Source organism: Arvicanthis niloticus, chromosome 18 (assembly GCF_011762505.2).
Source record: "Arvicanthis niloticus isolate mArvNil1 chromosome 18, mArvNil1.pat.X, whole genome shotgun sequence".
Classification (NCBI taxonomy): Eukaryota; Metazoa; Chordata; class Mammalia; order Rodentia; family Muridae; genus Arvicanthis; species Arvicanthis niloticus.
The window spans coordinates 50,342,433-50,412,022 of record NC_047675.1 but is presented as its reverse complement, the minus strand read 5'-3'; the positions used below and the strand labels follow the sequence as shown (position 1 = coordinate 50,412,022).

General features: G+C 49.8%; 2 protein-coding genes across 7 annotated transcripts in view; both read left to right on the top strand.

Moving 5' to 3' along the window:
- Ttc13 (tetratricopeptide repeat domain 13) overlaps positions 1-35,778 on the top strand; it is a 55,984-nt gene extending 20,206 nt beyond the window's left edge. Inside the window, exons 5-23 of one of the 6 annotated variants that reach the window (XM_034522460.2) lie at positions 4,058-4,123; positions 5,849-5,941; positions 8,165-8,281; positions 9,065-9,175; positions 13,643-13,725; positions 15,040-15,181; positions 15,351-15,525; positions 18,123-18,279; positions 20,093-20,223; positions 20,657-20,789; positions 21,872-21,964; positions 23,924-24,007; positions 24,899-24,983; positions 27,597-27,706; positions 28,693-28,828; positions 29,995-30,074; positions 30,717-30,795; positions 30,913-30,992; positions 34,914-35,778. In XM_034522460.2, coding sequence (XP_034378351.1) covers positions 4,058-4,123; positions 5,849-5,941; positions 8,165-8,281; positions 9,065-9,175; positions 13,643-13,725; positions 15,040-15,181; positions 15,351-15,525; positions 18,123-18,279; positions 20,093-20,223; positions 20,657-20,789; positions 21,872-21,964; positions 23,924-24,007; positions 24,899-24,983; positions 27,597-27,706; positions 28,693-28,828; positions 29,995-30,074; positions 30,717-30,795; positions 30,913-30,992; positions 34,914-35,028 — 2,070 coding nt within the window. In that variant the 3' untranslated portion in view covers positions 35,029-35,778. The remainder of the gene's footprint in view (positions 1-4,057; positions 4,124-5,848; positions 5,942-8,164; positions 8,282-9,064; positions 9,176-13,642; positions 13,726-15,039; positions 15,182-15,350; positions 15,526-18,122; positions 18,280-20,092; positions 20,224-20,656; positions 20,790-21,871; positions 21,965-23,923; positions 24,008-24,898; positions 24,984-27,596; positions 27,707-28,692; positions 28,829-29,994; positions 30,075-30,716; positions 30,796-30,912; positions 30,993-34,913) is intronic. The other 5 variants (XM_034522461.2, XM_034522464.2, XM_034522465.2 and 2 more) reach the window with 5 other exon arrangements.
- A 7,829-nt stretch (positions 35,779-43,607) lies between these two features.
- On the top strand, positions 43,608-69,370 carry C18H1orf198 (chromosome 18 C1orf198 homolog). The gene is made up of 4 exons (XM_034522732.2): positions 43,608-44,044; positions 55,983-56,033; positions 65,563-66,090; positions 67,236-69,370. The coding sequence occupies exons 1-4, from the start codon at positions 43,712-43,714 to the stop codon at positions 67,290-67,292; spliced, it is 969 nt and encodes a 322-aa protein (XP_034378623.1). The 5' UTR covers positions 43,608-43,711; the 3' UTR covers positions 67,293-69,370.
- The last annotated feature ends 220 nt before the right edge of the window (positions 69,371-69,590 follow it).

Here is a 69,590-nt window from a genome sequence, read left to right as displayed (position 1 = left end):
TGCTTACTGCTAAATAAATCTGACCTGTAGTAAGACTCGCTATGCACTAGGTTCTATGCATGTGTGAGAGAGAAGACATGCTTTGAAGATACTGGGTTCTCCTAGGTGGCAGGTTTCCAATTACAAAGTATGATGGGATATGAAAGCCGGATCCCCTTGACCCCTGTCTGTTTGCATGCTTGGTTTTTGAGGCAGATTCTCACTGTGTAGTCCAGGTTGGCCATGGAAGCCTCTTGCCTCAGCAGCCTCAGTGCCAGGATTACAGGCTGGAGCGCCATGCCCAGCTAAAATATGTTAGACTTACAATTTAATATTTATAGGTTATGTGACACTATCACTAGGCGAACACTTTAAAGTGTTACCTTCCTTGTGACTTCAGGCTGTCTAGTGTTCTGATGTGGAGGAAAGCGCCAGGGACGCCCAGAGCTGTTCCTGGCTACACTCTCAGACCCGCCAAACTTGTCTTTCCATTTTCTTCCCCTTTCTCTTTTATTCGTTTTCTTCAGTTTTTTTCTATTCACCCTCCCAGCCCCCCATAAGCAAGTCTCCAACTTGGAGAAATCCTCCTGCCTCAGCCTCCCACATGCTGGGGATACAGATAGAAACCATCACGCTAGGTTCCGCTTCTACTTAGCTTTACTTATTTGTTTCCTTTTCTAGGTGTTTAGTTAGTCTGGGGCTTTGCAGCAGGGTCTCGGGTATTCTAGGCTGTCCTTGAATTTGCTTCATCGATGAGATTGGCCTTCAACCCCGATCCATCTCCCTCTACCTCCGAGTGCCCCACCATGCCTGACTTCCATTTGAACTTCCAAAAGGCTGTCTTACTCAGAATCTTACACCTTTCTTCTGGACCCCATCTTTGTCACGTGGACCCCATCCAGTCACCCAGCTTTGCACGCCCTTCCGTTTAGTTCATGAGTTCACACTCATCACACTGGCTCCCTGCTCACACTGTCACCAGCTCTGCTGCCGCCAAGGTCTGGATCCCGTGTGCTCTGTTCTAGCCACATGCAAGGATTCTCCTTTGCCAGGGACGTGTGCACAGGGATGTTTTCTGGCTTATTTTGCTACTAATTCCAGTTGCACCCTGGACCAGTTCCTTACCTGTTTCTCCCTACCTCCACAGCCAAGCCCTGAACTGAAGCTTCTGTTCTGCCTCTCTGTCTGGGTGGCGGTCTGGGCTCTCCCCTTACTCCACCTCCTCCACTGACTCAGCTGGACAGGCAGCTCTCTCCTCCACAGGGGATCCGTCTCTGCTTCTGTCTGCTCACTCACCTTGCTCCTATTGTGTGATCCATTGGCTGTGTTCCAGGAAGGCAAGAATCCTTCTCCCTCTGTGTTGGCTTTGCTTGCCCTTCCTAACACAGCAGAGATGCTGTGTCTACACACAGTCTCCCGGCATGGAACCTGACTCACCAACAACAGGCTCCAAGTTAACTAACTGAGTGGCTGATGCCCACACAGCACACTGCACTGGTGGAAGAGAAATCATGCTTCATTACAAGGTTCTGGAGAGAGTGAGAGAGTCGAGAAAGGTCTTTGGGATGAAAGACCTCCTTGGGGACAGGGCTGAGGTGTGTCCCAGAGGGGCTGGGATCATACACTGTCACTCTCTGCCAGGCTAGTTTCTGGGAAATGACTAGGAAGTAGTTGTGGTTTTCTGAGCATGGAGTGGGAGTGTGGAAGGGAGAAGGGACAGGATGAACAATGAGGTCAGAGACCAGCACAGTTTCTGTGGGGTTCCACAGTGTAACATTGCTGTTGCAGCTCTCAGTGACTGAGCACGTGCAGACAGCAAGAATGTCTGACGCACTGATTCTTCCCTGGTCCCCACATGTGATGTGCACCTGTATGTCTGCGTGTGCATACATGTGTTACATACTATGCTGGGCCCTCGTGCATTCTGGATAGCAGTATGAAATACAGTATTGCTGGGGTTGTATGACAGCACAGGTGGATGGGACACCCAGACATCTGGGCACAGAGAAGAATGCAGAAGACAGGGAGGCAGCTGTAGAAACCTGGTGAACCAAACTTAAAGAAAAGCCAGACAGACTAGGTTTCTTCAGGAGGAGGCATGGTGATCATTGTGGTGCGAGTGTGTGTGTGTGTGTGTGTGTGTGTGTGTGTGTGTGTGTCACTGAGAGCCAGCTTCAGGTGAAGCCAGGCACATCCATAGGGTAACTGTTTTGCACCTGTCTCTGATTCAGTTTGTGGTCACCTACAGTGAACTATTCATTGCAGAAGACCTGGGTGTTTGGTACATTTGAGCCACACTGAGTCTGAACCTCAGCCTGTCGTCTACTGAGATGTTGTCTTAGGTTTGAGTTCAAGTGCAAGGAGCCAGGGCTCCTGTGAGCCGGAGGTGAACAGTGTCCAGACCCTATCCAGGCCAAACTTTTGTTCTGTTCTCAGTGTCGCCTCTGGATGGAAATTTCTGTCGAAGCAGGCAGGCAGTTTTCCTTCTGGTCCTCTGGCCTTTCTCCTATGCCTGCACACGGCAGTTCCCTTCCATACCTGTGTGCGCTCAGCAGCACCTGCTCTGCCTTCCTGTGTGAGCGTGGGGTTCATTTTTCACAGGAAAGGCGTGGTTCTTCTTGGTTTCCTGTATTATGTCTTACAATGTGTTTTCTGTTTGTGGATGACTACGCAGATGTTTGTTTTAAATAACCAAAAGGAACACATGCTCTCGGGAACATGGGGTCATGTGTGGCTTACACCTCTGTCAGAAGTGTCTCTGCTATTCTGGAGTTTCTCCTCAACACACAATGCCTGTAGTCACCTGCTAGGGACATCGATTGCTCTAAGATGTCATTACAACCTGCACTCCCCTGTGATCCTGTCACTTGGCCTTCTTCCTCCTTAGCAGACACACAGACAACCTTCATGCAGGTACACAGTGATTACAGACAACAGGATAAGAATCTCGTGAGAGCCAGGAGGGACCCAAGCAGGTCTCTGCCACAGGAGAGCACCAGAGTCTGGCCTGTTCCTGTTGCCTCTCTCTGCAGATATTTTGGGTAGCCATTGTTCTGGGTTAGGACCTCAGATTAGCCTCAGACTCACTGTTCTCCTGCCTGTCCTCCCCACTGCTCAGATCACAGGCCTGACGTTGTCTCTCTGGCGGTCTCTGGAGAAACCAGCAGGACAGTTATTGGGGCTGAGTTTCTGTGACTTTTTGCGTAGTGTGCCAGACTGCTTTCTGGGCCCCTGGACCACAGGTCCTCATCCTGTGTAAGCAGCTCTAAGAATTGAGTGCATGGTGTCTTCCCTTTTATCTTTCTGCATTCACCAGCATGGGTGTGGACGTGCTTTTTGTCAGTAGCGTGGACAGACATAGGCCTCAGTTCGGAAGCTGAGCAGCCCAGCCCAGGGTGGTTCTGTGCAGCTCTTTAAGTTGGATCAAGGCCTCATAGCAAAGCATCCAGAAAGGAGGTGACTGAGGCAGAGGCTCAGCTTGAGCAGGTGTTCCTTCCACCTGCCCAGAGGAGAGGTCACACCTCTAGTGTGACGACAGGGCCTCTGTGGAGGGACAGCAGGCAGTCGTGGATGAATGAGAAAGCGGGCGACTGAATCAGATATCTTATTCCCATGGCTCTTCAGCACATTCTGGAGTACATTGCTGCCCTCCCTGTGGCTGGGGGCTCTGCCTTATCAGGTTAAGTCATGGGTTTATACAAGACAACATGGATGGGCATGAGGATATCACCTGCTCACACCTCCCTGATTCCTGAGCTCCCAGGTCCTCTGTGAGATGTGGTTGCTTCTGTGCCAGTCACATTGAGGCTGAGGAGGCCATGTATGCAATGAGATAGCTTGGCTGTGCTAGGTCCCTCCCCTCTTCCCTCCAGTGCAGTTAAGTCCTCCTCAGCATGTCTCCTCAGTGAGCTGTTGTGGTGACAGGTTTCAGATCTGGGACTGCAGTGCCACCTAGGGTCACAGTAGTGTAAGATACAGAGCTGTCTCTTGAAGTATTAATAGGTTTAAGCAGAAACTGACTCTTGTTTTGTTTTGTTTGTTTCTAGTTTTTGACGTGTTTCTGTTTTGGTCTGACTAGGAGGAGCCTGATCTGGTTAGTGCAATTTATGGCCGAGGGATAGCCTATGGAAAGAAGGGACTACATGTGAGTATGTACTAGACACGCTTGCCACTGCGCCCACATGGCTTGCCGCACCCAAGCCTTTGTCTGAACTGCTTCTCACTCAGTCAGCTCTGCCAGGATACAGAGGAGAAAGAAGGGTGGTTGATCACCCCAGGTGCCATGGCTAGAAGGTGGGGGACCAGGCTCCCCTGTGTCTTCCAAGTCAGTGATGAGCTGGCCACAGGAAAAGCCAGAGATCTGTGGTAGGACATCCCTCAGCCCTGCTGAGACAAGGATATGTTGTTACAGTGGGTCCTTTTACAGCACGGCAGGCAGGATGAAAGGACTTTCTTTTTAACCATGTGACACTTATTATTATTTGTTTATTTTGTTTTTTTTTCCCCCAAGACAGGGGTTTCCCTGAATCCCTGGCTGTCCTGGAACTCACTCTGTAGACCAGGCTGGCCTCAAAATCACAGGGATCTGCTTGCCTCTGCCTCCCAGCGCTGGGATCAAAGGCATGAGCCACCATGCCTAGCTGTGACATACATTTATTTATTTATTTATTTATTAACAGAAATCTGGGTCTTTTTTTTTTCTTTTCTTTTTTTTCTTTCTTTATTTTTTTCGAGACAGGGTTTCTCTGTGTAGCCCTGGCTGTCCTAGAACTCACTCTGTAGACCAGGCTGGCCTTGAACTCAGAAATCCACCTGCCTCTGCCTCCCAAGTGCTGGGACTAAAGGCGTGCGCCACCACTGCCCGGCGACATTTATTTTTATTTGCTACATTTTAGGCGTTTTGCAGCTAGGGAAACGTCTTCGTAGCCACAGTTAAGTCGTTCCCTTTATTCCCCTGAGAAAGGTGGTGGAGACGGCAGTGAGCCCTGTCGTTAGAATGCTGTAAGAGCGCTTGCCCCAGAGTGTCCAGTGGGCCGGGGGTGCCCTTAGGATCAGCACAAGCCCTTCTGTGATTCTCACCTAAAGACAGTCATATGAGATAGTACTTAGCAGAGGGAGAACTATCATTTTTTGTAACATTTACATTGAAAACATCAAGTCTTTTAACATTTTATTAAATATTTTAATTAAAATGTATGAAAGTATAAAAATTGTACTAAGTTGATACTGGCTTGGAGAAAATGGATATGACAGTTATTATGATATCCTTCTGAGACACAGGGGACCCAGATGAACTCAGCCTTGGTAACCATGGTGTTGAGGGTACAAGACCATTTTGGTCATAGGTTGCCTCAGATGACTGGTGCTTACTGTCCCCATCTGTCTAAATTTTGCAGCTCAACCTGTAACTTGTTTTTGTCTTTAGTGGAGACTTAAATGTGCATTTTAAAGCATAAGATTAGCTTATGCATGCTGAAGAGAACTTAGCGAGACTGGTCAGATAGGTTCTGGGTTCATGGTTTTGATCGACACTTGGCATTTTTCTGTCCCTCTCTGACAGAAAACTGGTGGGTGCAATTTCCCAGGTTGGCATCCATGTGCTCACCCTGTAGATGATCTGGGTTATGTTTAGATACTATCTGCCCTCTGTGAGCTCGTGGTAAGCATCCAGGTTCAACTTGCCACCCTGTGGGGTGGGGAGACTTGGGTGTAATCCCTGAGCAGACCTGGCAGACCATTGGAACAGACCCCAAGTTCGTGTTCGTCTCCAAGCAGCGGCTTCTCTGGCGACTGCACCGCCAGTGTCTCAGAAGATCTTGCCACTGTCTGATCAGCAGTGTGTCTCATACTAAGCTAATACCTTTTCAAGGACATTAAGAACGCTGAGCTTGCTTTGTTTGAACTGAGCCGAGTAATTGCCTTGGAACCTGACCGTCCAGAGGTATTTGAGCAGCGAGCTGAAGTGAGTGTGGTTTTCTTTTTCCTTCTCTTATTGAATTAGCTGAAATCCAGAAGCTGATATTATATTATTTCCGTTATAACTTTTAATGCTCCTTTATGTTGAGTTATGTTCCCGAGGCCTGTGACATGGTGGCAGTTACCAAACAGTGGTGGGGTGACTGATGCTTGTTGAAGTAACAAAAGAGAACAGTGCTCAGTGTGGAAGTGTGCCCACATTGTCTGCTTCTTCCGTGCATACTCATTAAAGAGATGCCCTACACTGTAGTGCAGACATAAGTGACACAGTTTAACCAGAGTGGCTGGTGGGTTGGAGACCCTGAAATATGTAGCTCTTAGAAGCAGTGGTCCCACTGGTCTGGAGGGGAGGAGAGAAATGAGCAAGTGGACAGAGTGTGCTCATGTGAAGTTCCTGGGCGGTGGACCTGCCTCCGTAGACACCTAGAACAGGTAGGTTTGCTGCAGATCTCAAGGTGGAGACAGGCCTGGGGGAGTGCCTGCAGCATCTGCTGAGTGGACACCGGTAGGTGTCCTGCACAGAAGCTGGGCGAGTGTGCCAGGCCCGTGGGGTGAGGCTTGCAAACAGCGGGAGCAGGAGAGAGCCAGGACTCCCTTTGTGGTTTTAAATCCGTGTTCTTACAGTGGTGCTGAGCTGTCAGGTCACATGTGCTCTTCGGTGTGAATGCAGTCGGTTGTTTGATACAGGTTGATGTCTTCTTGCCTCTGCCCCCAGGAAATATAGCAAGTACAGGAACACAGTGCTCAGTCGACCTGAGGCTCCATCTAGAGGTCTTGTCCTTAGGTTGTAGCATTTGAGATCTTGGTCCCTAAGAATTTTATGTCGTGTTGGGGACTTGGTTTTAATCTAATCTTTCTCAGTGATTTAGTTCCTCGCCTGTCCATCTTGGGTCTTGCCCTTGGGCTAGGTGTCTGTAGTACTGTCCCCACAGCAAGAGGCTCTTGAACAGTGGTTGGGCTGGCCACTATGTCCCACCAGCTCTGAATGGGCTTGCTGGTGTTTCTCTCAGGACTCTGGGGATGCCTGAAATGATTCTGATAAACTAGGGATTCAGCTAAGACTTGCGGGTTTAAAATATTTGCACATCTAAGAGGAAGCTAATTGCTTATCTAAAATGATATTGGTGATTAGGACAGCAGTTTTCTATTATCTAAATGATACATAGCAGTATTTATGACAGTTACAGCAATCACTGCAACGTGTTCTTCACAGCTAATTTTCAGCCTGCCTTTGTCTGCCTTAGAGTTAATTCAAAGGACACTTTGCCCTTGCAAAAACAAATAATACAAATAATCTGCATTTTTATGAAACTATATTAACCCATGACTGCGGACATTGGCAGTTGTGCCAAGATGTGATAGTTTTCTACCTAGGGGTCGATAGGCAGAGAAGGGCACTCTTCATTCCAAGGGGTAACCCCACCCCTTCCTGGGATAACCATGTGTCCTCTTTCTGCTTTGGAAGCCACTGCCAATGTTTGGGGTGGGCCCACCTGAGGTTGTGCTAAGCTCTTGCAGAACAGGTGACCAGCTAGTGATGCAGGGGAAACATGCCCTTCCCTAGAACGTGCTGAACAGAGTGGGGTCAGGTGCATGGACACAGGAGCCCACTGGGGTTTTCTTCTCTCTCAGTGGCTTCCTTCTGGGTGCTTGACTCCCATCGGTGTTGTCATGCTGCCTGAACCACAGTGACTCTGTGAGGGCTCTAGGGGGCTTCTCAAACAGGCAGTTTCCCTGTGATGCTGCTGCGTGTGGTTGATGAGCTTGGGGCTGACAAGGCACTTGGGGTTCTAGCACATATTCTTCAGCTCTTGCTCTCACAGGGAGAAGAGCTAGAGACCATGGAGGACCGTAACTGCCAGGGACTAGTCTGTCTGTCTGTCCCAGCGGTTGAATGTGCACGTGCCAGGGTTTTACTTAAGAAGTGAACGTAGCATAAGCAAAGGTTTCGTATGTCAAGACTCTGGTGTTTCCGGGGATGGAGTCAGTAGCAAGGCGGCTGCTAGAGCCACATCCCTGTCTCCCCTTGCTAAACAGAGATAGTGGCCCCTCTGAGCATCCACCTGTGCATGCATGAGGCCGTGGCTCGAAGCCTGCTACAGGGAGCTTTGTGAGTGGCATGTGGCTCAGTGGAATGGGAAAATTAAAACACTGAAAGTGTAGGGCTGGTCCTGGGAATTTTTCCTGATTGCATGTTTTGGATTTCTAGATTCTGTCCCCTCTGGGACGAATTAATGAAGCTGTAAACGATCTCACTAAAGCTATTCAGCTTCAGCCGTCGGCACGGCTGTACCGGCACCGGGGGACCTTGTACTTCATATCTGAGGTGATTGCCCCATAAAGATTGGTCCACACCTCACTTCTCTCGTCATCTCAGCAGCCCCTCCCTGCTAGATCGAGTTTAGTTAAATGTCAATGCTGAAAGGCAGCTGAGAGATTGCTGTCTTTGGCAGAAATTAAACGCAACAGAGACTAGTAAGAGCCAGTGTGGGTCCACGTTTGGGCCGTCAGCAGCATCAGATTCTAGACTGGCATGAAAAGGCTGCAGTTTGGTTTGTCGCCTTTGCTTGGAGGTACAACTTGAATTCATCTGGTTCTCAGTCTGATAGCTGCAGTCTGAACCTGTCAGGGCCTCCAGACCCTTCTTTTTAGGTGGCCTGAATCCAGCAGTAGTCTGTTTCTATGACAGTGGCTCCGTGGCCACCCGTGTCTGTGAGCTCGCAGTACTTTAACCATGCACATGTAGACCAGAGCTTCAGCTTAACACACAGTGAGGCCGCACCACACACAGTGAGGCTGCACCACAGCCTCTTCATTTCAGAGGTGTCCAGTGTGAAAAAGGTGGTCTGGTTGGTCCTGGAAAGGCTGAGATGAGGGCCTAACATTAAGCCTCTGTGAACACCAGTTAGCGGTTAATAGGGCGAGAAGTACTAGTTAGCGGTTAGCAGGGCGAGAAGTACTAGTTTGGCTGGACCCCTTCACCACTGGCATTTCCTTCAAGGCCAAGAAGGGCACAGGACCCACTGAGGCCTTCCCTCTGTCCGCCCACAGCAGAGAACATTTCAGATTCTAACAAACACAATCTTATCTCTCCTCCTCCTTTCCATAGGACTACGCGACAGCCCACGAGGACTTTCAGCAGTCCTTGGAGCTGAACAGAAACCAGCCCACAGCCATGCTGTACAAAGGCCTAACTTTCTTTCACAGAGGACTTCTGAAGGTGAAGCTGCGCTGCCCGCGCCTGCGCTGCTGTGCCCGCTTCGCTTGTGGGGTGGGGGACTTAGAGGAACTGATCCGATGATCTCAGAATGATGTCGCTGGTTTCTTAGCAGTGTGTGTGTGTGTGTGTGTGTGTGTGTGTGTGTGTGTGTGTGTTGCTTCCTCCTGGGTACTCCATCTACATCCTTGTGTCTCTGTGCTGCAGGCTGTGCCAGTAGCCAGGGATTACAGAGTTGCTACCTCCCCTGCCTGAGCCACAGTGCCAGCAAGGCCACAGGTACTCCTGTGCCCTAGTACAGGGTAATCCAAGACACAAGACGGGAAGGTGGGCTGGCCTGAGAGTTCTGCATAGTCAGTTCCTTATTGGAGACAACATTGTATGGTAAAGCCGTCCTGTGCAGCGATGATGGCCTTGAGTGTTGGAGACTGACTAATGTTAGCAGGACAGGAAGTGTCTCAAGCAAGAACGAGCATCTCATTACACAAATAGTTCTGCCGTGCACACGGTCCTGTGCACACATGCTCTGTCTGCTAGCTGTTCATCTATGCATCTGGCCATGCACAGCTCTGAAACTGGTTTGTGACCAGTTCCTACACAGTGTGATGTAATGACAGCACCTGTAACAGCCACCTGTGTTAGCCATCACAGGCCATCCAGAGAAGCCTGAGAGAGCCTGTGCCCTGACCACCTGCTAGACACGCAGCTGAGCTTCTTGCACGTCCATAAAGTAGGCACAACCTTCTGTCTCCTCCCAAAGTGCCCCCAGAGTCTGGTAGCATCTCATGAGATAAAGTATTACAATGATTTTATTAGGAACAATTTAATTGATGTTTTATAGATGCTTTTTAAGAACCCCTGTCAAAGTGAAAATCAAAAGACAAAGAATTTGCCAGTTCTCTATGTATTCTTGACATCCTATGTGCAAGTGCCCGGGATGACCCTGAGAAAGACTTCCTCGTAGGCACGGGGCTGCCCGTGAGGGTACAGGACTCACACTGGGCTGTGCCCACCCACTCGGCAGCTCCCTTCCATTCTGTATCTTTTCTCACAGCCTCTGGAAGTGAAAAGGTTCGGGCCACCATGCTGCACAGAGGCAGCCTCGGGGCCCATGGAAAAGACCATCCAGTCTATAGTATGAGTACTTCTTAAAGGAAAGCACATGCCAGCAGATGTGTGTGTGAGGTGGAGCTGGGCATAGGCACAGGGGCAGTCTTCTGAAACAGGCTCAGAGGGAGACTTGGTTCGCTTTATCCAGATCTCCACAACAAGAGCCTGGGCACTGCTTTGACTGCATTCGAAGTCCCTCAGTAAGTGGGTCTTCCCAGGTCACTGGGTCCCTCCTGCCGCTCTGAGTCAGCACACATGGGACAGTGGGCCAAGTGGAGGCAGCTCTCGATGGTGTTTTATCTGTCCAAGCAGGTCACAGGGTTGCACCTGATCCCTCTTGTCCCACCCATGTCCTCGTGAGGTGTAGACGCAGGTTATGTGAATTATGTACCGAAAGAGCGGCCCCCTGGTATTTGCAGACACACAGCATCAGACTCCGCAATGGGCTGGAGCTCACATTACACCATAAAGTGGATCTGTTCAGGCCTGTGACAGGCCAGAAATTAACTAAGTAGGTGACTTTTTATTTTACAAGAGCCTTTCATGGAAAGATATCAAACATCTTATAACCTTTTATGTGTATAATTTGTCAAAGAAAGGGTTTGACTGCAGCTTGAGCCAATCTTCAGTTTGTTACTGCTGCCTCAGCTTTCTTATGTGCTGACGTCTCATGAGCACCACCGTATCTGGCCAGGCACGCCACACTCGTACAGTGTGGTGGGTCCAGCCCTTGGCGTACGACAGCAAGAACTTTCCATTCGTTTAGTCCAAGTCTTAAGTACATTTTAAGCTCTTTGCCTTGAGCTGTTGGGAGCAGCCAGAATGATGGCCGCCCGGTGACCGTGAGGACAGTGATGGTGGAGTGGGAACGGTGGCATTGATCAAGCCAGTGGTTCCGAAGCAGTTTCCGTACTTAGAGGTTGCCTCGCGTGAGCTGCTCTCTTGTTCCCAGCGGCTCAAAATCTTGATTCTGCTGTGTCCCTCTTTGGCAGAGTGAGGTAGAGAGCTGAGCAGAGCTTAGGCAGGAACCTGAGACCAAAGACTCTTAAAAGCTGAAGAGAATCAGACCCTGAAGAACTGTGGCGTCCACGCATGCTGTAAGTGGAGTGGGCAGCAGATGCCTGTTGGGCATCGCCCCCGGATGTCCACAGACACTGCAGGCTTAACATGCCCCAGCCCCCCTCCCTGCTGCCCTCCTCTCCTTCCTGTGGTGGCCACTACACTTGCCTCTCCCAGACTCCAGCCCAGAAGCGCCCTGTCTGCCTCCCTCACCCACTGCCACCAGATCCTGTCTCTGAATCTGACCCGCCTTTCTCTCCTCAGGGACACTCACCTTTACCTTTCATTGTCTCTTGCCCAGATGCCCATTGGCCCAGCCTAACTTCACCTCCCTGTCCAGGCTCCCACTGCTGCGCTGCCATAGTTACCGCCTTTTCCCCACAGCCCTGGGGTGCCTGGGCAGGCAGCAGCTAGGTTCTGTGTTTCTCACCACTCACACCCTTGTGCACCGTTCTGATTTCCCAGCATTCCTGGCTCTGAGCTGTGTGCAGTACAGCACTGTGCTGTCTTCCTACACTGCTGCTCAGTCCCTAGAGCACGTAGTTCTCCCTTCTTATTCCCAGAGCCTCATTCCTATCTCTACTTTAGCTTATAACGTTTATGCTAATAACCCATTACATAATCAGCTTCCTGTTCTAACTAGACTGAGGATTCTCAGAGAACAGAGATAATGATCTTCTCATCTTGTACCTACCCCTCAATACCTCACACTGGGTCTGGTACACAGTAGGCACTCAATATGTGTTTGTTGACTTGAAGTATTATAAAAGCTCTAAAGATCCCGACTAGGCCGTTTGAGTAGCCGCATTCAATGTTGTAAGAGCCCTTCAGCTCTTCTTCCCCACCATTGCCTCAGCAGAGTCTGAAACCAGCCCCTCTGGCCATGCTGCCCCTCCATCTACATGGAGCCTGGATGCAGAGGCAGGTGGCTTTCTTGCAAGTCATCAAACATTTATTGAGTGCCTATCATGTGCAAGGCATGTGGCGGCGGCAGCTCTCTCCCACGGACACCTAGTTGGACAGACGTGGTGTTGTCTTCAGATTGCAGTGGCTGCTTAGTGTCATTTGTCCTGCGCTTGGGGAAGTGTGATGTGTTTATACTTTTTATTACAGTAACAGTGATGTCATGCAAAAGTCCAGATGCAGTGTCTCCACGTGTACAACTGCAGTCAGGTGCAGTGGGTCCATGTGTGTGCAGGTACAGTCAGGTGCAGTGGGTCCACATGTGCAGGTGCAGTGGCTCCACGTGTGCAGGTGTGGTCAGGTGCAGTGGGTCCATGTGTGTGCAGGTGCAGTCAGGTATAGTGGGTCCACTTGTGCAGGTACAGTGGGCCCATGTGTGCAGATGCAGTCAGATACAGTGAGTCCACCTGTACAGATATAGTGGGTCCACGTGTGCAGGTACAGTGGGTCCACGTGTGCAGGTACAGTGGGTCCACGTGTGCAGGTACAGTGGGTCCACGTGTGCAGGTACAGTGGGTCCACGTGTGCAGGTACAGTGGGTCCACGTGTGCAGGTACAGTGGGTCCACGTGTGCAGGTACAGTGGGTCCACGTGTGCAGGTACAGTGGGTCCACGTGTGCAGGTACAGTGGGTCCACGTGTGCAGCTACAGTCAAGTGTAGTGGGCCCACGTGTGTAGGTGCAGTGGGTCCATGTGTGCAGTGGGTCCACCTGTGTAGGTGCAGTTTCTAGCCGTGAACAGAGTGGTACTCTCTAGAGGTTCTTCTCACGTGAGGATTTGGGTGGGCACATTGTGCCCTAGATTCCTTTCAGTATCCACGGCACAGGGCCTCAGCCACGTCTTACTGCTGTGCTGAGCCAGCTGTGTCTGGTGCTCCTGTGGGCTGTTTTCTTGCACTGTTAGATCCAAGGAGTCCCCACCAACTCAGGAGACTTTTTTGCTTTTTCTATGTCCGATTTATATCAGTCTGTCTTGTTGACTCATTTTAGTGCAGTGAGCTATCATTTTGAATAATCTCACAGAGCTGTTGAGTTTCCTTGGTTCATTAGACTGTTATGGATTGCAGAAGTGGTGTTCTTATGAAGGTGAAATCATTAGCCCTCCAGGTTCTCCTGAATTAGGCAAGACAACAGCTCTGTCACATTCGAAAGGGGAAGCAGAGCTGTCCCACAGACACATTTGTTTACTGTTAGGGTCAGAGCCTCCCCACGGTTCACTGCCTGCCTCCTCCTCCGTCTTACCTAAGATAATTCTTGCAGCCAGGCGTAGCATGTGTAACCCATTAGTAATGCAAGTGGAGTGGTGTGAAGGGGCTCATTTTCTGCATACTTTCCACAGGAAGCCATCGAGGCCTTCAAAGAAGCTCTGAAGCAGAAAGTTGACTTTATCGATGCATATAAAAGTCTGGGACAGGCCTACAGGTGAGTGACAGTGGCCTGGGACAGGGGGTTGTCTCCCAGAAAAGATGTCCACTTTAGGTTTTGAAGGCATTGCCACACCTGCCAGCATTTGCTTTGGGATGTGAGGGCCCCGTGTCAGGACCTCGGTCTGTGTCACCATATAGGAGTCCTGTTGGTGTACACAGTTCTCAGAGGGTGTCAGTCCCTATAGATTGGTATTGTGCCTGGCCCTTGGAGGGGGAGGGGGGTTGCTGGGTGATTGACACCCTCACCACTTGCCAGGCTGTGTGGTGTTGAGTTCCCATCGTGGGAAAGTCAGCCCAGTTCCAGAAGCTCTGGCTAGACCCTCACCTCCTGGTTCTGAGCCTTGCCCCACCATTAGAGCATTTAACTCTAAAAAGCAGCCTCACTCTGACCAGAAAGGCAGGTGACATGGTTATCAGTAGGAACACATGAGCTAGGAGCCCCTGGGACCTGAACTCTGCAGGGTGCCAGGGTAGGCTCTCCGGGCTTCTGGCCTGTGAAGGAGACATTGTGGCTACAGGGGAGAGGCTGTGAGAGAACTAGTGGGTTCCACCCTCCTGTGGCTAGCTTGCTCGTGTGATGGGACGGTTTGCGAAGGCTCCTTGCACTAGCTGAGAGTGGATCTGCCGGGCTTGTCCGGGATTTAAGGGATGGTATTGATTTATCCTCCCACTCTACAGAATTGTTAGGAAAATATATTTAAAGTAGGTTGGAAGCAACCATATATGACTGTGTCGATGGAAGTAAGCATTGTGTTTTTAAAAAATATTTCTCATTTATAGTAAGTTGGTATATGGGCTCTTTCCATCCTTTGGAAAAAGCTTAATATTTAAAAAAGAAATCGGTAGCAATTATTTCCATTCTGGAAGAATTTAATGTCTGAAGTATACTCATTTTCTTTTTCCTTCAAAATTTCAAATTACATGATGTCTTACTAGATGTTCACTGAAGTGACTTCAGAGACCAAAGGGATACAGTTTTAATCCTGTGGGCTTCACATTTTCTGTGACTATGATCCACGTACTTTTCCCTAGAATGGGAAGAGTGTGTTCACCCAAAGCCATTCTTGAGGTTGGTGCTTGTTATGAACTAGGGGAGGAGTTTGACAGTCAGTAATCCTAGAGAAATCAAAGCATGTGGGCACGCGCTAGTGTGTTAGATTACTGAGTGCTGTGAAGACTGGCTGTGTGAGGTGTTCAGGTAGTAAGAGCCATGGCCTCCCTCACGCCTCACGAGCTCCCAGCCCTGCGCTCCAGTGCTGCTGTTGCTGACCGGCTTGCGCAGTGCTCACCACGGTTGTTCAATCCTTAGAGAACTGGGCAACTTTGAAGCAGCCACGGAGAGCTTCCAGAAGGCCCTGCTGCTCAACCAGAACCATGTGCAGACCCTGCAGCTCCGGGGCATGATGTTGTACCACCATGGCAGCCTGCAGGAGGCCCTGAAGAACTTCAAGGTGAGCCTCAGCATCAGGCAGAGCCGTCGCTGGACCCTTGCTTGTTCCTCAGAGAGTTCAGTGGAACTAAAGACCTAACAAACCTGGAAGGAAGGCTTCTGGGTAGAAGGAACAGAGTAGCAGTCCTGACCCATGTGACACTAACTCAGCCTTTTGTCCTAAACCATAGCGCTGCCTGCAGCTGGAACCATACAACGAAGTGTGCCAGTACATGAAGGGGCTCAGCCATGTGGCGATGGGGCAGTTTTACGAGGGAATTAAAGCACAAACGAAAGTTATGCTGAACGACCCTCTTCCCGGCCAGAAGGCCAGCCCAGAGTACCTGAGGGTGAAGTACCTCCGAGGTAAGCAGAGAATGGGGGGAGTGTCCCACTTCGTGCTCAGAGCTGTGGGTGTCCTGCTGCTTCTGGGAGATGGTGGAGTGGAGGTGGGCATCCTGTCCCTAGTGACTCTTGCTACTGGAGGTTTCAGGACCAGGGCCTCAGTGTCGTCCAAGACAGGCCTGATGTTCCTTCTGCCTTATCTACGAGTCTTGTAAAACTCAGAAGCTTGGCCTGAGTTTGAATTTCAGGTTGGATGTGCGATTCATTGTGGAAAGCATGTCTTAAGCCATCTCGGTTCACTGGAGGACAGGAAAGGACCTTGCGTGGAGGTTTCACTGTTTAGAGTTAGTGGCCTTGCATCTCTGGCCCCTCATTCCAGTATGTCACGTCCTCCTGTGTCAGAAGACCCACTCTGGTAAGAAAGGAAGCAAGTCACAGACTTGCAGGGCAGAAGCTCTGGAGAGTGATGCTTCTGGCTTGTTCCTCATGGCTTGTGCAGCCTGCTTTCTGACACACCTCAAGACCGCCGTCCCAGGAGTGGTACCACACGTAGTGGGTGGGGCTCATCCACATCAGTCATTAATCAAGACAGTGCTGTACAGACTTGCCTAAAGCTGATGTTATTGAGACATTTTCTCAGTTAAGAGTCCCTCTTCCAGAAGGAGTAAGGAGAAGAGGAGAACAAGGAGAGGAGAAACTAGGTGATGAGAGAGAGAAGGGAGGGGACGGGGGACATGGAGGCAGATGTTCACGTGTCTCCACCAGTCAAAGATAGTTGATATATCTAGGTTGGGTATTGGGTTACACTTCTGATCGAGCATTACCAAACCTATAAAGCCTTCGGTTAACATTTTAAAAAAATTGTATAAAAGCAAAAAGGAAGCATGGGATAGGAGGGGAAATGGGGATAGGGGATGGCATCTGAAACATAAATAAAATATCCAATAAAAAAAAAAAAGAGTCCCTCTTCCAAGACATATGTAGGCTTGTGTCATGTAGACAAAGACCAGCCAGTGCACACATGTATTTTCCAGCATACACACACGTGTCCTCCAGCATACACACATCTCCCACTGATTTGGGAAGGTGTTTATTGTCTGCATACCCACATATTTTGCCTTTGTTCTCATAGCCCTTGAGAGTATTATTGTAAAACAGAAAAAATAAAGCAAGCCATGCATACGATTTTAAGTTAGGAATAGCCATACTAAGAGATAAAAGCATGTGACATGCAGGATGGTTGAGTGAGTAAAGACACTTGCCACCAAGTCTGTCCAGCCAAGTTCCATCCCCAGGACCCACATGGTGGAAATAAAGAACTATGCCCTACAGTCTATCCTCAGACTTGCCCGCGCGCGCGCGCACACACACAAACACACACACACACACACACACACACACACACGATGACACAGGTGCAGTTTCCCAAATAAGAACAATGAAGAAAACATTTAAGAGAAATGTAAAAACAAGCGGGGGGGGGGGGGGGTAATTCTAATGGTACATTTTATGTAATTTGATAAGAATAATTATTTTTTTACTTAATAACAATTTAAAATTTTAATCCAGCATATAATTGATAGAAAACTGTTCATTAGGGTTTTTGTTTGTTTTGTCTTCTTGTCTTTCTGGATAGCATCACATTTTATAGCCCCTGATAGCCTAGAACTCACTCTGTGGAGGATCCTGTCTCAGCCTCCTGAGTGCTGGGATTGCATGCACAAGCCACCATGACTGTTCTGAGAAATGTTATGGTTTAGGTCTAGGGAAAACCTGCTCTTCCAGAGAACCTAAGTGTGGTTCCCAGCAACCACATGTGACAGTTCAGAGCCACCTGTAACCAGCTTCAGGAGGATTCAAGATCTTTGTTTTCCAAAGACACCTACACTCTTATGCATATATCCACACTCACACACACACACACACACACACACACACACACACATACACATTTACAGACACACACTTTAAAGTAGTGAAAACCTTTTTAAAAGTGTTTGACTCCATGATGTTTTGCTCCAGGTCAAACCCCTGGGGTATATTTTGCAGTCACAGGACGTCTCAGGTCGAGTGCTCCTCTTTTCTTATCCAGTCTTGATCAGAGCCTGGACTTCATCGACTTTATAGTTGGAAATAGACTGATATGCACGTGTTATTCCAAACATCCTGAAGTTCCTAATAACTGAATCAAGTATCAGCAGCCCAGAGGGCCATCTTCCAGACACCTTGTCCCTTACTCCACTCTGGCTCAGCAGAGCTGACACTGGGTATGACACCCTGAGGGGGCAAGCACACCTGTTAGTCAGGCTGTAGTGAGCTTGCACACTTGTTTGCTCTGTCAGAGCTGACCGATCCCAGGCTCTCTCTGACGCCTCCCTTGGGTTTCAGGCTCTGAAACAGAAAAACAAGCTCTTTGGCTTTATTCATGGAAAGGTTAGCATGTAATCAGAGCAGACACAAGCTGGCTGCTGTACGTGATTCTTGTCACTAGCAGGCTTCTGTAGTCCTGGAGCTGTCTGAGAATTCTTAAAGGTAAGGACAGTGTGGTTCAAAGCGTCCCCATGGTGACCCACTCCAGCAAGGGCTTCTTTGGCAGTGTCTGGGTTTCCTGTCTACAGAGTATTCTCGGTATCTGCATGCGCACCTCGACACCCCTCTGACGGAATATAACATTGACTCGGATCTACCGGGCAGCTTCAAGGACCACTGGGCCAAGAACCTGCCTTTTCTCATAGACGGCTATGAAGAGCAGCCTGGCCTGCAGCCTCACATCAGGTAAATGCTGTGCTATGTGTGTGGTGTGGCCATCCACAACCCAGCTAGAGGCTCTATTTGTTTTTCCGTGTGTGTGTGGGGGGGGGGGGGGGGATTGGGCCTCAGTATGCATTTATTCCAAGGTGACTTAATCTCATAATCCTACTGCCTCAGCCTCCTGAATGCTTATATTTCTTGATCAGTAAGTGACTTCTTCCCCATGTTCCTACTACAGTTTGTAAGTCACCAGCTATTTCTCATAAGTTATACGTCACCTGGAGACGTTCTTACTGGTGTCACTGCTGCTAGCCCAACCTTCTGTGCGCATGTTGGGCAGCCTTTATGCTTCAGATACATGGAAGCTAATGGGCAACCGGTCGTTAGCACTGTGTTTGTTTGCTGCTTGTAAAACACGTTGTTTATGGTAGTACACAATTAGAGGCCAGCACTAGGGAGCTGGAGGCAGGATGATCAGGAGTTCAGAGCCAGCCAAGGAACATAGGTTAAAATCACACCATTAGGCAGCTATTGCTGTGATGGGCAAAAGCATCTGTGCTTAAAGGCAGTCAGGCCACAAAACAGATCCAGGGCAGAGATTAACTCCCAGAAGCCCAGCAGCTCCTTTAAACTGAGAAATCAACATAGCTTCGCATTTCTGTTCTGCTGAAGTGAAAAAGAAGATGAACTCTCATGGGAGAGAAGTACCCAGAGAGTGTGCCCGCCAGCCCCTGCAGTGGAAGGAAGGAGACCTTGTAGGGGGGTACGTCTTAGTTTGGTTTAGTATTGCTGTAATGAAACACCATGACCAGAAACAACTTCTGGAGGAAAGGTTTATCTGGCTTACACTTTCACATCCCTGTTTATCTCTGAAAGAAGTCAGGGCAGGACCCTGGAGGCAGGAGCTGATGCAGAGGCCATGGAGGGTGCTGCTTACTGGCTTGCTTCCTATGGCTTGCTCAGCCTGCTTTCTTATAGAACCCCGGACCGGACCACCAGCCCAGGGATGGAATCACCCACAGTGAGTGGGACCCTCTTCCTTCCATCAGTCACCAAATAAGAAAATATCCTCTAGGCTTGCTTACTGTGTGAGCTTATGGAGATTTCCTCCATAATTGAAGTTTTCTTCTCTCAGATGACTTTAGCTTGTGTCAGCACAAGAGGGGGAAAAAAGGGAAGAAAAAAAAAAAAAAAGCAGGCTGAAGTCAATTCAGATCTCTGATAACTGCAATAAATGTCAGCAGACTGAGTATCACTTAAGAGACATAGTCAGGCCCTGCACACTGTGTGTCTGGAGAAATTTACAGAACAAATGCTAATGAGGACCTTAGCCCCCTAAATATGCTATGTAATGTGTGCTGGCTTGCATGTGGTAGTAGATGGTACACTTGACTCACAAAGACAGATTGCTTCTTGTAATTGTGTGGTGGGATTTGAAGCTGACTGTGCCTAGTCCTGTGTGTGTCTTGGTTGGGCTGCAGTGGGGCAGGTGTGCTGCCCTGCAGGTGTGCTGCCCTGCAGGTGTGCTGCTCTGCAGGTGTGCTGCTCTGCAGGTGTGCTGCTCTGCAGGTGTGCTGCCCTGCAGGTGTGCTGCCCTGCAGGTGTGCTGCCCTGCAGGTGTGCTGCTCTGCAGGTGTGCTGCTCTGCAGGTGTGCTGCCCTGCAGGTGTGCTGCCCTGCAGGTGTGTTGCCCTGCAGGTGTGCTGCCCTGCAGGTGTGTTGCTCTGCAGGTGTGTTGCCCTGCAGGTGTGTTGCCCTGCAGGTGTGTTGCTCTACAGGTGTGCTGCCCTGCAGGTGTGCTGCACACATCCTTATCTTGGTCCTGGTGCTTCCTGCAGGGATGTGCTACATCAGAATTTTGAGGGCTACAAGCCTGAAGTCCAGGAGCTGATCTGTGTAGCTGACCGCCTGGGCTCGCTGATGCAGTATGAAACACCTGGGTTCCTGCCCAACAAGAGGATACACAGAGGTATTCTAGAAACTCTAAATGGACTCACTATAACCCTCGAACAAGGTCTCTTTAGAAATTGTCCTCTCCTGTACTCTGCTTCCCCCAGGACCAGAACAGGGATGTTAGTTCAGGACAGTTAGTTCAGAGTTCTTCCAGCTGGGTTCCTGCCGTCCTGCAGGTATGGAGTGTGGCTCTCAATCCCTTACTGCCAGTCGGGCCAGGGCAGCTTTCCTTCTTACAGGAGGGAGGCAGGGCTCAAGGCTCTGCCTGCTTCAGCAGGAGGCACTGTTGGGTGACAGTGGCTTGCCTTACTGTGAGTCGTGTCCTCTGAAGCGCAGTCTCATCAGCTGCTTCCTGCCCTTTATGTGGTCACCCAGGCTTGAGAGGAAAGATGAGAACCGGCCCCTTGGTAAGGGTTCTGACGAGCTCTGTCTTGGTATGTCCCCCTCAGCCATGGGCCTGGCAGCACTGGAAGTCATGCAGGCTGTACATCGTACCTGGACCAACTCAAAAGTTCGCATGAATGGAAAGACCAGGCTGCTGCAGTGGAGGGACATGTTCGACATTGCTGTGAAGTGGAGAAGGTAACCCGTGGGCACACGCAACAGTGGGCAAGATCTCCTCTCAGACCACGTCTCTCTCAGCGAGAGGTTTCCGTCCTGCTTTGCTTACAAAATTAAGTTAATATAAAATAGTTATTTCCCCCTAAAGCTTGCCATAAATCACGGTTGCTTTTAACTCTTCAGAACACACTCAACTCCTCAGGAAGTAGGAGCAAGGGTTGCCAGGTTTCTAAGGCCCTGTGTGAGCATGGCGCCTTAGATGAGGCCCTGTGTGAGTGTGGCGCTTTAGATGAGGCCCTGTGTGAGCGTGGTGCCTTAGATGAGGCCCTGTGTGAGCGTGGTGCTTTAGATGGGGTTTTTCATGTTTCCTTTCTTTTGTTTTTTCTTGGTGGGTTTTTTTGTTTGTTTTGTTTTGTTTTTCAAGACAGGGGCTGTGTAGCCCTGCCTGTCCTGGAACTCACTATGTAGACCAGGCTGGCCTCAGACTCAGAGACCTGCCTCTGCCTCCCAAGTGCTGGGATTAAAAGTGTGCACCACCACCACCTGGCTCGAAGTGTCCTTCCGTACTTGTGGCCTGTCTCCTAAGGTACAGACCACCTCTGGATTTCTCTGTTGCACATGTGCCTGCCCAGTGTATCCATTCCGATTCCCATTGCTGTGACAACAAGCAGTTTCAGAGAGGAAGGGTTTGCTCCCTGGAGTCAGTCAGGATGCAGAGATGAATGCGAGCACTCAGCTTGTTCCTCATTACTGAGTGTGGGCCCCTAGCCCACGGTGACCCCAGAGTGTGGAATGGTGCCAAGTACGTGTAGGGTGGGACTTCCCCCACCAGCTAGCCCTCTCTGGAATCACCATTATGGGTGTGTTTCCTCCGTTGATTCTAACTCCCACCAAGTTGACAGTTTAGCCAAACCATTACAGCTCACCAACCTTCGCTGGCCTCTCACCTGGTGTGGCCAGACTGCACTGGGACCAGATGGCCCATGTGCTCTTTTCAGAAGTCGGAGCCAGTCGGGCTCCTCTCTCCCTTTCGCAGAGCCCCATCCTTGGTTTGTCCTGCAGGCTGTGGTAAAGCCATACTCCTCATGAGCTCTGCTTCACAGGATCGCTGATCCGGACCAGCCTGTGCTGTGGCTGGATCAGATGCCAGCTCCAAGTCTCAGCAGAGGTTTCAACAACCACATCAACTTAATCAGGTGGGAGCCTTTGTGCTTTGTTCCTGTTTGCATAGGAGTGGAATCATATGAGGGGCCCTGGTGGCCTTGGTGGGGACACCCCCAGGGGAGCTCTGCACCCACAGGCGTCTTTCTTGCTGGTCCACCTGCACACAAGCACTGCGTGCTGTGCACCTGCACAGGGAGAGCCCCGCCCACTGAAGGGTGGACTGACGAATGCTGTACTAGGGTGTCAGTTTTCAAGAAGTCATCAACCAGCAGAGGAGGGATCAGATGGAGAATTCCGCAGTCACCATAGTTTGCTCGTGGACCTGCTGTGGCCGTGACCCCCAGCTCCACTAGGCCGGGTCAGTGAGGCTGCTCCCTGGTAGGAGTTAGGCAGTGTGGCAGCATCTGTGTCATCCTGAGCCTTGCAGTCAGCCGCTGGGCAACTGCTCCTCTTTCCTTTCTTTATGGGCTCAGCCACCCTGAGAACAGCATAAACACACACAGAAGAGCCCACTTCAGGGATGCTCCAAGTGTTTGCCTGCCATTTAGTGAACATGACTTGAGATCATTTTGGCAGATGTGGTACTGTGTCATGTCTAAAATATTTCTAGCTTCAGAAACCTAGATCAAGAAAATGTTACTCCGTCTAACATGTGACATTTAAATTTAGGTTTTAGTATAAAAGTATTCTCTAGACTTACCTTTTTAATTTCTAGAAATCATGTTTATTTTCCCTTTGTAACTGCTTGCTTTCAATTCCTCACGGAATGATTTCTGACACTTTTACCTAGATTTGGTCAGGTGATGTAACTAAGGCCACTGTGTCCCAGCTTATGTTCTTGCTGAATGGTACTTGAGTCATGGGCCCATGTCAGGATTTGATGGAGTGCAGAGAAGGAAGGGACACCTGGTGAATCCAGAGGCCAAACCTGAACTGTCTCAGAGAGACAGTGGGGCTGTGCCTCCACCCACTGATACATTCATTCTGACTAGAAAGCTGTGACTCGTGCATTGTAGCTGCCAACCACTGCATTCCAGGAAGTCTTGTGAACTGAGGCCAGAAAGATGGGTAGAAGCCAGAATGGTGAGCCATGCATGGATGGTGAGCAGAGGAGCAGCAAGGACAGATGTGGACAAGTGGAGGGTCGTGGTGGCAACAGGTGAATGACCAGATTTGAGAGGGAGAGCAGGCTGGGACAAGTGGAGAGATGCGACCCCTGCAGGGCTTGGATACTCTGAGGTGACTGACAGAAAAGCAGCAGACGTACCCATTCTGCTTCTAGCTGAGGCCACAATTGTCCCCTGTCAGCCTAGGAGAAAAAGTGTGGAGCTGGAAACGGAAATGCCCTATCAGGGAGGGAAGGCCTCCTTACATCATGACCTTGATGTGAGGGAGCTGTCGGAACCAGGGGGTTTCCTAGGGCAGATGGACTTACACATAGCTGTGGCTACATGTGAGTTGCCTTTGAGAGGTTAAAGGGGAAGGAAAAAAACCCAAAAAAACAGGGAGTTGGAATGTGAGGGTATAGTGTCTTCAGAGTGTGGAGGGAAGGAAGACTGCAGAAGAGAGGGAGAGGCAGCCTCAGACAGGCAGGCGCACACACACAGAAAGCCTAGCATGCACAGATAGCTAGGTGGACCCATTACACAGGCACACATACAGAGAGAGCCAGGCATGTCCAGTACGCAGGTACACACAACCAGGCACGTCGGCACGTGGTAATTGCCATCAGGTCTGAATTCCACTGAAGCTGAGGGTTTTCCTTCCTCTGTGGCCTGCCAGGAGCTACATATTTTCTGGACACTTTCTGCCAGGACAGACTCCAAGAGCCCAAGCTTTCTGCTGAGATGGGGCTTGCTTCTTCCACAGTGACAGAGCAGGCAGCTCTCTTACACTTTACAGTATTTGTCTCAGCTCTTTGTTTTTGGAATTAACTGGTGTTTACACTTCTCTGTAAAATGATGGTTAATTTTATCACTTTTACCTTGCAGGGGTCAGGTGATCAATATGAGATATCTGGAATATTTTGAAAAAATACTTCATTTTATTAAAGATAGAATTCTCGTTTATCATGGGTAAGCCTTCGGTCCTCCCCTTTGCTGTGAAGCATTGATTCCAGGCATTTTGCGTGTGGTGTGTCTGTGAAATTTAAAACTTGAACCACTGGCAGACCAAGCGAATTAGATCAGAAGTTTAATTAAAGCCTGCTTCCATGTAATGGCTTCCCAGAGTCTTGGCCTTGGAAGTGCTTTCGGCCTGACGCTCAGCACAGCGACATTCCCACTTGTCTAAGGAGCTTTCGTCTGGTGGGGAGTTGAGTTTTGTGGTGGAATCACCAGCTGAGCTTGAGAGCCACGGGGACCCCCAGCAGGGAACTTTGATCTAAGCAGCTTTACAAGGAAAAATACTTCCCAGTGCAGAGTTGGAGCGGAACAGTCAAGGTTTTGCTAAGACGCCTGTGCCCGTGCGCTGGCCCGCTGCATTTCCTGATTCACCTCATGGTCCACTGCAGCCCCACACCTGTTAGCTTGCATTGACCCTGCCTGCTGTTGGCCGGTTTGGGATACTGTTCATCCTCAGTGTCTGGCAGCGGATCCCCAAGACCTCTTCATGCTCAGGTCCTTTGCGTTAGATGGCATGACGTTTATACAGAACCCACACACGGGCCTCCACATGCTTTAGGCCATCTAGATGGACTTCTGTGACATCAACCCCAGGCCAATGCTATGTTGCTTAGGGGATGCGGAGCAGGAGGGTCAGAACAGTCAATAGCATGATTTTCTTACATGTATTATTGATTTGGGTGGATGACCCTGTCGGTGAGGAGCCTTGGAATATTCAGGCTCACAGCACTGGGCTGCGTGTCCTTAGGAGCGGCCCTTTAAAATGTAAGCGGATCGATCGTTTATCTTATTCTGCATTAACCCCCCTTGCCTCCTCCCTCTGCTCTTCCTCCTCTCTTCAAGAGCAAATAATCCAAAGGGCTTATTGGAAGTCAGAGAAGCTCTGGAAAAGGTACATAAAGTGGAAGACCTTCTTCCAATTATGAAGGTAAGTTCCCATCAGCACCTCAGGTGGGGCTGGAGTAGTGACTTGGCACTGAAGAGCACTGGCTTCATTGTCCCAGGGACCTGGGTTTGATTCCCAGCACTCACATGGTGACCTCACATGGTGACTCAAAACCATCTGTAAGTCCAGTGCCAAGGGACCTGACTTCTGACCTCTGCCGGCACCGGGCACGTAGGTTGTGCAGACAAAGCACACATACACATAAATTTTTTTTTTAAAATTAAAAAATATATCTCAGGAGGAATTGTATAAGAGAAAACCAGCAACATGTCAAGGAAAAAACAAAACACATGTTTGAATATTGTGCTGTTTTAAAACATATGAAGAATAGCATCTGAGATCCCCACATAAACACACTGTAAGCAGTAACCCAGACCAAGTACAGTGCTGGAACCAGGCTCAACCAGAACCTGCTTTCGAGAAGCATTCAATTCAGGAAACAAAGGACCTGAAAATGAATACACTCAAACTGGACCTGTGGCCACAGTCCAGTGCTCCTCGGCTGCCCTCCCTCGCACATGTGAGAAGCCACGGCAGCTGTAGTTAGATGGATTCCTGAGAGAAGAGTCGGGGAACCCCATTTCCCCAGCTTCCTTTGGCATCGTTCACTGAACCATAGGACAGGTATGTGGATGCCAGCAGCTGCAGAAGAAGAGGAGGTGCCTGAGGCACGGGTGGAGCAGTCCTTGTTGTGTGGCCACATCTGCAGGGGTTGCTCAGAGTTAGCTGTGAGCTGAGGTGTGGGATCTGCAGAGCTGAGACAGAGCTGTGGCCTTGAAGGTGGGCAGTTCCTCCAAGCACCGCCCAGAGGTGCCTCACTGGGAGTCATGGTAGTACACTCTCCCGGGACACACCAGGCCCGTGATCGATCCCCAGCACTGTGTAGCAGCAGCAGCAGCAGGAATTTTGACGTCTGTTTTAATCTGAAATGTGCTCTGAAAGAATGGAACTGAGGTGCACCTTTGACATAGAAAGTCAGGACCAAAGAAAGATGTCGGCCCACGGAAAGATCACAGAAGGAGAAAAAATAGCCGTGATAAGTCTCACATGACACAATAATGACAGACTTGTTGGAGGAAGGATCTCGGGTGGCTTTTAAAATCACCTGTGTGGTGCTGGCCTTCAGTATCACGGCCGCCCCTCCATGACAGGCAGCCGGACACACCGTGGACAGGAGACGGCCACTGTAGTGGATCAGATTCTTAGTTGCTTTCCTGTGGATTTCAGTCACTGAAATCTATTAAGGCGTCAGGTGGAAGATGAAACCTGCTTACACAGCTAGTGGAAAGGAAAGCTAAGTGTACCGAGGTGAAGCCACAGCACCTAGCCAGAGGGTGGCAGCACTGCCTTGCTGTGTTGTCTGTAGGAGCCTGTCCTTTGGATGGGAGCATTTCCAGCTTCAGACTGGCTTCAGCCGGATTATGGATGTGTTGGTCTGTGTGCACTCAAAGTGTATGGGAACCATGTAGCTTGCTTCTCTCTCTGAGTGTGCCACTGGAGACTTAGAAAAGCACTCGGGCCCCAGCAGGTCGCTCATTAGCCAGGAGCATGGACCAAAGCCTGCTCTCACCCTCCACTCCGCCACTTCCTGGCCCAGAGGCCTGACCAGGGTATTTTTATTTCCCATGACTGTGTGTCCATCCCTGGTCAGTTTGTGGCCAGGCTTTAGCTGGTACGCAGGAAGCGCCTGCACTTGTCTTCTGAGATCCATTCCCTGAAGAAAGATGCTCTCACCTGAGTTCAGCTGAAAGCCCTGGTAGCCAGCCCTGTCCAGCTGCACCCTGCTCTGGGCCTCCAGCCAACACTCCTGTGGCCTGCTGTTGGAGAAGCCCTCCCTCCAGAGCCCAGAGAAGGCCTTTGTCATTGCCTGCCTAGTTCCAGCTCCATCCATCCCAGCCAATCGGAAGGCATTGTTCTAGAGTAAAGGCAGAGCCTGTTTACTGTCGTTTTAGAGTACTGCAGGTTTCAACTCAGAGCTGGCGTCTGAAGCTGTGCTCCTAGGAGACACCCTGGCCGGCTCTGAGGATCTCCCCTCATAGCCCGTGGTCTGCAAGGTTAGAGTTTGTGACTGTAAAACGCAGCTGGAAAGGAACCACTGAGCACCTCTTGGGCCTGTGGCTCTGGGGAGCATTTGCAGGAACACAGTGCTTTTCAGGTTGCAGGAGCTGGCATTGCTGCTCCCGGCAGGCAACGCTGCTGCCTGCTGTATTGGAAGGAGAATCGGCCCCAGAGCAGCTGCTGCACTAAGCCAGATCTTGGCTATAGCTAGGGCGCCTGCAGCTTTCTGCTGGGGCCTCTACTGTCCTGTAGGCTTGTGGGATGTGAGGCCTGTGTTGCATCTAAAGAGAGGAGAGGTGTTCTTAGCCACTGCCTACCAAAAGAGAGCACATGGTCTCTCAGTTTGAATGCCTCCGACAAACCCAGGGCTGAGTCAGGGTTCAGGACAGATTAGAAGTAGACATGCCTAGCCTGTAGCATGCAGGCTATATGTAGCCCATGGGAGCTGAGAATGCAGCCCAGTGTGTTTGTAGGTGACAGTGCCATGTTGCAGCTGAAGCACTGCAACTAATATGGATTTTTATTTTCCCTTGAAAGCAGTTTAATACCAAAACAAAGGACGGGTTCACCGTGAACACCAAAGTCCCCAGCCTCAAAGATCAAGGGAAGGAATATGACGGCTTCACCATCACCATCACAGGAGACAAGTATGTGCGCCCCAGTGTGACACAGGGTTGGAGGTATCCAATGGAGGGGTGTCCTGACATGAGCCGTGTCTGGGCCATGTGTGCACTCTGTATATGTCTGGGGCGGCGTCCTTCCTGGCTAAGTGCACACAGCCCGTTCGCATTCCCACACTACCTCTGCCTGGTGCTCAGAGCTCTGGAGAGCATGTCCAGCAGCAAGACAAGGACCCATGCAGCCCAGGGCTGCCGTGCACGCTTTGCTGATTGTTGGGCCTTGAGAGGGTGGCGATGCCTTCACGGAAAGTTCAGACACAAATGACCAAAATTAAGACCCTAAAGTGAAGATTTGGACATCCGAGACTCTGGCTGTCACTCGTGAGCTCCCGCTCTGCCCTTGCTCTCACAGTAACTGATTGAAAAGCATTTTAAAATTATTTTTTCTATGATAGTTTCATACATGTATGTAGTGACTTTTAGTCTCTTTTGTTTCCCCGTTATTCCCACTAAAACCCTTCTTCCCAGCAAGGCCCCTTTCTGCTTTGTGTGTGTGTCCTGCTGGATTTAAATAGGATGGACCCACATTTGGGCCACTTCTCCCATGAAATTTTTAGCTTTTCCCCGTGTTTTCCAAATTAAAAATCCTCTTCCCTCATGTCCCCCAGCCTGGTCTCACCTCTCCCTCCCTCCAGCTAAAGGTTCTGAGAAAACTAAGAGGTTCTGTACATGGCATCATGATAAGTCCACGCTGTGTGAGTTTACCCTCACAGAACCACAGTGGTGCTGCATGTAGAAGCTGAAGCACAAGACATGGCAGTAGCTGTGTCCGTGAGCCTCCCACACTTCCACACCTCCTGCTCCTGACTGGGCAGAGTGGCTGGGAAAGTGACACTGGGCGGCCACTGTGAGCATACACACACACACATGCATGCACGTCACACACACCACTTCTCCGGTTTCTGTTTGACTGTATAATCTATACCATTGACAGCTCTGGCTTGTGTTTCCAGGGTCGGCAATATCCTGTTCTCTGTGGAAACTCAAACCACAGAAGAGAGGACACAGCTGTATCACGCTGAAATAGATGCACTTTATAAAGACCTGACAGCAAAGGGCAAAGTGCTGACGCTCTCAGCAGAATTTGGGGTAGGTTTGGCTTTGCTTCATTTTCTCTTCCTGGGGTGTGTGTGTGTGTGTGTTTCTGAGGATAGAACCTGATGTGAGTGTGTTTGTGAGTCTATGTGTGCATGTGTATACACGTGTGTGTTGCTAAGGATGGAACCTGGTGTGTGTGTGTGTGTGTGTGTGTGTGTGTGTGTGTGTGCATCTGTGTTGCTGAGGGTGGGACCCAGGACTCCACATGTGTTAGGCAAATGCTTCCGTGCGAAGCCACACCCCAGTCCTGCAGTTTCTTTGCCAGATGTCCTCCCCACACTTCCCCTGTTTCACTGAGGCTGCATGTCTCATGCCTGAAATCAATCGTGACTGTCTCAGCCTCCTTTCTAAAACTCCTTGGAGCAGAAACATCCCCAGGGTTTAGCAGCCACAGTAATGGGATGAAACATCCATTCTGTTAGCTCTGCACTGCATCGGTGCAGGTTTTCTGTCACAAGAGGTTCATCCAGGTCGGCCGCAGTGAACATAGTCTGTATGTTCCCTCATTAGAATTGCTGCTTCCTGAGAAACTGTGGTTATGACTGCCACGTGGAAGCGATTTAGGAGCCACCTCTGGCCGCATCTATGAGAGTATTTCTAGAAAGGTCTAACTGAGGGAGGGAGACCCACCCAAATGTGGGCAGCGCACTCCATGCACTGTTTGTCCTGGACAGAATCAGAAGTGGAAAAGGAAGTGAGCTTAGCACCGCCACGCCCTCTGCCTCCTGCCTGCAGCCACATGACCAGTCACATCATGTGCACTTCAGCAAGCTAGCCACACGTGACCAGTCACATCATGTGCACTTCCAGCAAGCTATCCCTCCAGCCAGCTGCTCTCCTGGCAGTGAGAGAACGCAGAGGCCGGGAGTTCTTTGGTCTCCGACTTCTCTCCCCTTGCCTGTGGAGACAAGAAGTGGCTCCTAGCAGGAGGAAGGGATTCCTCTCAGGCAGTGGAGGCTGCTGGCTTCCAGAAGCCTCTGCACTTCCTTGACTTTTAGTCAGTTATTCTGTGTTTGAGCACTTCAGCCTGGATAGAACTAAGCACATCAGTCTCAAAGCCTCAGCCCTGAGGGAGGGAAGCAGCTTGTCAGAATCTTCTGCAGCAGGAGTTGGTGATACGGGGCTGAAGTTCATTAGTCTCTGTCCTTTTTCCCTAGGAGGCTGATGCTGTCTGCAACCTAATCTTATCCTTAGTTTATTACTTTTATAATTTAATGCCCCTGTCTCGAGGATCTAGGTAAGTGATGTCCTGTACTATAACAGTTTCAAGTTGAAACTATTGCAATGGCATATGTGTTTGTCACAGAGACAGGCTCTAAAGCCCACTGCAAACCAAAAGAAGTTCCCATTGTTTCTTCTAAAACCCACCCCCAACCCTCGGCCCCCAGATGGCCTTTTTGTTGGGTATAGTGACACACGCCTTTAATGGTACCCCTGAGGAGGCAGAGGCAGGTGGGTCTCTGTGGGTTTGATGCCAGCCTGGTCCACATAGTGAGGCCCTGTATTGAGAAAACAAAATGGAAACTAGAAAGATTACATCCTTGACCCAGCATCAAGGGAATTGAAGGTAAGGCCAAGAGGAGAGGATTGTGCTCCTCTCAAAAGCAGAGAAGGAAGCCGGAAACGAACTGGTGGAAATGCGCCTTCCCTCAGAAAGCAGGTGTTCCTGTTGACAGGAACCCACAAGTTTCTCATGCTTTTTACATAGGAAAGTAGAAATACTTTAAAAACAAACACAACCAAGTTCTGTTAACTAAACATCTAAGGTTCTAGTCCAGAGAATTCCTATGTAAGATTCTGTTTCATGACGGATGCCCGCAGGGAGGTTAGTGTGAGAGCCATAGACCAGGGCCGGCTGAAGTCTGTCCTGTCTTGACAGTGTCATCGCGTACTCAGTCATTGTGGGAGCGCTGATGGCCAGTGGCAAAGAAGTGGCTGGGAAGATCCCCAAAGGGAAGGTATGCTGGGCTGGTGGAGGCAGACCTGCACCACGCCCTGGGCTTCTGGTTAAGGGCCGCGTGTGAGCCAGACCTCACACCTTCCTCTCCTCATGTCCTGACTCTCCTCTTTTCCAGTTAGTTGACTTTGAAGCCATGACAGCGCCGGGCTCAGAGGCCTTCAGCAAGATAGCAAAAAGCTGGATGAACTTGAAAAGGTGACCGCGGCTGTGGTTGGAGTGGGCTCGCTGGGGAAGGCATGGGGAAGGCATGGCGTCCTCGCTCCGCGCCGGGCACAGGCCGTGGCGATGTGCTCATTCCGTGGGCTAGTCCGTACACTTGTTCAGTGCTCCGTTTGAAGGTAGAGACAGTTTACTACAGGTAAAAACGAGTGATGAGGGAGACGGAGAGAGCTCAGTGGATGAAGCCCATCCTGACAGCCATTTCCCCCAGAGCCCAAATAAAATGCTGGGTGGTTGTGATAGGCCACAGGTCGGAATGCAGCCAGGACCCCAAGGCCAAGGTGGTCAGCTCAGCTAGCCGTTCTCCGTGAGCTCTGAGTTCAGCAGTAAGTACAGTGCAGAGGAGTTAAGGAATAGTCTCCATGCCAGCCTAGGGCTACCACACACACCTGCACACACATGTACTCACACACATGTAATAATTCAAAATGAGTAATGACACAGAAAACTGTATATGAAGGAAAGTTTACTGGTGTCTCTTTTATGTACTCAGATTCTCTGTCTCTCCCCCGCTCCCCCTTTTTCACCCTTTTCCCCCCGCCCCCATTACCCCAAACTCAGGCCCCGAGTTCAGGAGTAGGTTGAAAGCATTGGTTTCTATGACTCATGTACATAGCACAAGCCTAGCAGCTTGTACTTTCATGCACTCCAGTTACTACTTTGTTGCAACCTAGGCAGGGACTGTGTATGACCAGCTCAGCAGGGGGACGCGCACGCACACACACACACACACACACACACACATCAACCCCCTTGTCCCTGTGTGCCAGAGTCCAATAAGGCGCCTTAGAGCTGTATCTCCAGAGATGCTGGGGGATGAGTACAAGCTTTGAATGAGACTCTGCGTGACTTATTTCACATCCCTTCCTGCCTACACGACACTGGCCACTCTGTCACCTAGCAGGCCACTTGAGCTGTGTTTAAAACTGAGAAGTCTGTCATCCACATTGCTTAGTTTGTCCCATAGAGTCTTGTTTTGACGTCACTCGTTTACACATGGTTTGGTGATGTGGTCACAAGGTGGAAGGAGCATCCTGCTTCCTTTCCTTTAGAAAATTTTAGCAAATCTTTCCACAAACCACACAGCCACGTGTTGCAGTCATGGTTCGTGGAAAACCTGGTATGTAATGTTTCTCAAGGATCATGGGAATTCTGAGCTAAGGATTTAATCTACTGCTGTTGCTAAGGAAACAGGCGTAGACAAGTGACAGAATCAGGAGGGGCAGGGTCAGACCTGAGCCTGCATCCTCAGAGTCAGGCTCAGCATCCTTACAGTCTCAGGCTCAGCATCCTCAGAGTCAGGCTCAGCATCCTTAGAGTCAGGCTCAGCATCCTCAGAGTCAGGCTCAGCATCCTCAGAGTCAGGCTCAGCATCCTCAGAGTCAGGCTCAGCATCCTCAGAGTCTCAGGCTCAGCATCCTCAGAGTCAGGCTCAGCATCCTCAGAGTCTCAGGCTCAGCATCCTCAGAGTCTCAGGCTCAGCATCCTCAGAGTCAGGCTCAGCATCCTCAGAGTCTCAGGCTCAGCATTCTCAGAGTCAGGCTCAGCATCCTCAGAGTCTCTCAGAGTCAGGCTCAGTATCCTCAGAGTCTCAGGCTCAGCATCCTCAGAGTCAGGCTCAGCATCCTCAGAGTCTCAGGCTCAGTATACTTAGAGTCAGGCTCAGCATCCTCAGAGTCAGGCTCAGCATCCTCAGAGTCAGACTCAGCATCCTTACAGTCTCAGGCTCAGCATCCTCAGAATCAGGCTCAGCATCCTTACAGTCTCAGGCTCAGCATCTTCAGAGTCAGGCTCTGCATCCTCAGAGTCAGGCTCAGCATCCTTACAGTCTCAGGCTCAGCATCCTCAGAATCAGGCTCAGCATCCTTACAGTCTCAGGCTCAGCATCCTCAGAGTCAGGCTCAGCATCCTCAGAGTCAGGCTCAGCATCCTCAGAGTCTCAGGCTCAGCATCCTCAGAGTCTCAGGCTCAGCATCCTCAGAGTCTCAGGCTCAGCATCCTCAGAGTCTCAGGCTCAGCATCCTCAGAGTCAGGCTCAGCATCCTCAGAGTCTCAGGCTCAGTATACTTAGAGTCAGGCTCAGTATACTTAGAGTCAGGCTCAGTATACTTTCAGGCTCAGCATCCTCAGAGTCAGGCTCAGCATCCTCAGAGTCTCAGGCTCAGTATACTTAGAGTCAGGCTCAGTATACTTTCAGGCTCAGCATCCTCAGAGTCAGGCTCAGCATCCTCAGAGTCTCAGGCTCAGCATCCTCAGAGTCAGGCTCAGCATCCTCAGAGTCTCAGGCTCAGCATCCTCAGAGTCTCAGGCTCAGCATCCTCAGAGTCTCAGGCTCAGCATCCTCAGAGTCTCAGGCTCAGCATCCTCAGAGTCTCTCAGAGTCAGGCTCAGCATCCTCAGAGTCTCAGGCTCAGCATCCTCAGAGTCAGGCTCAGCATCCTCAGAGTCTCAGGCTCAGTATACTTAGAGTCAGGCTCAGCATCCTCAGAGTCAGGCTCAGCATCCTCAGAGTCAGGCTCAGCATCCTTACAGTCTCAGGCTCAGCATCCTCAGAGTCAGGCTCTGCATCCTCAGAGTCAGGCTCAGCATCCTTACAGTCTCAGGCTCAGCATCCTCAGAAGTCAGGCTCAGCATCCTCAGAGTCAGGCTCAGCATCCTCAGAGTCTCAGGCTCAGCATCCTCAGAGTCTCAGGCTCAGCATCCTCAGAGTCTCAGGCTCAGCATCCTTAGAGTCTCAGGCTCAGCATCCTCAGAGTCTCAGGCTCAGCATCCTCAGAGTCTCAGGCTCAGCATCCTCAGAGTCAGGCTCAGCATCCTCAGAGTCTCAGGCTCAGTATACTTAGAGTCAGGCTCAGTATACTTAGAGTCAGGCTCAGTATACTTTCAGGCTCAGCATCCTCAGAGTCAGGCTCAGCATCCTCAGAGTCTCAGGCTCAGTATACTTAGAGTCAGGCTCAGTATACTTTCAGGCTCAGCATCCTCAGAGTCAGGCTCAGCATCCTCAGAGTCTCAGGCTCAGCATCCTCAGAGTCTCAGGCTCAGCATCCTCAGAGTCTCAGGCTCAGCATCCTCAGAGTCAGGCTCAGCATCCTCAGAGTCTCAGGCTCAGCATTCTCAGAGTCAGGCTCAGCATCCTCAGAGTCTCTCAGAGTCAGGCTCAGCATCCTCAGAGTCAGGCTCAGCATCCTCAGAGTCAGGCTCAGCATCCTTACAGTCTCAGGCTCAGCATCCTCAGAGTCAGGCTCTGCATCCTCAGAGTCAGGCTCAGCATCCTTACAGTCTCAGGCTCAGCATCCTCAGAGTCAGGCTCTGCATCCTCAGAGTCAGGCTCAGCATCCTTACAGTCTCAGGCTCAGCATCCTCAGAGTCAGGCTCAGCATCCTCAGAGTCTCTCAGAGTCAGGCTCAGCATCCTCAGAGTCTCAGGCTCAGCATCCTCAGAGTCTCAGGCTCAGCATCCTCAGAGTCAGGTTCAGCATCCTCAGAGTCTCAGGCTCAGTATACTTAGAGTCAGGCTCAGCATCCTCAGAGTCAGGCTCAGCATCCTCAGAGTCAGGCTCAGCATCCTCAGAGTCTCAGGCTCAGTATACTTAGAGTCAGGCTCAGTATACTTTCAGGCTCAGCATCCTCAGAGTCAGGCTCAGCATCCTCAGAGTCAGGCTCAGCATGTGAGGTATGTGCTCAGGATATGAGTTGTGTGATGTGGGGCCCTGTGTACATTAAAGTATTGTTTCTTTCCCCAAAGTTCTGGGTGAGCTTCCAAGCAGCTCAGGGCATGAGGTCGCTACCACGGAAGGGTCTGCTGTGCCTTCCTTCGTTCTGGTTGCAGATACCCAGGTTATGGCCCTCCATATAAGGCACTGTTAATAGTCACAGCGTTCCTGTGCTTCTCTTCCAGTATCTCCCCTTCCTACAAGACCCTGCCGTCAGTATCAGAGACGTTCCCAACTCTGAGGTCCATGATCGAGGTGCTCAACACGGATTCTACCCCACGGTGTCTAAAGAAACTCTAGCTGAACCACAGGATTTATATCGTGAAGGACCAGGCCTCTCGCTCCTTAAGTTATTTTTTAAGACATGGAATTATTATGGAATTGGGTCCTTTATTACTTTTGATACCAATTTTTGATAGGAATTGAATACTTGAAAACATTTTCTTTACTTTTTCTGAACCGTAACAGAAATCATGAAAACGGGTTTTTTGGGGAAAAGCTACTTGACCAGGAAGGGAAGTATGTGTATTAGTGGCAGCCTGCTGGTTCCCAAGTGTTAAGGTGTACTGCTCCTTCCTTGTAGCAAAAAAATGTTTACTTCAGAAACCAAAAATTAATAATTAAGATGAGGAAAGCCAACAGCCAGCAGGGCTCGTCTTTACTGTCAGAGGTGTGGGCGTTCCTCAGACCTCCTTCCTGTGCACTGCTGTGGGGTGCCTCGCTACTGCCCTGTCCCCACATGTGGGCCCTCCAGCCCCCCAAAACTGTGGAAGGGCCCCCAGCACCCACGGTTCCATGGCTCGTGGCAAGAAGCACTGGCCAGGCGACAGACAGTATTTGCTGATCACTGAACCATGTTTTCCTTTTCTTTGTTGGAAAAAATAACCCAAGGTGATTTCCAGAAGTCACCAAGTCTGGGCACTGGATTACGTGTGTCTGTGTGTGAGCTTTGCTCTCAGGTGTAAGAGCGTTTAGAACGTTTCTTGTTTCCTCAGACAAGGTGGAAAATGGAAGATTAAGGTCCATTAAAGGCTGCAGTTTCAAACCGTGGTCACTTTTGTAGTTTTGCTGTCGATGATGTGGCCTTTCGTCTCTCTGTTTTATTTATTGTTCCTGTTCAGATGCTGGAGGTAGAACCCAGGCTTCTCGCATCCTGGGAAACACTCAGCTACTCAGCCTCGAACCTAGCTTCTGCCCGGAACTTGAGGTGATAGCAGGGCAGCATCAACATGTGTAGCCTGGACTATGTGTCTGGTGATCCCTGAGGGAGCTTGTCACTGTGGGCCTTGGGACCCTCCCCCACCATCTGTCATTACCAGAGCAGTGGCTTCCCCAAAGTGACCCAAGGAAGTTGGACTGAGGAGTCTGCAGAACCCATTCTGTAGCCAAGAGTCCACCCCTGGTCTGTCTTTTTCACCATTTCCCAAGCTGAAGCCCATACCCTAAGAGTCTCTGACTCCCTACCACAGCCAACGGGCTACAGGATGGCGCTGGGTGATCTAGGAGACTCTCTGGGAGCTGAGGAGAGGCCTCACAAGCTCCTGCTGCCTTAACTCAGTGCCTAGAACATGCTGCTTGGATTCCTTCACACCCTTGGCTCCACCTCGCTGACAAATGGTCCAGAAGACAGAAGTGGGGCCTAGACAAACCACTGAAGCCGGTGGGAGCAGGCTGAGCCTGAAGTCAGGGTCCTCAGTGCAGTGACACTGGCGAAAGTTTCTGGCACAAGGGTGCTACAAACCCACACCCAGGGTCCAGATTTGTGTTTTCTGAGACAGTCCCAGAGTGCACTCTGAGTAGTGTGTGCTATCTCATCCTGCACCAGGGTCCTGATCAATGTCAAGCTCGAGGGTGCATCTACTGGCATACGGACAGCGGAAGGGATGGTAGGGTGGGAACCACAGGTAGAAGCAGACAACATGTGGGCCTTTTAAACTTCCCTGTTTCCTAAATCACAGACCTTGGGTTTCTTCAGAGACTTCCTCCCATTGTCTGCAGACTGTCATGATGGAAGCTGAGACACCAGTGAAGACCACTCACCAGCCCAATGACTACTAATTAGTACATTTCGGTTTCTGCGGTTTCTGTCCCAACTTTGCCCATGCAGGTGATGTATTTAGATATTACAAGTCCTGGGAAACAGAAGAACCAGAAGCTCCCTGAATATATGGGTCAAATTTTCCCAGGGTCCAACAAAACCTCATGGGCAGTTCCATTTGGTAGCCAAGAAGATATCACCCTAGGGTGTGGTGAAGCCTGTCTAGGAAGAACATTGGGAATTCGTTACTGTGGTCCTGTCATCAGCTTAGGAGTCCACACTTGTCACAGTAGTGATCCTGTTCAGAGCTTTTAGTTCTCCAACATGAATCTGTTTCATAGAACCTCACACAAAGGGACAAGAGAAGGCTTTATGGGCAAAGCACTTGCCACACCATCTCGAGGACCTCGACTCATGTCCTCATAGTGCACATAAGAAACATGGTTGTAAGTGCCTCAGAATAACACAGGGTGCCAGTGATCCCGGTAGGCAGGGGGATCAGGAATTCAAGGTCATCCTCAGCTCTATAGTGAGTTCAAGGCCACTGTGGGATATCTGGACCCTTCCAGGAAGAAAGAAAAGGAAGGATTCCAAGCCAGTTGTGGTTAGCATGTTCCTATTATCCTAGCCATCAGGAGGCCAAAGCAGGAGGATTGCTCCAAGCTTGGGACACCATGAGCTGTATATATAGTTCTAGGTCAGTTTTGGCTACACTATGAGAACCTGTCTCAAAAAAATTATATATATGCATGTATACATATGCATACACACACAGTTTTTGTATTTCAACTTTAAAAGCTGCCTCCAGAGGAAAACAGCAAGTGCAGGAAGACAGAGTCCCTCAAAGGGAAGTATGTGGTGTGGGCCAGCAAGACTGCTGGACAAGGGATGCCCCTCCCAGCACTTGGCCCTGAGCAGTCCTGGCTGGACCCGTCTCCACTTGAACTTTTTAGCCCTGAGGCCTAGGGAAGGTATCTCCCTATTCTCTGAGCTGTAGAGGCTGCCCAGCTGTCATTTGGCAGCAACCTGAGAGGCCCACAGCTGCCCAGGAGCACCCACTTTGAATACCACTGAGTAGAGTGGCCTGTGCCCAGTGGACCAGTCAGATTTGATCACTTAATTTTGCTTTGTTGTCAGGCCAGAGTGCCCAGCTGTTCTGCCAACAGCTGATTGGAACTCATGCACCAGATGACAGATGAAGTGAATCTGTCCGAGTCTGAAGATGCTCAGGATACTAGGAGCCATTGGAAGATCTCTGCCACCTCCTTTCCAGGGAAGAGCTGGTCCAGAGAGGAGGGGCCCAACATTTGTTCCTAAAATGCATGTGGATGAGAGCATCGGGGCCCTGTGCTGCTGCCTCCTTGCAAGCTGCCTTAGATGCCTGCAGCCTAGAGAACAGCCCTACACCACATCAGTAAAATTACTCAGGCCTCAGACTCCAAAGGAAAAAGCCGTGTCCTTGGCCTGTGCCTACACATGCCAGCCCTGGTGGTAGAATACATTCACTTAGAAAATGCAAGTTTGGCTCAGGGAATGCCTTATACGTGGATACCGTTATTTTCCATTGGGTAGCAAGACAGAAGTGAATATTCGAGGCCCTGCCTCTCCATGGATCTTCCTGTAGTGAAGGATACGTGAGCATCATTGGCGTGGCAGATTACATATTCCAGGCTGCCAAGAATAGCCTGACTCAACGATGGAGAAGCTTCAGGGAGATGGTAAGAGTCAGGTTGTCTGGCCCTTCACCGCTTAGGTGAGGGCTAGCTAGATGATAGTGCCCCCTCCCCATGTTAATCATGGAGGGCACCCAGAAAATGAGAACAAACTGCACCTCATTTTGTCTTCCTGGGCTGCTGGAAGCTTGGGGCTGGTGATGAAGCTTTTAGGACCATAGTTCCCTGTGTAGTCCTAGGACAGTGGACCAGCAGCAGCACAGGACTTTCTGATGGTGTTGGGTTGTTCCTAAAGACCAACCTGATCCGAGATCAGTGAAGATGGCATGTCTGCTGCAATGTGTTAACCATTGTCTGCACGGTTAATCCGTGGACAGTCAATAAATGGAAGCTAGAAAGTTCTTTCTTTGATAGCTAAGGTTCTTGTTAAGATGCGGTTCCCAGCATTCAGGAGGCCAAGGCAGAATGGTCACAGATCCCAGGCCACCCTAGGATACATAAAAAGACCATGTCAAAAAGGAAATTCAAGTATGGCAGTAAACCCCGAAATCTTAGCAATCAAGAAGCTAAGGAAGGAGAATCATTAGTGAGGCCATCCTAGCTACACAGTGAGACCCTCATCTTCAAAGCCCAGACAGACAAAGGAGATAAAGCATGTGATGTAAAAATCTCAGTGATGGAAATCCTGCAGCTCACATGAGCAGAGAAGCACTGTGCCTGTCTGTGCTGGCCCTGGTCATCCTGAACACAGCTGCCTCACCTGCCTGTTCCTGGTCCTGGATGAGCAGTGCACTGTGGGACCTGTGTGTTCATCCCACTCACCGCACATCACACTACCGTACCCATCCCTTACCATCTTGCATCCACTAGGTATCCATTTGGTTGTGTTTCTCTGGTCTGTATGTCACGTCAGTTTCTTTGCCCAATACCATGACCACATAACTGACAATGCTGCTTGATGCCCATATTTTAAAGTGCAACCCATCAGTTTTGAGGTGCAACCCATCATGGCCAAGGGAGCACAGCAGCTGAAGAGTGACGCTCCTTGATGGAGCAAGAACCAGACGAAGGATGAAGTGGGTTAGCCTATAATGCTTGACAGATAACCATAATGACCCAGCTCCTAGAGGCCCAGAGTCTCCTACACTGCAGCACCAGCTGCACGAGCCCACACCTGTTCTCACCCTGACCCAGAAGAGTCAAACAGACAACCATTGGGCTCAGATGGTGGTACAGCCACGCGTGGCACTTGGAGGTGCTGAGTACTTGACTGGAAAGCGAGGTCTCCCCCTTTCTCCTTCCCAGCCCTCACCCTGTGTACCAAAAGCAGCCCTGGAACTTTCAGTTCAGGCCTCAGCCTACAGAGCAGCTGGGGTTACAGCTGCCTTCAGACTTACAGTACTTTAGAGACTTCCCTGGCAAAAAGTTATATTTGCTCCAAAAAAAACTTAATGAAAGTACTTTCTTTCTTCCTTTCTTCCTTTCTTCTTTTCTTTCTTTCTTTCTTTCTTTCTCTCTCTTCCTTCCTTTCTTTCTAAATAGCACTTATTTTTTTAGTTGCTTTTAAAAAAAGGATTTTTTTAAAATTTTTATGTGTTTGAGTGTTTGCCTTTATGTATATAAACATGTACCACATGCACACAGTGCCCACAGAGGTCAGAAGAGGCTGTCAGACCCCTTAGAACTAGAGTTACAGACAGTTGTGAGCTGCCACGAGGATGCTGGGAACCAAACTCAGGTCCTCTGCGAGAGCAGCCATCGTTGGTCTTACCAACAGAACCACCTCACGGGCCAGCCTCACATCTGCTTTGAAAACAGCATGAGGCAGAGTCTCTGAAACCAAAGACGGTTTCTGTGTTGTTCCAAGGTGAGCACACGGAGGTTGATTTTTTAATCCATTTTTAATTTTTTTATAATTTATACCCCTATTTAATAATAGCCATCCACTATTGCTTTTCTCCTGTCTCCCTGTCACCTTTGTGTCTTCCTAACCTGCATCTAGTTAGTGCCATCCATTTGTGAAAGGGCATGAGATTACCCACTAGTGTGGCCAACCTACAAGCAGCACTTCCCTAAAAGACAATGACTGTACCCTTTTGGCAACCACTAACTGCTAGTGGGTCCTTCAGATGGGAGGCCTTGCGGCCTCATCCACCATTCATGCTGCCATTTTGACTGGCCTGACCTCCTGTAGGTCCTGTGTAGGTAATTGAGCTGCCATGTCTTTTTTTCAGTGCTTCCTGTCCGTGCGTTCACCGTATCTCTGCCTCCACTTCAGCAGTGTTCCCTGAGCCTCCGAGTGTGGAAGGTTCACCCACAGTGGAGCACTCGCAGTCCAGGAAAGCTTCTTTAAGCATCATTTGTGTTATTAAAAGAGGGTAGCGGAGATAATCCAGGGGGTTGGGGCCAGCGTACTGAGCCTGTAACAGAGACTTGTTACAGTCCCATTTAAATAGCTAATAATAGTACCAAAAAACCAGCATCCCAAGTTTGTGGTGTACTCCTTTACGTCTTGAAAGACTCAGCTGGCATCTCATGGTTTTGCTTTTCTCCCTTCTTCGGTGTGTTTATTTATTTTGACACATAATTTTATACTGTAGCCCAGGCTGGCCTGGAACTCTCCATAAAAAACAAACTCCCAGCATCCTAGTGGCAGCTCACAACTGTCTGTAACTCTAGTTCTAAGGGGTCTAACAGCCTCTTCTGACCTCTGTGGGCACTGTGTGCATGTGGTACATGTTTATATACATAAAGGCAAACACTCAAACACATAAAAATAAAAAAAAATCCTTTTTTAAAAGCAACTAAAAAATAAGTGCTGTTTAGAAAGGAAGGAAGGAAGAAAGAAAGAAAGAAAGAAAGAAAATACTTTCATTAAGTTTTTTTTTTTTTTTTTTTTTTTTTTTTTTTTTTTTGGAGAGTTCCAGTTTTTTGGAGATTTCAGTTTTGTTTCAAATGCATGGCAGTCCTCCTGCTTCAGCCTTCCCAAAGCAAGGGTCACTGGTATGAACCATCATGCCTATTTTGTGCCAAACACACACACACACACACACACACACACACCTGGTGACAGGTTGTTATGTAATGTAGGCTAGCTTTGAACGTACTGGGTAGCTGAGAATGGATTTGAGCATCTGATGCTCCTGCCTTGACCTCACACAGAGCTGGGATTACATCTGTGAACCATGCCTGGATTACAGGGTACCAGGGAGGGAACTCATCTTTATGCATGCTAGTCAAGCACTTTACAAACTGAGCTACATCCCCAGTACCTGATAACACTCTTGGTGGTTGTACTGGCTGGTTCTATGTGTCAACTTGACACAAGCTAGAGTCATCAGAGACAAAGGAGCCTCCCTTGAGGAAATGCCTCCATGAGATCCAGCTGTAAGGCATTTTCTCAATTTGTGATCAAGGAGGAAGGGCCCAGCCATTGTGGGTGGTGCCATCCCTGGGCTGGTAGTCCTGGGTTCTATAAGAAAGCAGGCTGAGCAAGCCAAGGGAAGCAAGCCAGTAAGCAGCACCTTCCATGGCCTCTGTGTCAGCTCCTGTGTCCAGGTTCCAGCCCTGTTTGAGTTCCTGTCCTGACTTCCTTTTGTGATGAACAGCGATTCAGAATTGCAAACTGAATAAACCCTCTTCTCCACAATTTGTTTTTTTTGTCATGGTGTTTCGTTGTAGCAATAGAAACCATAACTGAGACGGTGGTGGCATATTTTATTACAGACCCTGTCACATTTGTGACATTCCATTTATATCAAGGAATTCAGGTTATTTCTGCACTTGCCTTTAGTGTTATGCAAGGGCTACTTTACAGACAACTAAGCCACAGTTGGTTTTTAGTTGCTTTTCAGACTCGGACGTCATGCTTACCTGAGACCTGTTAGTCTTGTGAAAATCAGGAAGTGGGATGGGGCCACAGACATTCCACAGCCCTGTCTTAAAGTTTAACTGTGTGGTCTCAGCCACAAGCCTGACCCCTCTGGGGATACATCTGCTTCCCTGTGGGAAGTTTCCATCCTCTTCAGTTTGTTTGCAGTCAGCAAACCTCCCGGAGTGCTTGTGATTTCTGAGATTCCAGGATTAGCTTGGCCATTTTTGGAAGTTTAAGCTTTTACGTTGTCCCCTCACTGAAACTGATGGAATATAGGCTCCTTGCTCTGACCAGCGTCTGCTGACTAGAGTCCTTTAATTCCTGCTTAGGACCCTGAGTAATGTTTAAAGACAGAGAGTCCTGAGATTTAATTGACATTGGTGTGTGTGTGTGTGTGTGTGTAGGGTCGGGTGTGGGGTGCTGCCTGGAAGTGGCAAGCGTCAGAAAGCAAAGGCTTTGAGGGTTTGAAGAGGCCTTGGTGTATTTCCTTCAGAGAGGAGAAAGACCTTTGGAGCTTCAAGGTATTTCCCTCACACTGTGTGCTTTTAGCAGGGTTCTTTCTTTCTGTAGGGATAACGGTAGTGAGACACTTCGGCTATTTAACCCAGGTTGGCCTTGAATTTGCTATGAGCCTCCTGCGTAGGCCAGACCAGTGCTAGTATTTCAAGCTGGTGCTTCTATGCCAGGCTTAGAAGAAGTTTTCTTGTAAGACTGCCAGGGGCGCGAGTCCAACCTCTTGGTTGACAACTGGTGGGTCAGTGCCCTAGCCTGGCTCCCAGCTCAGTGTGGTAGATCGCCCAGTGAACAGAGTGCAAACCTGAAAACACAATGAGCAAACACTAAGAGCGCAAAGGAGCGAGGATGATTGAGAACCAGGCTGGGCACGTGCAGAAAGAAGTTTCCTTTGTCATCAGTGCCACGTGGCGCCATGGCGGTCTTCGCCCGGAGTTGACCCCTGTAGCCGTCTCCAACCGCGGCGCCGGTACGCAGGACTCTATAGCAGCCCCAGAGATGCCCTAGGGTCCAAGAAAGCGACCTAAGGAGGAGAAATTGAAGGGCAGTGACAGGAGGAGCTCGGGGGCGGGGCTCCGATGGGGGCGGGGCTCCGGTGGGGGCGGGGCTCCGGTGGGGAAAGGAACTCAGGGTGGAGGCGGAGCTTCAGGTGCCGGCAGGGCTCAGGGACGATTCGTGGTCCCGACCAGTACCAGATGGGGCGTAGGCGGCCCGGGGGAAGGGTGTCCCGGGAAGGTCTGGGGGCGGTGCTCGGCCAGGGACGGAGGAGGCGGGCGCAGCGGGTAGGGTAGGGACGGCGCTCCGGGACCAGACGGAGGCGGAGCCCCGGGGCGGGGCGCGGGCGGACCGGGAGGCGGCGCTCCGACCAGGACGCGCGGGCCGGGCATGGCGTCGATGGCGGCGGCGATCGCGGCCTCGCGCTCGGCCGTCATGAGCGGGAACCGGCCGCTGGACGACCGGGAGCGGAAGCGCTTCACCTACTTCTCATCGCTGAGCCCCATGGCCAGGAAGATCATGCAGGACAAGGAGAAGATCCGGGAGAAGTACGGGCCCGAGTGGGCGCGGCTGCCGCCGGCGCAGCAGGACGAAATCATCGACCGCTGCCTGGTGGGGCCGCGCGCCCCGGCCGCCGCCGACGCGGGGGACGTGCGGGACCCGGCGCGCTTCCCCGGCCTGCGCGGGCCCACGGGCCAGAAGCTGGTGCGCTTCGGCGACGAGGTGGGTGCGGCAGGATGGGCGGAGAGGGCGGCAAGGGGGAGTTCAGAAATCTCTTGGAGAAGGGACCTTTAAAGACAAAGTGGGAATAGTACAGAGGAAGCCAGCGACCCTGGATGAGTTTACGACTTAGAGCCTCAGTTTTCTGGTGTGAAACTGGAATAGTGTCCATAGTTCCTGATCACCAGACACTCAGTGGCAGGCATGTGTTACGTCTGAGGACCTCAGTGGGGGAGGTGGGACTGCCAGGCACCGCGCCTTGGGGTATGTCCCTGGGAGACCACAATGGAGAGAGTGTGTTTGGGTGTGACACGTGAGTCCCGCTTCCCACCCAAACACTGTGTAAGTTTAGATGCTTCCAGCAAGCCTGATACTGGGCTCTAGACACTGGGGGGAAGCGAAAAACTACAAGAATTGCACTGTGCTGACCCTGCTCGTAGGCACTAAGGCCCAGGAATCTGCGCTGCTCAGAAACCTGGTGTTTTACTTGGAGATGGTTTCCCTGGAGCCCTTTGTGCCACCAGAGTATGGACTTGGTACCTCAGGGATTCAACTTTATTTTGGAGGACAAAATCAGTAGCAACTAGAGTTATAAAAGTCCATTTGGATGGGGGCGGTTTTCTAGGAGGCGGGGAGGAGAAGCTGGGAGAGTTTGTTTGTTTGTTTGTTTTGTTTTTTGGTTTGGTTTTTTGTTTTTGTTTTCTGGAGAAGTTGTGTCAGGCGGAGGGGAATACCAGTTTTTTTCAATTAAATTTTTCAGGCCAGGTATCTGTCGATGTCTGTTACTACAGAACGCTTGTGGTCACGAACCCACTTTCCTGCCAGGGAATTATGAAGGCAGAGCCATCTGCCAACACTGCCTTCTGCTCTCCATCCAGTTTGAAACTCCTGAGGGCTTTGCCAGGAAAAACAAGGGTGTGGTAGGAGATGAAAATATAAGTCTTAAAATATATTCCTGGAGCTGAAACATTTCATTGTGAAAAATATGCATCTCCATAAAGATGTGGACAGAGTTTTGTGCTTGGATCTGGGGGATGAGCAGGCAGGCAGTTCCTCTCTGGCAGTATCTTAGGTAATTAAATCTAAGAGGAAGCAGCCCTGTCTGTACTTAACAGATGCTGGAGATTGGATGTCACTGGCCCTGAGTATATCTAAAAGCCATGCCACATTTGGAGCCAGGGTCATTGACAAGGAGAGATGTGGCCTGTTTTGTTTTTTTGTTTTGTTTTGTTTTTTTTTCACCCAGTTCCTCATCTACTGTCAGTCTGCCCTGTCAGACTGGTGTGGTTTAAGCAAATAGAGGCTGGGGAGATAGTTCCATCAGTAAAGACTTTCATGCATGTCTGAGGATCTCTAGGAACCAGGAAGCGGAGGGAGGCACATGCTTGTGATTCCTGTGCTGGGAGTTAGATTTAGGCAGATCCCTGGGGATCAAGTTCCAGACTAGTGAGATATCTTGTCCCCCAAAACAAAGTTAACAGCGTCTTAAACACCTGAAGTTGACCTCCGACCTACACTCACACAAACATTTGCACCAAATGAAACTTTGTGAGGAGCTAGTCCACATGCCTTCTGGGAGCGCCCAGCCTGAATCACAGCAACACCAAGTGGGCAGAAAGCACACCTCCGAAGTCCGTGATCAGTTTCAGCCCAGGCAGCAAGGGACAGGCCTCTAGTCTTAGGGGCGGGTAGGATACCAGCCAGGGTGTACGCTTTTTTCTGCAGTAGTGAGAGGTTTAACCACACAGGGACCACAGACTCCACTAGGCTAAGGGAGAGGTTGGCATCAGATCAAAGTCAGGGAGTGGTCTCACTGTTACATCCCAGAGATCATCCATGGAGGAGGACCAGTGTCTGGCCACAGGGGCTGACATTGGGGGTATAGTGTAGGGGTGTGACTCCCAGCTAGGTTATTTGACACCCAAATAGGTGACCCTACATTTGAGCACAAAACTTGAAACTCGATTGAGTAGGCACTCCATCCTTCGATCCCCACTGATAGGCTGCCAGCAATCCGTACCCTTTCTACTGTCCTGAAGGATGCTGCAGCCTTTCATTACCAATAAACTTTTGTGTCCCTCATAGACAACATCTAGTCATTTTTTCCCCTGTCATCTGTTATCATCGTTTTTTAGTATTATCCAGTCATTCTTATGTCTTTCAGGAATAAATAGGGTCCTAATTACAGACTAATGTCACAGACCTTGGTGACCCTGGATGTAGTCAGGGGTTCCTTTGCCTGTATGCACAGGACAGGTGCAGCAACATGGCACCTGTGTGTGTGTCTCTCGTGTGTGTGTGTGTGTGTGTGTGTGTGTGTGTGTGTCTCGTGTGTGTGTCTTGTGTGTGTGTGTGTCTCTCTCTCTGTGTGTGTGTATGTGTGTGTGTGTGTGTGTTTACCCTGATGGCCATAAAGCTGGATGACCTGGGGAGAACTCAGATCCTCCTCTTGCCTTGATAACTTAACCCGGTCCCCTGTAGAGAGAGTGGTCTCTGCTTTTAGTGTTGAAGCAAAGGAGGGACCGTCAACATTTTAGCGACTTTGGGCATCAACTGTTTCTCTGGGCTTCCTGGATTATGGTGCTTACGTGTCCCCCCTCCCCCATTAGCTTTCCCTGCTATATTAACTGATTTTAGTGGAGATATGCAGAACTCCATTTTACACAAGGCGGCCAGCCTCCTTCCCTGACTCCGGTGTTGCCTGAATCCCCCCCCCCCCCTTCTGCTCTGCAGCAGCAAAGAAGAGGGCTTAGAGCCCCAGGGCCCAGGTTCAAGTTTGGCCATGTCAGCAGCAGGGTGCCACTCTGGGGAAGCATAATGTGGAATCAGTGGTGTGCAACAGGCGAGGACCCTGGGGATGTCCTCTCTGCCTTGTGAATTTTTTTGAGAATGTTAAGGCATGTCCTTACATTAAAGGCATGCCCTTACTGTGGATGCTTTTATTAGTTTGGCAGCTCTCTTCCTTCTCTGGAATGCTTGTTCTTCCAGCAATAAAGTTCTGGGAATGGCTTTCTTTGGGAGATGAAAAGTTCAATTGAGAAGGGATCACCCGTACGTATACCCTACTGTTCACAAAGGAAACAAACCAACAAACCCAGAAGTCTGAATTTTCAGGAATTTGTTGCATCTATTTCCTGTCTCCAGCCCCAACTCCTTGCCACACCCAGCAGGATCTGAGTACATTGGTGAGATCTGAGTTTCCCAGCCCTGCCATTTTCTTAGGTCCACACAGACCCTTGCAGAGATGCTGGGCTACGGTGGTGTATCTTTTCTGTGGTATCTGTTTGTCTCTGCCACCTCTCCATGAGGTTGGTGGAGCTGGGCTGGAATGATGGTGTGGGTCAGCCAGCTCCGTGGCCCTTGACCTGGATTCTGGAGGCTGGAGTTTTTAAGACCCTGGAGCCAGATAGCTCCAAACCTCACCAGCAGTTTAGTAGATCAGCTGCCTCCCACACACCCCTCCTCAGGAGCCTCAGGCCTTCCCAGTGCTTTTATCCCTCCCTGCTTGAGACCCCTCCTAAATCCTTCTGGAATTCTTTCTATTGGGTGAGTTTGACCAGATGCTTAACATCATGTAGATCCAGGACATGAGAGGGCTTTCCTTTCTCTCCCACTACACCTCTCTCTCTCTCTCTCTCTCTCTCTCTCTCTCTCTCTCTCTCTCTCTCTGTGTGTGTGTGTGTGTGTGTGTGTGTGTGTGTTTACAGGCACACACTCGTGCAGAAGCCAAATCTAGGGTGTTCTCTGTACCTATCCACCTTGTTCTTTGGGATGAGTCTCTGTCTAGCTGACGGTTCACCAGTTCAGCTAGGCAGGCTGGCCAGTGAGCCCCAGGGATCCTATCTCTATCTCCCCAGCGCTGGGATTACAGGCTTACACTACCATGCCCTGCTTTTTACCTGAGTACTGGGGAGTGAACTGGGCCCTTGTGCTTTTGTATCAAACATGCTGTCCACTGAGTTATGTTCTTAGCCGAGCCTTTTATGGATGTGGGACTAGCGATCGAAGAGTTGATTTCTCAGTATTTTGGACTTGATTTTTAAGGAAGGGGGAATGTGCAAATCACCATTCCCTCCTGTCTGGCATATCCAGTGTATTTTAGAAACGAGGACAAGGTATATTTGGTGTCCTGTGTTCCTTTGCTTGGGCCCTGTGATGGGTTGCCAGGCCAGGACTGAGATCTGTCCAGATGCAGCTGCACAGGCTGTGAGAGATGGGAGGGCCTGGGCCTGTTGCTCCTGCTCTCCTTGCTGATTGACGGCTTCCTAGCATGATAGTGCTTGGCCGGGTGCCCAGAGCTGAGCCAGCGCACTTTGCTCCCTCCTGGGTGCCTCCATTGCTGCTTCCATGGGAGGTGACCCAGTGGCAGCCTAGAAACTGGTTTTGCAGAGACAGAAAGATCAGTTTGCCCCATTCAGGGAGGGCAAGAAGCACATTGGCCTTGTTGGAGTCATCTTTTGATTGACAGGAATCACACCCTAACTGAGAGGCTCCCATAGTGCTGGCAGAGTGTAGCCATTTCTCAAACAATGTAACAAAATGATCAAAATAAGTAACAAAAGCGCGCTGGTGGAGTTCCTGCTCATCCTCAGACCCTTCCCCTCCTTCCAGTCTAGTCTGTGTTCTCATCACCATGAGGGATGGCCCTAGCCCTGGCCAGGGCCATGTTTCTGAACTTGTATCTCTAGTGGCATGTGCCCCAACCTAAGTCACCAGGGCTTTCTGTCTTTGGAACTGCAGCTCTGAGCTCCCAGTTACAAACCCTTACTTCAGCAGAGATAAGTACGCTGCAAGCCTCAGCACAGTGCCACTTCTCAAAGTGTGTGGGCAGTGGCCACAGATAGGCAGTTGGTTTTTTTTTTTTTAAGGGCATATTTTAATGGTTCATTTGAAGCTCCCAACTGTTTTATTTTTCCTGTGCTGGAGAGTCAACCCAGAGCTTACTGCAAGTGCTCTACCACCAAGCTACAGCCCAGCCCTTTCTTTTTCTGAGTTTGTCTTGAGACAAGGTCTTGCTAGGCTAGGCAGGGCTTGGATTTAGAATCCTCCTGCCTCAGCCTCTAGAGTAGCTGGGATTATAGACCTGTGCCACCATGCTGGGCTTGGTGAGGGTTTAGCACTGTGAACACCAGAGAGGATGATCACCTCATTCCTTTGTCCCTTTACTTACTCATTTTTTTATGATGCTGGAGATTAAATGCAGTGTCTTATATATGCCAGACAAACTCTACCCCTGAGACACTTACATCCCCAGCTTCATTCCTGGTTTTTTTCTTTTAATTATTATAGTATGTGTGTGTGCGCACGCACGCGTGTGTATGTCCAAGATAGTATGTTCATACACAGGAGATGCATGTGCATGCTTACATGTGTGGAGGCTAGAGAACAACTTTGGAGTCACTGCTCCCATTACACCTTTATGTGGTCACTGGGCATTGAACTCAGGTTGACCAGTCTAGCCCATTGAACTCAGGTTGACCAGGCTAGCCCATTGAACTCAGGTTGACCAGGTTAGTTTGGTAAGTACTTTTACTCACTGAACCATCTCACTGATCCTCATTCCTGTTGGTTTTTATAATACTTTTGGTTTTGCTTTTATTTTATTTTTATGTGTTTTGTCTACATATGTGCCTCATGCCCACAGAATCTTAAAAAGGCTGTTGGACTCCCTTGAGCTGGAGTTACAGACAGTCGTGAGCCAGTACGGGGATGCTGAGGTTGAACCCAGGTCCTCTGGAAAAGGAGCCAGTGCTTTAATTACTGGACCTGAATGAGCTGTGATCTGTCCTTCATGTACCTAGTGTTGAGTCAGGAGTCAGGTTCTGGTGTCTTTGCACTCTGAGTCTTTGAGTGTTCTGGCCACCCAGTATCAACCAAAGGGTAACTGCTGTCAACACAGGTAACTTTCTGTTCCTCTCTGCTGTCAGGTCTTGCTCTCTCTGGCTCTCTTAGCCTGAGCCACAGTGCCATTATGTGTCCCATAGAAACTTCCCTGATCCTGGGCTTTAGAGGCATAGTGACCATTTGTGGTTCCCTGGTCACCTTATGACTGCAGACTCTGCTCTGAGTCCCTAAGGAAACCAGCCCTATTTCTGGGACTTAATAGTTGGGGCTTTCACTTTTGGAAAGTGGACAGTCCTTACAGAACCTGAGAGTTAAACTATGTATTGGAGCTCTCTTTGTGGTCAGGGTGTGTACAGCGGGCAGGCAGTAGGGATTGAAGTCCCGAAACATTGTGATTAAACATGTTTTGCAGTGGTTAGTGTGTAATCTTCAAATGCCAGGAAGAACAAAGACACCCTTGCAGGGCTAAGAGGCACCCTGGAGCTGCCTTGGAGAGGAGCGTGGAGTGGGTCCACAGTAGGCTGGGTAGTGTTTGTACAGTTCTGTGCACACAAGATGGCTTTACACACCTGGTCATACTATCTCTGATCTGTTTCCCAGGAGACTTGGAATCACAGACTGTAATCTGCCAGGTTGGCAGCTTCCAGTTAGTGACTAGCATCCTCGGTTCCACACTCTTTCTAAGACCTTCTTATTGTGGTATAATATACATAGCCAGAACTTGCCATTCCAGCCAGTACTTTCTCTTTTTTAAAGACAGGATCTCTGGCCTGGTAGTGGTTATACACCTTTAACCCCAGCACTCGGGAGGCAGAGGCAGGTGGATCTCTGTGAGTTTAAGGCCAGCTTGGTCTACCAGCAAATTCCAGGATAGGCAGGACTATATCAAGAGACCCTGTCTCAAAAAAAAAAAAAAAAAAAAAAAAAAAAAAAAACCTAACGAAATAATAAAAGATGGTATCTCACGATTCCCAGGCTATCCTCAAGCTCACTGTAGTTGAGGATAGCCTTGAACTTCTGGTCCTCTGGCCTCTGCTTCCTGAGTGCTAGGATTAAAGGCTTGGCCGCAGCCAAGTTTTGTTTGTTTGATTTATAATTTTTATTGTGGATATGCATGATATATGTATGTGAGCATATATGACACATGTGGAGGTCATGGGAAGCTTTGTGGAGTTGGTTGTCTTCCTTCCACCTTTCCAAAGTGTTCTGGAAGGTTGAATTCAGATCATCAGCCGCAGCCACTCGCTATCCTGGCTAACTAGTTGTGTTACTTTGAAATGAAACTTTATATTCATTAAGCAATAAAACAGTACAGGTTAACAACAACTGCCCATCCCCCCACCCCACTTTATCATCTGCTTTCTTTCTGTGACTGTGATTTTTCATATCCTCATATTGTGTTTGATGGGACCATAAACTGTGTTTATTCTTGTGTCTGGCTTATTACACTTAGAAATGTGTAAGTGTATCACACACAGTAATGCTGCTTTCCTTCAGAGGAATACATGTCAAGAGTTTGTAGGCAGAGCAGATTTATCTGAGGCAGTGGTGCTAAAGGTAGTTTTAGTGCTTCTGTCTGGAGCTCTTGTCTCTGCTTCGAGGACCAGCAAGGTGTCCTATGTAGACCTGCTCCTGATGGCTGCCTTCCAGGGCTTTCTGTCATTTTAGGTGCTTCTGTGTCCTCATAGGTCTGTCTCTTGTGGCTTCTGCTCTGCTTCGGCTATTCTGACTTGGTGATGCGTGGTAAGCATAGTCTTGTGCCATCATGTTCAACAGAGGGCAAGCCGGACTTCCGGGGTTTTGGTCCCTTTCAAGCAGGATTCTGACTATGAGGGTAATGGATGGCCAGAGTGAAGGCCACCTGCGTTGTCCTGAAGTCTGAGGGACATGCACTTGTGTGAGCATGCATGTGTGAGTGCATGCGTATGTGGTGGTAGTGATGGTGGTGTGTGTGTGTGTGTGTGTGTTGCTTTTGCTGTTTCAGGTCTGGGAGCCTGAGAGGCAGGCCGAGAGCTTGCCAGCAGCCCCAGAGTGAGAGTGCATGACCTTACCACAGGTCTCCACCTGGCCATATTTTGGTTGCCTCCTGGTTACTGTGGAAATAGAAGAAGCACTGTATATGTGTATGGGGTATCCATATATGTATGAATGTGTGTCTGTGTGTGTCTGTGTGTGTGTGTCCATATATGTGTCTGTAGAAGTGTATCTGTGTGTATGCATGTATCTGTGAGTATGAGTATGTCTGTGTGTTTATATGCAGATGTATCTGCGTGCAAGTGTCTTTATCTGAGCACGTCTATGTATGTATGTCTGAGTGTGAGAGTGTCTGTGTGTAGGGCTGTGTCTACATGAGTGTATGTCTCTGTGTGAGAGTGTATCTATGTGTGGAAGTATGTATGTGTATGTCCGTGTCTCAGAGTATGTATGAGAGTGTCTATGTTTGTACATCTGTGTGTGTGTACATCTGTGTATCTATGTGTGGGACTGTGTGTGTATGTCTGTGTGAGAGTGTATCTATGTGTGGGACTGTGTGTGTATGTCTGTGTGATAGTGTATCTGTGTGTGGGAGTGTGTATGTATATAGGAGTGTATTTATGTGTAAAAATATGTCTGTATGGGAGTGTGTCTTTGTGTGAGTGTAAGTTTGTTTCTGTGTGTGGGAGCAGGAACTGCTACTTAGAGATTCTGCTGCCATTTGTGGTGATGGCCCTGGAGCCGCCCTGGTGCTGGCGGCCCGGGAGCCCGCCCCGATGGCAGCACAGTCTGTATCCAAGGCCTTGTCACTGCCGACTGACTACAGCGCCCCTGCCACATTTTTGTTTGGCAGATTTATTTTTGCTAAGTGCTTTATTATTTTTTATGAGCCCAGAAGCACAGAAATCCAAGGAATCTGCCTCTTATGCCTCTTGCTGAAGCAAACAAAAAATGTAGACCTATAGGCGACCTCTCGCCTCCTGTGACCCCCCACGGAATTCCAGGAAGCGACCACTGGGGCTCTGACCCCACCAAGTGCTGCGCCCTGACTTCTGCTTCTTGGAGTCCTGCCGGCAGTTGCCTCCCACAGCCAGTGCCTCTGACTTATCTTTGTAGATTCACTAGAAGTCGGGGGAGGTGACACGTGAAGGGGGCCAGCTTCCACCCTTGTGATTGATCACAGTATCAATCACAAGGCAATGGGACACCTCTTCTGACCTTCACAGGCACCTGCACTCACACGTGTGTGTGTGTGTGTGTGTGTGTGTGTGTGTACATAAACACACATACACATAAATAAATAAATATTTTTTCAAAAATTGATAAGTATACTCACTTCCTCTGTCCCTCTGTCCACTAGCGTGGCTTGGGCTGTTGGCCTCAGTGGAGACATGTATTAGCCAGACCATCCCCTTCACCTGTCCCACAGTCACATAGAGAATAAACAGCATCTGTCCCACTGACCCGCTTCCTTCCTGAGGAACACTTTCAGCGTTACTACCTCTGAGAGTAGTGCATCATGTCCCAGGAGCCTAGAATCTCTGAGACTTCTGGGTCACTTCTCTCACCATCTCCACCCCCAGCGGCCTGCAGAGATGAGGACAGGCTGCGGCCGCAGCTGTGGGTCCCAGGCATTGACTCACATTCCTCCAGATAGCCATGGCCATTTTTGGAGGGGCAGAATTTAGACACTGAAAATAACTGGGATTTAGCTGAAATTCCAAAGTGGAATGCAGTGACCCTGTTCTCATTTTTAGAAGTTTTTCCCCGACGACTGTGTAGTGCAAAATAGCCCGAGCGGGCTGGAGAGACAGACGTCTCGGAGGTTAAGAACACTTGCTACTCTTGCAGAGGACCTGAGTTAGTCCTAGCACCCATGTGCGGGTGGCTCATGATGTCTGTAACTTCAGCTCCAGGGCAATGGGACACCTCTTCTGACCTTCACAGGCACCTGCACTCACACGTGTGTTTGTGTGTGTGTGTGTGTGTATACATAAACACACATACACATAAATAAATATTTTTTCAAAAAGCAGCAGAAGTCAGTTCTGGAGCCAAGATCCCTAATGGACGTTGCCAAGTGCACATTACCACTGTGGAGGACCCATGACTATTGATGGTGGATTGTATTAGCTGCATTGCTGAGGGCCTTTTGGCTCTCTTAATGCCTGGCCCCATTTACTGCTGCAGCATACACAGGTCTGAAGATATACTGTCTGTGATGTGGTCTTGGTATAACATGTATCCAAGAGAACAGGCGTCCTCTGGTGTTAGTGTGCAGTCCTTGGACGCTCTGCACACTCACCAGAGGAAAGGGCCTGAATACGAGCTTGCAGCCCCTGCTACTGTGCCCAGTCCCTAGCCCCAGGAACCCAGATGGGATAGCCCTTACTACACAGCCACCAACTATTCACTCCCCAGTGTTAAGGGACTTTCACTATGGCAGCTTTATTCTTGGTACCTCCTTCCCAGAACACCCAGGGCTCCACTTCCCACATTGGGATGCTCTAGGAGTAGGAATGGGGGAGCCGTGTGAATTGGGGTATATGAGGCCCTAGCTCGTGCAGAAGTCCTGAGCTCACAGCTATGGGACTTGGGCTCTGGAGATGGGCCAGGGAAAAGGCTTACCGTGTTACTGTGCCTTCTGAAGCTTGGTGTCCTCATTCCCCCATTCTTAGGAACAGGCTGTCAACTGCTCAGAGCCACCATGCCTGTTACTACAGTTCTTAACTGGACCTCAGCTTCTCCTCAGCTCAGCAGGCGTATGCCTAGGGCAAGCTGGCTTGCAGCCTAGATCCTGATGCATTTGCAAGCTTTCTTCAGGAGTTCCTGCCATCTGTGAGGCCGGTCTGGGCAGGGCCCTGTCAGCATCTGAAGGAGTTATGAGCACATTAGCTCTCTCTGTGGAGGTTGGAGCCTGGTCACCTGGCTGCTAGGTGACAAGGGATAGAATTTATTCGGTATTCTATGGAATGATGCAAATCCCCTGGAGTTGTTTGGGGACAGTGGGATATGAACATAGTATTAATGTCACTCTCAGTTTTCATATTCTACTGGGGATTTTACACAAACCCTGTTGGTAAACTGTTGGCCTAGCATGCATAAAGGCCTGAGTTCAATTCCCCAACAGTACATAAACCAGGCATGGTAGTGTGTGCCTGTAATCTCAAGGTTCTTGCAAAGTAGAAACAGGAAGCTCGGGAGTTCAAGCTCATTCCTGGACAGACTGTGATACATGCAACTCTGTCTTAAAAAATATATATTGCTGGGCGGTGGTGGCGCACGCCTTTAATCCCAGCACTTGGGAGGCAGAGGCAGGCGGATTTCTGAGTTCAAGGCCAGCCTGGTCTACAGAGTGAGTTCCAGGACAGCCAGGACTACACAGAGAAACGCTGTCTCGAAAAACCAAAAATAATATATATATATATATATATATATATATATATATATATATATATGAAAATAAAATATTTTGTTCTACTTTCCATATTACCCAGTATGCCCCACACTTTAGGCCACAAATGGTGGTCCCTGCCAGTATCTGTTGGGGGTGGAGAGAAGGCTCAGGTTCTTTCGTCAGTCTGTCAGACAGGACCTGCACGCTCAGGGTCAGAGTGCAGAGACTGCTCGGGAGAGTTCTGCACTGTTCGAGCTGAGTCAGGAGCAGTGTCAGCAGTGTTATGTTTAGATGCTTGCGTTACCTCGATGCTTTGTGCACTGATTCTGTTACCGGGCCTTTCACATGGCTGGGAGAAGTGGGTTTAAAAGGGTGTGTAAGCTCCTCACAGAAGCAAGGAAACAGGTTCAGAAGGCTGTGCCCGCTCTCCAGGTCACACGGTTGACCCTGGTCAGACTGAGACTAATGTCCATTCCATTTCCTGAAGCTCCTGACCTGGGTTAAGTCAGCTGAGGTCTCCCTGGTATTCACTGAGATGCCATTTTGGCAAGAGGCAGCTGGACTGCACAGTTTCCAGGGTTGGCCTTGTCAAGCACTGAGACTTCCGCTTTTGTACAGTTCAAGTTGTCCTGTGTGTGTGTGTTTGTCCCTCCTAGCCTCAGATGGATGTCTATGTGGGGTTGTTGGTGTTTGGGCCTCAGACTTACACTCGAATTTTTATTTCAGGACATAACTTGGCAAGATGAACACTCGGCCCCATTCTCCTGGGAGACAAGGGTAAGTTGAATTAAATTTAGATGTATTTGTCAATTTTGAAAATATTTGAATATCTGTAGATTTTCTTTAAATGTTCAATGGGTGCAAAAGGGTATGTGTGGTTCTTAATGCTGGGCTACAGTTGACAGACCGTGATGGTAGAGCAAAGGGGGACTTTGGGGAACTGAACTTCTGTAGGTCTGTCAGTCCCACAATGTCCCATGGTATCTCTGAGGCCCCTGGGTTCCCTGTGGTGAACTCAGCCTCTGGAGTTGCTCTGTCAGGGGACTTCTCCTTCTCCATACTTTAACACCAGTGTTTGGTACTTTGGCGGTGGATGGCCCTTGAGGCAGCTCAGAGCCCCTGAGGTGACTCTGGTTGGTTTGTGCACACGTACACATATCCAGATACACATGGACACATGGAATCGGACCCTGGTCCCCCAGTCCATCATGTATGGGTTGCCATTACCGCCAGAGAGAGCATCAGGCTCTCTTCAGGAAGTGGCCCATCTCCCCTGTTGTCCAGGAGAAGGGCCTTAGCAAGCAGCAAAAGCACAAAGTAGCAAGTGTCCATAGGCAAGGAGAGGTGAAAGCCACAGTTTTCTAACTTCTCCTTTTAACATGGTTTTGGTGGTGTGGCAGAAGACACAGCTGTGTGTCTTAACCGGCTTCCATGCACAGATAGTTTGAAAGCCATGTTTCTTAGGTTTTCGCTCTTCCCTGCTGCTTCTGATCACAGCCCTTGTCCTAGCTGACCCTGGCACCCAGGGACCTGTGGAGAGGGAGGCTTAAGGCCGGGAACATTGATTGAGTCCTAAGGGTCCTTGAGAGGCTTCTTCTCCTCCAGACCAAGCCTTTGGATCCACGAGGACTTGGAGGGCTGGAACAGCCGCACCATCCGTGCCATAGACTGCATCCAGCACTCTCTGCCTGACCTAAGTGGGGTGAGGCAGCCTTGTCACTGATCTGTGACATTTGAGGTTGTTCTCATGTGTAAGGACACAAGCATCCATTCCCATGAACATGTTCGCCTAGCAAATATGGCTTCCTCCAGCCCTTCATAACCACCTTATAGTTGATGAATATCCTAAAGGTACTGACCTCTGTATCACAGGTTTTTAAGACTGAGACTCACTATGTAGCCTAGGCTAGCCTCAAGCTAATATCCCTCTGTCTTCAATTCCTCAGTGCTGGGATCACAAGTGTGTGTTACCATGCCCAGCCCCTTTAGGGCGTTTTAAATTTCTGCTGTAGAGTATTGAAGAACTCAGATCTATAGTGATAACCTTGGAGTTTTAGTTTCTTTGAAAAACACAGAAATATAGAAAGTGTTTTTGTTTTAATCCCAGGTATTCGGTGTGGGGCTCCTTCAGGTCGTCCATAGTAGCTGACTGTGATTTGCCTTGTGCTCTAGCAGGGGCGTGATTTTGCTAGGGGCAGCTAGGATTCTGTGATTGTGTGAAGCTTGGAATTCTGGGCACTTTTCAGAGGGTGTATAAATGCTAGGGCCCTGACAGGCAGACTGGGTTGTTCGTTGTTTAGTTGTTGTTGTTGGTAGTGGTTGCAGTTTAAGTAGTCATTTGCAAAGAAGAAAAAAGCAGGAGGAAGAAGAGGAAGAAGAGGAGAAAGAGGAGGAGGAAGAAGAAGAAATAATTAGATATCTTTTTTTTTTTTTTTTTTTTTTTTGGTTTTTTCGAGACAGGGTTTCTCTGTATAGCCCTGGCTGTCCTGGAACTCACTCTGTAGACCAGGCTGGCCTTGAACTCAGAAATCCACCTGCCTCTGCCTCCCAAGTGCTGGGATTAAAGGCGTGCGCCACCACTGCCCGGCAATAATTAGATATCTTATGGTGATGATAAAACTTGCCTCAAGGACCCCATTCCCCCAGTCAGCAGGAAGTAGTCTAATAATAATGTCACCTCCTTACTGACCCCTGGGTTTATTCAGGGATCTCTTTCCTTTCCTTTTCTATCAGTTTTTCTTATCTAGTGTTAGGGGGTTGAAAGAGCAGAAGAAAAGGGGGTAGAGAAGAGTGGAAAAAAGAAGAACCCACAAAGTATCAAGATCAGCTACATTGATCTGCACAGAGCGTTGGGAATGGAGGCCGTCGGCAGGGGAGCAGGCCGGGGCTGCCTGGGTGCTGTCTCTGCCCTCACCTTCTTCAATGTAACCCTAAAGTTTTTGGAGGCAGAGCAGGGAATGTAGTGTGGGGGGACTTTTCAGAGCCGTGAACGGCTGCCCCTTTCACTCCTTAGTCGCTTCAGAGTTGCTAAAGCCTCCCCGCTTGCTCCTCCTCAGCCAGGACCTCAGGGGATCTTCACCTCTGCTTCTACCAGTTGGGCTGTGATCCTCTTAGGGACTGTCTTAGTTAGGGTTTTACTGCTGTGCACAGACACCGTGACCAAGACAACTCTTATAAAGGACAACATATATTTGGGGCTGGTGTACACGTTCAGAGGTTCAGTCCATTATCATCAAGGTGGGAACATGGCAGCATCCAGGCAGGCATGGTGCAGGAGGAGCTGAGAGTTCTACATCTTCGTCTGAAGGCTGCTAGTGGAAGACTCACTTTCAGGCAACTAGGATGAGGGTCTTAAAGCCCACGCCCACAGTGATGAACTTACTCCAAGAGGGCCACACCCACTCCAACAAGGCCACACCCACTCCAACAGGGCCACACCTCCTAATAGTGCCACTCTGTGGGCCAAGTATATATAAACCATTAAAGGGACTTAAAGGTGACCTGGGACCTCCATCAAGAGCCACATACAGGAGATGGCTTTAGTGAGGGTGGGGCTCTGGTTTAAGCGCATGGTGGGAGATCAGACCCCATGGCCTGCAGACCCTTATGGATGGTGACCTCACTGTCTGCTGTCATCCATCCAAGCACTTTCCCAGGGCTGGTGGCCCAAAGCTGCACCATTCAACCTGTGATGCTGTGGGTCAGAGCAGGGCTCAGCTGGGCTGTTCTTGGTGGCCCTGCTAGGATTGATCCTTGCCACCCAACAAACACCTCAGGAGAGCCTGAATCACATACCTGGGTGGTGACAGCCACAGTGAGCCAGCCTAGGTTTCTGGCACAGTGTGGCAGTGACGTATTTGGGTTGTGAGTGTCCCTGAGGCCTCTTGGTAGGATGGGAACTCAGTGAGCCTGCTTTGTTCCTGAGTCAGTGTCTAGCTAGAGCGTAGGGGGGGGGATGGGGGAGGGTGGGAGAGAGAGGGCTGGGGGTGGAAGGTGGAGAAGGTAGGAGGGTGTAAGAGGGTGGGAAGGGAGCATGCTAGAGCATGGGTGAGGGTGGGAAAGAGAGGGTTGGGGGGTGGAAGGTGGAGACAGTAGGAGGAGGGAGTAAGAGGGTGAGAGGGGAGGGGTGGGAGGGGTGGGAGTGGAGGGTGGGGAGAGGGGATGAGAAGGGGAGGGGGTGGGGCAGGTTTGCTGCAGGTTTAAAGCACGTTTGGCACCTGGGATGATCTTCTTTCCACTGTCAATTCTGTGACAATTCTTGCCACTTCAACTGCATCATCTACTGACCTTTGGGTTTTTTTGTTTTTTTTTTTTTTTTTACATTTATTTATTTGTTTGTTTGGTGTGTATGCACACCGTGGTATTTGTATGTGGAGATCAGGTGACAGTTGGGAAGACTTGGTTCTCTCCTTTCACTATGTAAGTTCTGGGTATTGAACTCAGTGTTGGGCTTGGCTGCAAGTCACTAACCTTTTTCTCCGAGTTCTCTCAACTACCTTCCCTTCCTCCCTTCCTCCCTTCCTCCCTTCCTCCTTTCTTCCCTTCCTCCCTTCCTCCCTTCCTCCCTTCCTCCCTTCCTCCCTTCCTCCTTTCTTCCCTTCCTCCCTTCCTCCCTTCCTCCCTTCCTCCCTTCCTCCCTTCCTCCCTTCCTCCCTATTTCTTCCCTTCCTTTCCTTTCTCTTTCTTTCTCTCTCTCCCTGCTCTCTCCTTCCATCCCTCCCTTCCTCTTTCTCTCTCTGTCTTTCTTTTTTCCTTCCTTTCTTTCTTAGTTTCCATATAACTCAGACTAGTCTTGGACTCATTATGTAGCCCAGGCTGGCCTCCAACTCCTGGTGATCCCCATAATCCCAGCAACCCTCCTGCTGCAGCCTCCCTGGTCCTGGGCCACGACTCCTGCCCTGTTTGTTTTTGCAGGACTGGGGACTGGACCTAGGTGAGCTTACTGCTGGGCTATATCCCCAGTCTAGTTTTATTAATTCTGATGTGCACATAATGTAAAATTTACTGGTACTCAGGTACCATTCACCTTGTTTTTGAGACAAGATCTCTTGGTAACTTGGAACTTGCAGGTTCAAGGCAGCCAGTAACCCCTTGGATCCACTGTCTCTCCTTCCCTGGCACTGGGGTCACAAGCATACAGACTTCACTCACCTTTCTGTTTTGTTTTTCAATATTATGTGAGTGTGTTTCAGGCTGTACGCACACGTGAGTGTGAGCGCAGGTACCTACAGAATTCAGAAGAGCTTCTTAGATCCCCTGGAATTGGAGTGACCGGCAGTTACTGGCTGCCCAGTGTGGGTGCTGGCAACCAGACTTGGGTCCCTAGGAAAGCAGTGTGCTCCCTTACTCAGCTTGGGAGACATCTCTTCAGCTCCAGTGTTTTGTTTCTTTAAATATGGGTTCTGTGATCAAACTCAGGTCTCTGCTTGAAGGACTAATTGAGGAATCTCTCCCACCCCAATTAACTACTTAAAAAAAATGTCTACATGTGAATGTATTTATTCCACATGTGTGCCTAGGTTGCCTGGAAGGTGTTGAACCCCGTAGAGCTGGAGTTACACGCGCTTGTGAGCCGCCAGCCATGGGTCCTGGGGATGGAACTTGGAATCTCTGAAAAGAGAGGTCCACACTCTTGTGACCCTCTGCCCTAGACCCTTCCATGTTTCCCTTGTGTTAGAATATTGTGCAGTTCCTTAGTTCAGTGGAGCCAATGCTGCCCCCTCACCGTATCCTACAGGTCTCTCTGAGGCCCTTGGCTCCCTCACTGCATCCCTGTCCTTCCTTCTTCACCAGTGTCCTGGATGGAGTCCGCCCACCTTCCCTTGAAGACCCCCACCTGCAGCTGCTGTATACATCTCGTTTCTGACTGTCCCAACCACACCCATGTGGAGGCTGTGCTGGGCATGTGGTACAGCGTCTCACATGGTCCATCCATTTGAAAGGAGTAGCCAAGGCAGGGGAGACAAACAGGGAAGTTCTCTGCCTAAGTTGTGCTCCCAACACAATCCTACCCATTCTCTTGAGGGACACGTAGATGTCCGTGTCTCTGTCACAGGTCTGAGGGCTAAGACTTCCATCTGTAGCATTGACTCCTGCATACGCCTTGGCTCCTCCCTGCCTACCACTTCCTGGGTCATACAGTGACACAGAGTTTTTGCTGCCCTGGAGCCTGACTGGTGGGTGAGTATTTGCCCACCTCAGGGCTTCTAAACGAGGGGCAGTGTGTTTCTGCTCTTGGTCTGGACAAGTGCCTTGGATGTGAGGCGGATGGATTCAAGGCAAACCCAGCTGTGTCTCAAGCCGCGCGTTCGTGCTGGCTCATTCCTGTAAGATACTCCTCTGCTAATGTTGTGATTCTTAATGCTTTCTAGACACTCTCCCCCCACCCCTTCTCTTGGGAGGGCAGGAGAGAGGAACACATGCTTAGCGTCTGGCGGGCTGTTGGGGAGTTCTTCCGGTTCTGACCGTGTGCCCGTGTGCCCGTAGCCTTTGTCTTGAGTTTAGCTTTGCCAGCGGCTGCCAAGCCAAACAGTCCTTTTTAGTGGCGTGCAACTCCCCGCTTTGCTGAATATCACACATTCCTCTCCAGTGAGTGGGGCATAAAAATAGATGCTGGGCTCTGTTGTGGTCTTGCTGCTTTTAGAGTGGATAGAGCCAGCTGAGCCTTGGTTCCCCCACATGGGCTGACTGACCAGGTTGTAGGGAAGTCGGGAGCCCTGGGCATGGAGAGCAGATGGGGTACCACCAGGAGCTGAGGAGATTCTCGTCTTCTTCTTCTCTTTCTGCCTCCAAGATCACTGAAGGCAGTCAATTGAGCCCTGACTCTCTCTTCCTGCAGCCCATGTCATGACTATGACCTGGTGGCCACTGTCTCTTCCAGTTATCTTCTATGTAGTCCTTCTGCAGGTCCGGATTAGCGCCCTGGGCACTGAGAGCAGGCCATATGACTTTCTTCCCATTCCTGAAGAAGACATGTTTGGAAAAGCTTGTCCCTGGCCTTGTGTGTTCTGCCTGGTTTCCACCTTGGACTGTGTGGGCCCCAGGGAGAAGTGGCCTAGTCTGGTCTTCAAAACCAATGCTGTCTGGAAAAGTTGGGTGAGCTGCCATGGTAGCTCTTCTGTAACAAGAAAGGAATAGTGACTCTGTTCCTCATGTCATTTCTGTGGAGAGAGTTTCCCATAGTGCCACATACATAACAGATGTTCAGTCAACTAAGACTTCTGGACTGTTCTCCCCAAGTCTGTGGTGTGAAGTCAGCTAACTTCTGTGTCAGGGGTTGAGGTATGGGTAGTGTAGTCAGCCTGGGGCCTTCCATCAGGACCTGGGCTCTTTCTTACCTTGCTCTGCCCCATGGGGATTTAGTGCCTGTTTTCTCTAGGTGGACCCGTAGGCAGACTGAGCACCTCTGAGTGCACCTCTGGGCGTTCCCTCTGAGCTCTCCCTCTGGCTCTCAGGGCATAATCTGTGATGCTTCCCATGGGTTCTATTGTCCAGCCGCCACCCTGTTCCATAACCTTTCACAGGGTCTAGGGGTCCTGGGTCTGCCAAAGCTCTTCCCTCTTTACCTTCTGTGAGCCTGGAATTACCAGGTTGTGTCAGTAGCTGTGAGAGACAGCTGTAGAGTCAGTTTCCAGCAAGCCGTGATGGAAACCCCCAGAATGGGGAACTTGGGGCTACTCGTGACCTTGCTGAGCTCATTCTTTGGTTCTTCAGCTGAGCCAACATAGACAGGGACAGGGAACAAGTTCTTTCCCTCCTCCCATCCAGCTGCCAGATGGTACTTGAATACCTTCTCTTCTTATGGGGGCAGCGAAATGCCCTTCACCAGTAAGGAGGAGGTTGGCTTGTTAGAGGCTGGTCACACTTTATGTGCAGAGTTAAGGATCAAGAGAACACGAGGAGAGCTGGGGAGATGGCTCAGTGATTAAGAGCACTGACTGCTCTTCCAGAGGTCCTGAGTTCAATTCCCACCACATGGTGGCTCACAACCATCTGTAGTGGGGTCTGATGCCCTCTTCTGGTGTGTCTGAAAACAGCAATAGTGTGCTCACATACATAAAATAAATACATCTTTAAAAACAGAGAGACAACACAAGGAAAGGGGGAGCAGATGAGTTAGGATCTGCTGCCTCCTCTCCCTTTCTTCTCTCCCTAGTGCCCCCCTTTCTTGCTTGTTTGTTTGTTTGGTTGGTTGGTTTGTTGTTGTTGTTTGTACAGGGCGTTGCTGTGGCTTGTTGGCCTAGTTACTTCTATACAGCCCAGATTAGTGTCAAACCCACAGCAATCCTTTCTCTCTGCCTCTTGAGTGTTAAGACTGCAAGCAACAGCCACTATACCCTGCCTCTTTTCTTTCTTTTCTTCTTCTTTCTTTTCTTTACTTTTCTTTTGTTTTTTGAGCTAAGGTCTCTCTATTATATAGCTTTGGCTGTCCTGGAACTCACTACGGAGACCAGGCTGGCCTCAGATTCACAGAGAGATCTGTCTGCCTCTGCCTCCTGAGTGCTGGGATTAAAGGGGGCACGCACCACCATGTTTTCTTGTGTTTGCTTCCAAAGTTTCCAAAGCAGGTAGTTACCTCCTCCTGGCAGCATGGCCCCTCCAAGTTGACCTGGGAAGCTGCAGAGTACCTGGTCACCCCTGCCCCTCCCCCCGAGTTGATGGGAGCAGCTGTCATTTGGGCAGTGACACAACCTCAGACTCCAATCCTGGCTTCCCTCCTCAGTATCTGGCTGCCCACATGTCAGGATGCTTTATAATCCAGTCTTCTAAGCAAAGATCCCAGTAGGGAGTCAAACAAACAAAAAGCCTGGTGTGTCAAACTGCTTTTGTGCTGTGAGGCTAACTCCACAATTCCCAAATCAGAGTCAACCCCATCCCCGAGTTTTGGCCACTTCCAAAGTATTTTTAGCAGGTTGTTTACTTAAAGAAACCATTAAGTCTGTCTGTGCCGAGCGGTCTTTGTGTCCTACTAGGGAATTTGGGGATAGGCAGTGTGCAGAATGCTAACCCAGAGATGATCCCGAGGCCTAGTGAGATGGCTCAGGAGGTAGAGGCTGGGGGATCCAGAGTTCAAGGAAGCCTCAGCAACAGAGAGTTTGGAGCTGCCTTGGGCTATCAGACCCTGTCTCAAAAAACAAGCAAACAAAACAACAACAGCAACAACAACAAAAACCAACCAAACAAAACCCCGTAAAAGTTACAACAGATTATGAAAGAATACAGGCAGGTCATGTGATGGACAGGATCCTGCCATTTCCGTGGGCACTGTCCTTGGTAAGCTCTGACTTTTCAGCTCTGCAAGCCAAGCCTTGGGGTCTCTTGGTCTAGACTGAAATCCCAGCATCAGGGTCTCCTAGTGGACTAGTGACCCGGGCAACTGATCACTCTGAGTCATGTCTGCATCTCTCAGCAGTCCTCACTGCTTATATAGGCATGTGAGGGAGGAGCCTAGTGAATTTGGTCAGTTTTAGGGATTTCCTAAAGCTATTGAGTTGTTTACTTCCTGAGTCTCAAGAAGACATGTACGAGACTATGGCACCAAAATGCAGTTTTGGGGGAAGGGGTTATGACTGATTTTTCTGAGCTTCTCTCTACTTTTCAAGCTTTAGTCAGTATCATTTATTATTTTACTTTTACAAGAAAGTGGTATAACGGTGCTGACGTGATGGGAAGTGAACTTTTCAGGATTGATTTTGAGATCGTGAATGGCAAGTTCCGCAGAGTGCAGGAAGACATCGCCTGCAGTTAGCTCTTCTTTGATGGGACACTAAGAATCCTTGGCAATGCTTTCTGTCAGGAACGCTCAGTAGCAGCATTTCAGAGGCCGCCGTGGTTGACTGGATATGGGTCAGGAAAGTGGTCGACCTGTGTGCTCAGATATGAAATACGGGCTTAGCTCACAGAGCTTCTCTTTGCTCTGTTTGCTGTGGGAAGCAGGACTCTGGTGTCTTCAGGACCCCCCCACACTCTTCCTCACCTGCCTGCAGCACCCCCTCAGGAAAGGCCAGAACTGTGGTGAGCCCAGCCATGTGCTCTCACAGCCAACAGGGGTCCTTGGCCACTGTTATGATTCTGGTCTTAGAGTTGTTCAGGGTTTGTCGTGATGGGGCTTGGCCTCATAACTCCTAATGTGTTTCAGGTAGGTAGTAATATCTGCTGTGAAAATAGTCACTTGGGGCCAACAGATAATCAGCTTACATTGTTACAGCATCTGTACATACATGAGGAAGTCTGTGTGTGAGCCAGACATCTGCCCCAGGGTGTTCCAAGACTTGCTCTCATTTGTCTCTTTTCTGTCTCCCCTCAGAGTCAGATGGAATTCAGCATATCCTCCTTATCCATCCAGGAGCCCAGCACTGCCACTATAAACAGTGATACCAGGCCCCTGGCCAAGGCTCCTCAGGGCACACAGGGTTCCAAACCTGCCCAGAGCAGCAGATCCTCTAGCCTGGATGCCCTGGGACCATCTCGAAAAGAGGAGGAAGCATCCTTCTGGAAGATCAATGCCGAGCGCTCTCGGGAAGGGCCTGAGGCTGAGTTCCAGTCCCTGACACCCAGCCAGATCAAGTCCATGGAGAAGGGGGAAAAGGTTCTGCCAGCTTGCTACCGCCAGGAGCCCGCCACAAAAGACAGGGAGGCCAAGCCTGTGCCACAGGAGCAGCAAACCCTCCTCAGTGTGAACGCAGAGCAAGAGGTGCCCCAGCTGCTGCAAGCCCCTGCCAGCTTGCTGCCCAAGGCTACCCACACAGAGTCCCCAGAGAAGCTACTGCCTCCTGCTGCCCAGCAGGATGAAGACGATGATGATGCCCTGTTCTCAGAGCCCACACTGTCGAAGGTGGGTGATGTCGCCAAGTTCACCTCAGAAGGGTTGTTGGGGATGTTCTTTCATGGATGACTGAGGGGAGCCCACGGGATGGGACAGCACTGATGTCCCCATGGTCTCCTTCCCCACCTTTGAGTTCAATTTCCAGAGCCCATGTTAAGAAGAAAAATCTGGGCATGGTGTAATGCTTATAACCCCAATACTGGGGAGCTGGAGACAGGTAGGTCCTTGTGCTAGGTGTTCAGACAGCTTAGCCTACTTGGTTAGTTCTAGGACAAAGATCGGTGTTGGACCATACTGGCTCAAGAGGAAGGGTTGAGACAGCTTTAACCCCAGAAACCTCAAAGACAGGATGGCAGGAGTTGGCTATCTCCCTTCCTCCCAACCTGGTGCCAGAAAGCCAGCTCCCCTACCTTCAACCCTAGTAAGAATTTACTGCCCTGACAGTTATCAGGTTTCAATTATTGGTTGACCTTATAAGGTCCCTGCACCCCTCCCCCCAGCCCCTGAGTATGTAGGTGAAGCATCCTTCCCACACCCCTGTCCTGGCCAATTGTACGCAGCCCCACAAACCTTCCCCTTAGTGACCCTGGCCACCTCCACCTCCCCAGTGGCATAAATGCCCCCCTCTCCCTCCACCCCTCCCCATTAAACTGAACCAGTTTCTCTGAAGCTGTTCCCAGGTGTATGTTCTTTGCCTGCACACTCACCACCAACCAAGACCCTAGGTGAACACACCTGTCCCTGCTAGGCTTCTCTCCTCCAGTCCAGCCCGGTGCACAGTGAGCCAGGCTACCCCAAGGGAGAAGAGGACACTGACTGGCAGATGTGTCTCTCCACTTTATAATGCTGTTCAGAAGCAGGAGGGCGCTTGTAGAGAACCAGGTTGTTCTTTGCCCCCAGAAGAATGCTTCTGGAAACGGCACACAGAGCTCCCTGGACTCTTGAGGGCTTGACGTTGGCTGTGACACAGTGTCACTTGCTCTGGATTTTGTGCAGCTTTCCGGTCTGTAGCACTGAGGTAAATTGAGGTCAGGGGCCCCTGAGGCAGAAGTAGCTTCTTTCATCTGGGTCATTATAAATGAAGCGCTGTCTTTAGGTTGTGTGTGGCTGAAACGGAGGCCTGCATCTTATTTTGTCTCCCATGTCCTCTGCAGATCAGCTCAAGTAACATCGTCCTGAAGACAGGCTTTGATTTTCTGGACAACTGGTAAATGGTGCTACCCAGAGACACAACCAGGAGCCCCCAGCGTGGCCCGCCGTGGTGTTCAGAGGAGAAGGCAGCACTGCCTGCGTATTTTCCTGTTTTTCTCTACTCTTTTTCTTAGTCTTTTGGAAACTAGGAAATGTTGCCAGGTTTTCCCTGTTTTTGGTAAAACCAAATAGATAAATATGCTATTTTCAATGATTTGATAACAAGTTTTACACTTGGGATTTTTAAACACTAGGAATCCAGTAAGCTTTGTAAATAAAACTTCTGTTCCCAGCTCCATCCTACCTTCCCTCCAACAAGGTTCCCTGACCAAGTCATAAAACGCAAAAGCAATTCTTTCTCCTCTCTTTGAGGACATCCTGGATGGATATGGACTGTTGGCTGTCACCGTGGAAGATTGATCTTTAAAAAATGTGCTTACCTGGTACCTCTTCCTTCACAGAAGCCAGGTTTGGCATTATGTGTCCTTCCCCTACCAAACTCATAGGAAACACTGCGGGTGGGTAGCAGGTGCCCTCTGAGCTGTCCCGGTGACATACCCAGAGCTCTCTCTGATCACTGTTTAAAAGCAGCTGCCCGTTATATCAGATTCTCCTTGTTGTATATAGAGCTGCAGCAGGTTCCTTGGCTTGGTAGGAAGTTATTAAAACAGGGTGGTGACAGCTGTGCTTGGACATCAGGGCTCTTCTGATTCACTAAGGTAGAACCTTCCAGAATGAGGCTCCCAGGTTTGAGCATCCTTTACCCCAGTCTGGCAGGGCTGTCTCCTGCAGGACACTCCTCCAGACCTGACCACATTTCAAGTGCGAGAGGCTTTCCTGATAGTTCCGGAAGCTTCCTCCTTGCATCCCCAAGAGCTCACAGCAGCAAGGCAGGGTGAGGAGCATGTGCCTCACCAGAATTTGCTGCCCTCTGTCCTCACCGCCCTGCCATGGCCCCTGGACTCCATGCACCTGTAGGATGCTGAGCAGATCTTTGAGCTCAGGGTGGCATGGTCTACCCTTTGCTACCACTCCGTTCTCCTCACCTGAAGCCTTAATCTCCAAGAGCCCTCCTCCCAGCGCCTGGTTTCATTACTGAAAGTATAGCCCCCTTAATGTCTGAAGTAGCTTCTGGAATACTCTATTTAGCTCCAAGGTAAAGCACATGGCAACTCCCCGGCCATTATCCCCTCCCCTAAGAAGACATGCCAAAGCCGTACTTAGCTGTACTTAGCCAATATTGATGTGCTACCTGCCAATTAGCTTTTGTCTGGAACCTCCCTCCTGTCCCCGTTTGCCTTCCTCCAGCAACTTTTGAGGAGTCATCTTTCGGCACTGTTTGTAGGGGAATTGATGCTGAGGAGGATTTGAAGCCTGTGCAACAATGTTTCCCTTCCCGGTGGGTCTGTGCTCCCATTGCATTGGCGTAGCAGGAGGAGACTCTCGGCTGTGTGTAGGCCCCCTGGGTGACTCTCACAGTGGTGCTCACAAGGAGTCCTCTGAAGAGCAGGTGGGAAGTCACAGATGGGGACCCCAGGAGGGATCTTAAAGGGCCCGCCTGACCTGGGGGTTGTCCTTGTACCTGGGCAGAGTCCACACCACACTGGCTTCTTGGTCTCCCCCAGGGAATATGTGGCAGTGACCAGGAAATCAGAACTATATTTACCATTTTCCCTTCCTCCATAATCATGATAAGTACATTCATTATTCTTCTCTGAAGCACATTCTTTGGCCAAAGCCAGTGTATGATGCTGGACTCCACTACATGCCCAGACTTAAGCTCCTGGGAGGCCGCTCCAGGACTCCCTGTCTTGCTCTCGGTGGCTGTGTCCAACAGAAGCTCTCAGGAACCCAGCCTCTGCTTTGTCCCTGAATCCCAGCCCTCTGGGTTGGATCCGATCCTGTCGGGAGCAGCGGAGTCTGCCTCCTGGCCAGGTGCACTCCTCATGCCTGAGTGAGAGCGCCTTCCATGCCTTCCATTCTTCACTCCGCCCTCTCCTTTGATACATACTTTCGAATCGAAAATTCTTACTGACAGCTTGTAATTTGGTCCTATTTTATACTCTAGCCTTTAATAAAGCCATTTTAAAAATGAGAATCAGGTCTGTCTCATTTTCTGCCATGTTCAGGAAGAGAATCAGGGTGCCGGCAGTTTAATGCCAAGTTCTGTTTCCTAAGAAGATGCAAAGAAATACTTGCTCACCCTAGATAGGTCACTAATAGACCAAAGAGAGGAATCCATCCAATTCTACTTAGTGAGCCAGTGAGTCTATTGGATGACTTACCAAAGTGGGCCCTGCAACCAGAAGGTCCCTTCT

Excerpts from the sequence above, each read along its gene's own strand:
- C18H1orf198 (XM_034522732.2), top strand. The coding sequence starts at position 43,712 with ATGGCGTCGATGGCGGCGGCGATCGCGGCCTCGCGCTCGGCCGTCATG. Across the intron at positions 56,034-65,562 it reads CATTCTCCTGGGAGACAAGG|AGTCAGATGGAATTCAGCAT; the intron begins GTAAGTTGAATT and ends GTCTCCCCTCAG. Across the intron at positions 66,091-67,235 it reads CAGAGCCCACACTGTCGAAG|ATCAGCTCAAGTAACATCGT; the intron begins GTGGGTGATGTC and ends TGTCCTCTGCAG.